A 70097-nucleotide genomic window follows, 5' to 3' on the forward strand; every position below is an offset into this window, starting at 1 on the left:
TTCTTCACCTTTAGACAATAATTGTGATGGCAAAAGAACCAAACGGGACAGGCAAAAAACCAAAACAAAACAAAAAACAAAAACAAAACAAATAATAATCTGATAAATTAGAATTTTAAACTGATATTGGCATTAAAAAGTCATATAAAATAAAAAGGAGTTCATTCTAACTTACTGTCTCATGAAATTTGTGCAAAAATATTTCAACCAAGAAAAACAAGCAAGGAAAGAAGAGCTATTGGCAGGACTTACCTATACACTGTGGCTGATGAGACCATTTTCCATTGTGACATGTGCTGGTTGCCCACCAACCCTTCATTGCTAGCGTACGTCCTTCGTTGCAGGTGTAGCTCAGCTTGGTGCCCTGAGAGTAAGTCTCTTGCTTTGGGGCAAAGAAGCCACCATCCAGTGTGGGAGCATCACAGGCCTGTGTGGTGCTCTGTGCTGAAACACAACAATGAAGTAAGAGCAAAACATTATCAACCAGCGTAAATGTTTGTCTGTGAAGTTACTTGTTGTTTTCACCGTGCAGCACTCCAGGAAACCAAAGAAGAGCAAATGCAAAATATTTGAAGCACATTTTTAAATCGTCCAACAACAAAGCAGCACCAGCAGTTAAAGGTAATCCACATGAGAACCAGGTACTTATCACAACTGTCACCCGAAAGTTGTGCAATCACCTTGGCCCTTCCAATTTTGTGGGATGGAAAAAAGTTTGTACACATTCAAAACAACTTTTGAGAAAGCACAGGGAAAAAACCTAACTGTTTTTCCATAAACTTTTATTCAAATATGTTTTTTATTGAGGTTCTTTTTAAACATGAAGAAAAGAAATAAGAAAAATCCTCAGCAACTCAGAAAATGAACCATTAAACACTAAATAAATAAACAAATAAATAACACGTTTTAAAATTCATAAGTAAATGTTAGAGCTCTGATCTAAAACTCATAAACTTCTTTCTTTTACAGATAATTTATTGAGACTGGGTTTTCCACAGCTTCTTTTCTCAGTGCTTTTGTTACATATCATTACATCTATTGATTTCATGCACACACCAACATCTTCCTGATGTCTACAAAACTTCTCATCACCCAGAAAATGAAGAGAAAATTGTTGGTTTTACTTCGCCGATCAGTTTGGTTTAAACATAGTGATTTCAAATGACATTATTCATGACATTTATTATTTCAGTGCGTATTGAATGAATAGAGCAACACATATTTTTGCATTGATTTTATTCATCACACAGTGGATGTTGTGTTTGAGACATTTTCTCTGAAGCGACTCGAAATATTTACTTTGAAACATCAAATCAATGAAACTATTTACAGTCCAAATTTCAAAGTCATTTTAGATGGCCTACCACTCTGTGGCCGAGTTGCTGTCGTTCCCAATCACTTCCACTTTGTTATAATACCAATAACAGCTGAGTGTAAAATATTTAGCAGCAAAGAAATTTCACAACTGGACGTGTTGGACGGGTGATGCATCCTATCCTATCACTGAGCTCCTGAGAGCGACTCATTCTTTCACAAATGTTTGTAGACGTCTGCATGCCTGAGTACTGGATTTTATACACCTGTGGCCGAGTTTATTTTAGAATAAGTTCAAGTAGGGACTCGGTCACTGTGATGCCTTTAACAGGCCACAGTTTAACAGCCATGACTTTAAAACTTTAATGTCACATCAAATTAGTGGCTGTACCACGCATTTAGTACATGCAAAAGTGAGCTGTGAAACATTTCTCCATTGTAGTCACTGTGAGCTTATTCATTAGGATCCAAATGCAGGACTCAGAGGCTGCCATGATATGATATGATAAAGAATGAAGATGCCATGTTATGAGTACATTAAGTGGAGAAAGGAGGTGCTGGACCCGATCCAAGGGTGAGAGAAGGATACACCCTGGACAGGTTGTCAGTCTGTCTGCAGTTGTGGCGTATTAATTCAGTTCAGTTTAATTCAGTATACTTACACTTGTATACATTTTTACACTTACACCTACGTTATCATGTGTAAGTTCAGTAAGGACGATCTGTAAGTGTTCATCTGTCTGCTTTCTTCGCTGTTTGGCTGTTAGTCTGTTCATCACTTCCACTTTTTCACGGTGTCCTAGTCAGTGCTGACATCATTGCTCCAGTCCAGTCATCTAATCTGATCTAATTGCTTTTACTTTTTCACACAAGGGCAGGTGGGTTTGAATAGCTTTTAGCATTTTTAAACTGGATTTTGTATTTACTCAGGATATCTTTGTTGAATATTACAATATGAAAATAATTTTTTTAAAGCACTGCATGTTTTAAGAATACTGTATTTCAGGGTTTACACATAAAAATTCAACCTTTATGCTGAGTCTAAGAAATCGTTGAAAGAAAAGCGTCTGGACTTCTTTAAGTTGCTTGAAGACGTTTCACCTCTTATCCGAGAAGCTTGTTCAGTTCTAGGGTCAAATGGTGGAGAGTCCCAGATTTAAGCCCTGTGGGACTGTCCCTCCAAAGATCCTCTACCTAATTGCATGAACCAAGGTGTGAAAACAGGTGTAGGTCACAATCAGCCAAGGTTTCGGGCGAGCTCATTGTGAAACCTAGCCCGACCCTATCATGTGATTTCCTGAGGTCAAAAGGCCGAGGATGTGAGTGGGCGTTAAGGTGTCTTGGGAAGCTCTAAGGAGCTTTCGAGATTCCTTAGACTACAATGACCTGGATGACTGATAACTTTCACAGACATCCCAGAGAAGAAATTTTCATACATGTTTGCTGCTAAAGGAATATAGAAATTGAGAGAGTTAAAATGTAAAGAGAAAAATACTTACATCTAGCGAAAACTAGTTTTCTGGTAGTACACTGAATATAAATATATAAGCCTCTTGCAACACAAGAAAACTGTTTTTCTTGTCCTTCTTGGACGTATTCAGTGTGCGTTACTGCAAGCCACCCACTATGTGTAACAGGATTTATTACACAGAACACTCCTGCAAAAACAACAACAAGTAAAAACAAACATAAGAAGAATTTTTAAGAACATTTTTAATAAACTTTTGGAGTAAAAATAAATTTTCATATACCTTCACAGGTGGGTAGTTCAGACCAGCTACCATCACTTTAACAATTCACAGTGTCTGGACCAGCTAGTTTGTAAAAGCCATTACACTGGTATTTCAAATACATTGGACCTTCTTCCACAACTGCAGCATTTTCAATGTTTGGGCGGGCTCCACACGACTGAACTAAAATAAAAGAAAGTGAGTGGAACAAAATGATCATTGTGTACTCAGCTGTTTAGTTTTCCAAATCTATGAATTCCTGTACAGCTTACCCAACCAATCCAAATTAATAAATTTTTGCAGTAATCAACAATTCATTCATTCATTCATTAACACTGGCTTCTAACTCCAATCCAGCTGCTTGTTGTCATTCATATAACTAAATTAAATATATAAACTGAATTTGATGTATATGCTGATTAAGTGGAAAAGGTTGTGAGCAACTTACTGTTTATTGGTATAAGACTGTTGTCTCTGTTATTTGAGTCAGAGGTGCTAGAAGATGCTGCAGGATACAGAGCAGATTACGCACATATACAGACAACACATCAGTCAGCTTCACTTTATAAACTTCTTTGACTTATAAATCAGTCCTGCTGCCAGCTGTACCTCCCTGATATGTGATCACAGTGAATCATCTTGTCCCCAGTATCCTCTTCTGTCACAACACCCCTCTACATCTCCTCTTGCACCACATCCGTGAGCTGAGGTCTTTCTCTTTTCTTCCTGCTTGGCAGCTCCATCTTCAACATCCTCTGTCCAATATCTTCACTATCCCTCCTCTGCACATGTCCAAACCATCTCAGCCTTGCATCTTTGACTTTATGTCCTAACTGAACAACCTGAGCTGATGGACTCATCTCTAATCTTGTTCCTGGTCACTCCTGATGAAAATCCACTCTGATGCCACTTTCACTTCCTGCCTTTTTATCAGTGCCACCATCTTTAAACCACACCTCAGAGCTGGTTTCACAGTTCACCTCTGAAAGTCATCTCCACCCACTCCACCCCGCATGCACTCTTCTTCTTATTTTGTGCACGGTCTGTTACTTTGGTTGACCCAAGGTATCTCTACTACTACTTCTGCTCCTTGCATCTTCACTTTTCCACCTGCATTATCAGTTCCTTTCTTGGCTCTGTATCGTCTGCTTTCTCTGGATCCACAAAGACACAGTGTAACTCCTTCTGACCTTTTCTATACTTCTCTATCAGCACTTTCAAGGTAAACAATCTTTCTTGGCATGAAGCCGTGTTGCTGTTCACTGATAGCCACCTCTCTTTTTAACCTAGCTTCACTCTTTCCCACAGCTTCATGGTTTGGCTTATCAGCTTTATACCTTTATAGTTTCTGCACCCTTGTCACCGAAAATTAACCAACGATTTGCAAATCTTGTTTGTCAGTCAAAATAAAGAAAGATGTGTGAATGAGTGTTTTCAAAATATTGCTATAAGGTATTGTGCAATTTATTCAGCTGCTTCTAAAAGTATATCTAACATTGCTAACATTTTTATGGTTTCCATCAAAGTTTACACCACACTACTTCAAATGACTGTAAGAAACATATATTTGTGTAGTAAGAAGCAATGATAATGTGGGTGATATATTCACTGTGTACATGACTCTAATGTGAGGATTAATGCAAGAAGTCAAAGTGATGCAGTTGAACCTTGGTGAGGTAAATAAAGTCACATTACTCCACCATTTTATTTTAAGCGAGCATCATTAAATTGCTAGGCTAGCATCGTGGTGAATGGAGGTGTAAGACTGGACTCATATTCTCTGCTCTAATACATCCCAAAGGTGTTCTGTCAGATTGAGATCATGACTGTGAAGGTCAAAGTTGCTCATCTATGTCTTTATGGACCTTGCTTTCTGCACTGGTGCGCAGTCCTGTTCGAATAAGAAGCCTGTTCCATGAAACCTCTACGTGCTGTTCTTGAGCTGATCTAAAGGTTGGAGGTCTGTAACGATAAACTCTACAGAAAGTTGGTGACCTCTGCTGACTGTGTGCCTCAGCATTTGCTGGCCCCTTCTGTGTTTTTACGTGGTCTACCACTTTGTGGTTGAGTTGCTGTTGTTCCCAGTTGTTCCTAATTGTTGAATCATGAATCTGAACTCAACTGAGAAGTGAGACCTGAAGTTCTTAAGATGTTGTTCTGGGTTCTCGTGTGACTTCCTGCAAGGAACAGAAAAACAGAGGGGAACGGGGACAGTGAGAAAGGACACTTAAAAAGAAAAAAAAATCTCCCGGATCACCTGTTGAGAGAAAAAGAAAGAAAAAAGAGAACAACATAATAAACACAGCACTATTAAATTAATCTAGCTAACAGTAAATAAGAGTAAATACTAAATGTTGAATGTTGTTGTGCAGCACACAGGACCGACAGCGCACAATGTGCTTTGAGGTAGCAGCCAAGAAAGGTGTAGTTTGTGTCTGTGAACACCTGTGTGGATCAGCACACTTGCATTCAAAAGGTTTCTCCATGTAATGATCTGCTAGAGGGTGTGGGGAGCCATAGACCCGTCCCCCAGGGCATGAAGCAGGTATGGAGGAGATCCAGGCCCCAGATATCCAGAGGTCCCAGAGTGCGAGAGCCCAAGGAGGACCACTGGAGGGGCATCTGTGCCACCCTCCTGCGAAGAGCTGAGGAGAGCCCCAGACGAGGGTTCACCCAGCAGCCACGGAGTAGAAGTCAGAGGGGGCTGCAGTGGTGTGCCCGCAGGCTCTGCCAGAGTGAACTGAGGCACAGGTCCAGAGGCCAGAGGCCTGAGGGCCCCCACAGCCCAGAAGAGGCCTGGCCAAGTTACGAGCGGCAGGCCGGTACATACCTGAGCGCCCAGCCCCAGACACCAATAACCACCAAATTGGAGTAAATCTTTCCTGTGAAGGTTCATCCGTTTCTCAAATTCTAGACAAACCTTTTCTAGAAGAAACAGCTGAGAAACAAACTCACTGACATCTGTTTCTCAGCTGTTTCATCAGATCAGGACATGACATGTTTCTTGTCAGCCAGGTTCTATTTCAGTGATTTCTCAACCTGGTAGTAATCAGGTAAGCAGGCTGTGGCTTCTTGAAACTGAACTCACCTTTTGTGGTTAAAATGTGGTTAATTACCGTTTCATGGTTTAACAAGAGGAGCAATTACTTTTTCACACAGGGGCAGATAGATTTGAATAGCTTTATATCCCTTAATAAATGAAATCATCATTTACAAGCTGGATTTTGTATTTATTCAGGTTTGTTTGTTGAATATTACAAAAAACCAAAAATACTTCGTCAAACCACTGTTCCTGCTTTTTTTTTAACAATACAGTAATCCAGGGTTTACTCTAATAAAATGTAACCTGAGTCTAAGAAATCATTGTCCTGTTAACATAAATCACAAATTGTAAATTCATGTCAAAAGTGTTGGGAAAAGTGGTTTTGTTATGACTTCTTCTCAAATGAGATACAGCAACTATTTCAGTCAGACTTCAGAGCTTTTCATAGTCCTGAAAAAGATTTGTTGAAGGTGATCGATTATTTGTGACATTAGATTCAGGAGATATCACAGCCCTCATTCTTTTGGACATTAGCTGCTTTCTGCTTTTGATATTGTGAAGCACAAGAATCTTTGGGCTTGGCTCAAATGCTGGGTTGTATGTTTCTTGGACCAGGACACCGAATGAGGGTTTTTGTGCCGTCACAGACTGTTTGAAAATGTCAACCTGTGAGAACTGTTAACTGTGTAACAGTGGATCAGTGTGTGTATGACACGTTTCTCTGTGATCCTGGAGTGCATCAACTCATCATCACCTCATCTGTAAAAATGAGTTCAGCCAACCTTCAGATGAAGCTGTTTTCTGCAGCTTGTATCCACAATCTCATTCTCTCAGTCACTAACCAAAGCCAACAACATCATGAAGTAAAACAAATCAATAAGCTTGAGCTTGTGTGCTTACTATAATGTTTCCGTTATTGTTATTTATTGAACAACATTTTGATGTGCATAATAAAAGAACAGTTCTACACAGTTAGTAGACAAAGCAATACAAAGACGTCTCTGATGATGAAACATTTTATTCAGACCTCAGCCAGCCATCGACACTTTATGGATTCAGTGTGCACATCATGTATTGAGTGCATGAAAAGTTCAAATCATTTATGGACAGTTTGGTGTTTAAAGAACAATCAGCCCCAAAACTGTACAAAGAAAAGAAACATGTTTTGTTGTTGCTCTGCAGGTTCTGGTTGAAGTGTTTCAGAGAGCTTCTCTGAGTTCATAGCAAGACTTCTGATTAAAACACAAACAAACAATCAACAGCTGAGTAAAAAACATCAAGCACATCAATTTCAAAGAAACTATATTTGTTTGAAAATAAATCAAAGAATAACACTTACATCATTTTGAAGTTCAAATGCATTACAACCTAAACAAGAAGCAGATAGTTTGTCAGTTAGCAGCTCAGATCCATAAACTTTATCAGTAAAGACTGATTCACTGCATTCAAAGATAAACCTACAGAGGAAAATCCTCTCTGTTCTTAAAGAGCCAGACTGCTTTTATTCCTCATGTTTTACTTTTATTCCATATTAACATTTGTTGAAGTTACTTCATTGTGTGTTTTGTAACCATAACAAACTGTTTTGTGTTGATTTGGGGGCAACTGGAACAAGTGTGGATGCTGCACACTAAATCACTTTGTTTCTGTGATAAAGAGTGAATCTCCTGCTTTGTGTGATGTGCTGGGACGAAGGCAGATAGATGAGTTTGGCTGTTGTAAGCTGGGGACAACTCTACATACTACAACTATTAAATCCAGTTCTTTGTATTCTTTAACGGCCAAAAAAGACACAGCTCAAAGTGGTCTAACTCAAAAAATTATCTTTAATTTTACATATTCCGGAAAAGGGAGACTTAGCACAGAAACGCCTGCTCAAATCTGAAAAAACAGCAGCCAGTCTTGCTATATATTTTTGCAGCACTTCACACAGTTTCGATACAAACAACTCCTTATATGGTACAAGTTCCTCTTTTCTTTGTGTCTTACTTCCTGTGCAGCTTGCAATAACTTCCCCTTTCTGAGGTCTGTTGCCAGGGCAACCTGTCACCCTTTGTCTGAACTTAGTTTCACTCTCTGTCTGCTCCTCATATACTGCAGAAACTTGCAGTTTCCTGTCAGCCTGTGACCTAGTCAAGTCTGGGCCTCTCATAAAACAATCTAATCAGAAAATAAACATTAAGAATATATATTTATTTCTTAACACAACATGAAGTGAATGTGTCATTCCTATAGACAAACATCAGCTGCAGCTTTTAACAAATCAGCAATGCTATTTCAGTATGTTCCTGTGTGGGGAATTTTTATTTATTTATTTTTCTTTCACTATTCCTCTTGTTTGTGTATCAGGTCCCAGAAAAGACATTTTCATACATGATTGCTGCTAAAGGAAAATAGAAACTGAAAGAGTTAAAATGTAAAGAGATAAATACTTACATCTGGCCAAATATATTCTTCTGTTAGCACACTGAAAATGAATATATCTGTCTCTGTCAGTACAAAAAAAATATTTTTTTTCCCCTTCCCGCATGTATTCAGGTTGAGCTGCTGCAAGACCATAACCAGCATATCTAGCAGGATCCACCACACAGAACGCTTCTGCAAAAACAACAACAAGTAAAAACAAACATAAGTAGAATTTTTAAGAACATTTTTAATAAACGTTTGGAGTGAAAAAATTTTTTTAATACCTTCACAGGTGGGCAGTTTGGACCAGCTACCATCACCGTAACAACTCACAGTGTCTGGACCAGCTAGTTTGTAAAAGCCATTACACTGGTATTTCAAATACATTGGACCTTCTTCCACAACTGCAGCATTTTCAATGTATGGGTGGGCTCCACATGACTGAACTAAAATAAAAGAAAGTGAGTGTAAATAAATGATCATTGTGTACTCAGCTGTTTAGTTTTCCAAATCTATGAATTCCTGTACAACTTAGCCAACCAATCAAAATTAGTCATTTTTGCAGTAATCAACAATTCATTTATTCATTAACACTGGCTTCTAACTCCAACCAGCTGCTTGTTGTCATTCAAAAAACTAAATTGAATATATAAACTGAATTTGATGTATATGCTGATTAAGTGGAAAAGGTTGTGAGCAACTTACTGTTTATTGGTATAAGACTGTTGTCTCTGTTATTTGAGTCAGAGATGGTAGAAGATCCTGCAGGATACAGAGCAGATAACGCACATATACACATCAGTCAGCTTCACTTTATAAACTTCTTTGACTTATAAATCAGTCCTGCTGCCAGCTGTACCTCCCTGATATGTGATCACAGTGAATCATCTTGTCCCCAGTATCCTCTTCTGTCACAACACCCCTCTACATCTCCTCTTGCACCACATCCATGAGCTGAGGTCTTTCTCTTTTCTTCCTGCTTGGCAGCTCCATCTTCAACATCCTCTGTCCAATATCTTCACTATCCCTCCTCTGCACATGTCCAAACCATCTCAGCCTTGCATCTTTGACTTTATGTCCTAACTGAACAACCTGAGCTGATGGACTCATCTCTAATCTTGTTCCTGGTCACTCCTGATGAAAATCCACTCTGATGCCACTTCCACTTCCTGCCTTTTTATCAGCGCCACCATCTTTAAACCACACCTCAGAGCTGGTTTCACAGTTCACCTCAGACAGTCATCTCCACCCACTCCACCCTGCATGCACTCTTCTTCTTATTTTGTGCACGGTCTGTTACTTTGGTTGACCCAAGGTATCTCTACTACTACTTCTGCTCCTTGCATCTTCACTTTTCCACCTGCATTATCAGTTCCTTTCTTGGCTCTGTATCGTCTGCTTTCTCTGGATCCACAAAGACACAGTGTAACTCCTTCTGACCTTTTCTATACTTCTCTATCAGCACTTTCAAAGTAAACAATCTTTCTTGGCATGAAGCCGTGTTGCTGTTCACTGATAGCCACCTCTCTTTTTAACCTAGCTTCACTCTTTCCCACAGCTTCATGGTTTGGCTCATCAGCTTTATACCTCTATAGTTTCTGCACCCTTGTCACCGAAAATTAACCAACGATTTGCAAGTCTTGTTTGTCAGTCAAAATAAAGAAAGATGTGTGAATGAGTATTTTCAAAATATTGTTATAAGTTATGTATATATATATATATATATACATATATATATATATATATATATATATATATATATATATATATATATATATATATATATATATATATTATAAAGAGAATAAATACATGTTTTAATGCTTCCTCTGCCTGCAGGTTGAGAGGAGTTATTGTTACAAACTTGTCAATAATGGTGCTTAAATGCTCTTCTGTGAAGATCAACTCACACCATTGATCTGTACTACATGGCTATTGTATTATTATAACATTATGTTATAGTGTGTCAAGAATTCTAATTCATGTCCACTTACTGCAGGTCGGGCCTTGTGTCCAGCTTCCTTGTGTACAAACAGATTTTTTGTTGTGTGCTCCCTCTGCAGTGTATCCATCCTCACACTCATACTGCACTTCTGAACCTGCAGCAAACACTTCCTGGTAGTCCTGATGAACGATGACTGCATGGGGGATTTTAGGAGGCACGCTGCACGCATTCATGCTTTCTGTAAAATTAGATTTAGACTTTATTAATCCCAGAGCAGGGCCGTTTGTTTGTAGCTTATTCACAGGATCAAACCCACAAAACCTACAGTCCTTAAACACTAATCATAAAAACTTTTGCGTGTTGAGTCATGGATCAAAGAACAGTGAGGACCTGAAAACAAAAACTACATAAAATGCCTTTATTAACAGCATTGGTCTCAAATTTGTTCTGTGTTGTTCAGTATTCATTTTGTTGACCAATAATTTTCATCATAGTGTGCAGACTGTGGTGTCTAACCGGATACTTACAGATACTTTACAGTTAATCCAAAATACTGCAGCAAGGGTACTATCAGGGACTAGAAAGAACCATCATACTTCTCCTGTATCATCTTCACTTTATTGGCTCCTTTAAAATGCAGAATTAAATTTGAAACTCCTCTCCTCACATACTAGATTTAGGCTGCTGGAGAATTTCATGTGATGTGAACTTTTATTCTTTTGTCACCACTTTCCGCTCCCTGTTCCTGCTGTAAGTACTAAATCTTTTGTTTTTTCTCTCATTGTCCTCGTCTCTTTATGTCGTCTTTTCTTCTCTCCCCCCACCATTCCAGTAAAATAATGAATTCTTCCTTCCCAAGTCTTGTGTTAGGTGATACTAACATGTCAATATGGCCACAATTTCTAAAGAATGTTTGCCGCACCTTATTATTTTTTAAACGAGGTGAATTATCTTTAATATTTCACATAGGTTTCAATCAGATTCTGAAAAATCAGCAATGTTGGAATTTTCTTTTGATTCTGGCATGTAATCAATATTATATTCTTTTAAAAGTTAACATAAAATGTAGTCTTTGTGACAGTCATAGAAACAGTCATAATTCTGACAGTTATATCTTTATCTTTATCTCCTGATCAGTGAGGACACTCTATCACACTGACAGTAAAAACAGTGTCACGGTCCTGGGTCAGTGACCCAGTGTTTTGAGTTTCTTGTGCCTCTGAGTTTTTTGTATTATGTTCTTAGTTCTCTTTGTTGTCCCAGCTTATTCTTTAGTGTAGTGTCTTAGTTCGGTTTTCTTGTATTCTGTTTAGTTCTCTGAGTATTTAGTAGCTGCCCTCTGTGTCTCTTTGTTGTTGGTGTTGTCTGTGTTTCTTAGTTGCTCTGTCTCCCCTAGTCTAGTTTGCGTCTGTGCTACTTCCTGTTTTACTTTGAAGGTCTGTGTCTCATGTGAGTGTATCCTACTTTGCTTCCTTGTCTCGTCAGTTCTGATTTCTCCCAGCTGTGCTCTCCTTCTGTGACTCATTCCCCTCGTTACTTCCCAGTGTATTTAAACCCTGTGTTTCTCTGAGTCAGTGTCGCGTCGTCACTGCTGTGTGGATCTCCCTGTAAGTTTTAGGTAGTTTAGTTTAGTTTGGTTTGGTTTGTATGTTTTTTCCTGCCAGCCAATAAAGCTGTGACTTTGAGATAACACCTTGAGTCTGAGCGCCTGCATTTTGGGTCCTACTCCTGCCTGCCACACAGCCTAAAACAGACAAAAAACAGGCTCATTGTGTCTGTGTAGGTTCTCAGTCATCCAGGTTATGGCAGTTTAAGGAGCTTGGAAAGAAGGCGACCAGATTTCTTTACGTTAGTGAAACACATAAAAAAAAATCTGACACATTAAAATTTTAAACTGATATTGGCATTAAATTAAAAGTCACATAAAGTAAAAAGGAGTTCATTCTAACTTACTGTCTAATGAAATCTGTGCAAAAGTATTTCAACCAAGACAAACAAGAAAAGAAAGAAGAGCTATTGGCAGGACTTACCTATACACTGTGGCTGATGAGACCATTTTCCATTGTGACATGTGCTGGTTGCCCACCAACCCTTCATTGCTAGCGTACGTCCTTCGTTGCAGGTGTAGCTCAGCTTGGTGCCCTGAGAGTAAGTCTCTTGCTTTGGGGCAAAGAAGCCACCGTCCAGTGTGGGAGCATCACAGGCCTGTGTGGTGCTCTGTGCTGAAACACAACAATGAAGTAAGAGCAAAACATTATCAACCAGTGTAAATGTTTTTCTGTGAAGTTACTTGTTGTTCTCACCATGCAGCACTCCAGGAAACCAAAGAAGAGCAAATGCAAAATATTTGATGCACATTTTTAAATCGTCCAACGACAAAGCAGCACCAGCAGTTAAAGGTAATCCACATGAGAACCAGCTACTTATCACAACTGTCACCCAAATGTTTGTGCAATCACCTTGGCCCTTCCAATTTTGTGGGATGGAAAAAAGTTCGTACACATTCAAAACAACTTTTGAGAAAGAACGTGGAAAAAAAATACTGTTTTCCCACAAACGTTTACTCAAATATGTGGTCACATTTTTTTTTTTTTTATTGAGGTTCTTTTTAAACATGAAGAAAAGAAATATGGGAAAAATCTCAGCAACATCTATTTTTCATTGATTTTATTCATTACACATTGGTTCGTATGTTTGGAGCAGTTCTGAGCATTTTCCCTGAAGCCAACAAGAATCATTTACTTTGAAACATCAAATCAATGAAACTATTTACAGTCCAAATTTCAAAGTCACTTCCCGGACTCGATGAATCAGAGGCTGTATGTTTGACCTGATTGTGCAGTTTATTCAGCTGCTTCTTAAAGTATATCTAACATTGCTAACATTTTTATGGTTTCCATCAAAGTTTACACACTACTTCAAATGACTGTAAGAAACATATATCTGTGTAGTAAGAAGCAATGATAATGTGGGTGATATATTCACTGTGTACATGACTCTAATGTGAGGATTAATGCAAGAAGTCAAAGTGATGTAGTTGAACCTTGGTGAGGTAAATAAAGTCACATTACTCCACCATTTTATTTTAAGCGAGCATCATTAAATTGCTAGGCTAGCATCGTGGTGAATGGAGATGTAAGACTGGACTCATATTCTCTGCTCTAATACATCCCAAAGGTGTTCTGTCAGATTGAGGTCATGACTGTGAAGGTCAAAGTTGCTCATCTATGTCTTTATGGACCTTGCTTTCTGCACTGGTGCGCAGTCCTGTTCGAATAAGAAGCCTGTTCCATGAAACCTCTACGTGCTGTTCTTGAGCTGATCTAAAGGTTGGAGGTCTGTAACGATAAACTCTACAGAAAGTTGGTGACCTCTGCTGACTGTGTGCCTCAGCATTTGCTGACCCCTTTTGTGTTTTTTACGTGGTCTACCACTTTGTGGTTGAGTTGCTGTTGTTCCCAGTTGTTCCTAATTGTTGAATCATGAATCTGAACTCAACTGAGAAGTGAGACCTGAAGTTCTTAAGATGTTGTTCTGGGTTCTCGTGTGACTTCCTGCAAGGAACAGAAAAACAGAGGGGAACGGGGACAGTGAGAAAGGACACTTAAAAAGAAAAAAAAATCTCCCGGATCACCTGTTGAGAGAAAAAGAAAGAAAAAAGAGAACAACATAATAAACACAGCACTATTAAATTAATCTAGCTAACAGTAAATAAGAGTAAATACTAAATGTTGAATGTTGTTGTGCAGCACACAGGACTGACAGTGCACAATGTGCTTTGAGGTAGCAGCCAAGAAAGGTGTAGTTTGTGTCTGTGAACACCTGTGTGGATCAGCACACTTGCATTCAAAAGGTTTCTCCATGTAATGATCTGCTAGAGGGTGTGGGAAGCCATAGACCCGTCCCCCAGGGCATGAAGCAGGTATGGAGTAGATCCAGGCCCCAGATATCCAGAGGTCCCAGAGTGCGAGAGCCCAAGGAGGACCACTGGAGCGGCATCCGTGCCACCCTCCTGCGAAAAGCTGAGGAGAGCCCCAGACGAGGGGTCACCCAGCAGCCACGGAGTGGAAGTCAGAGGGGGCTGCAGTGGTGTGCCCGCAGGCTCTGCCGGAGTGAACTGAGGCACAGGTCCAGAGGCCAGAGGCCTGAGGGCCCCCACAGCCCAGAAGAGGCCTGGCCAAGTTACGAGCGGCAGGCCGGTACATACCTGAGCGCCCAGCCCCAGACACCAATAACCACCAAATTGGATTAAATCTTTCCAGTGAAGGTTCATCCGTTTCTCAAATTCTAGACAAACCTTTTCTAGAAGAAACAGCTGAGAAACAAACTCACTGACATCTGTTTCTCAGCTGTTTCATCAGATCAGGACATGACATGTTTCTTGTCAGCCAGGTTCTATTTCAGTGATTTCTCGACCTGGTAGTAATCAGGTAAGCAGGCTGTGGCTTCTTGAAACTGAACTCACCTTTTGTGGTTAAAATGTGGTTAATTACTGTTGCATGGTTTAACAAGAGGAGCAATTACTTTTTCACACAGGGGCAGATAGATTTGAATAGCTTTATATCCCTTAATAAATGAAATCATCATTTACAAGCTGGATTTTGTATTTATTCAGGTTTGTTTGTTGAATATTACAAAAAAACCAAAAATACTTCGTCAAACCACTGTTCCTGCTTTTTTTTTAACAATACAGTAATCCAGGGTTTACTCTAATAAAATGTAACCTGAGTCTAAGAAATCATTGTCCTGTTAACATAAATTACAAATTGTAAATTCATGTCAAAAGTGTTGGGAAAGTGGTTTTGTTATGACTTCTTCTCAAATGAGATACAGCAACTATTTCAGTCAGACTTCAGAGCTTTTCATGTTACTGAAAAAGATTTGTTGAAGGTGATCGATTATTTGTCACATTAGATTCAGGAGATATCACAGCCCTCATTCTTTTGGACATTAGCTGCTTTCTGCTTTTGATATTGTGAATCACAAGAATCTTTGGGCTTGGCTCAAATGCTGGGTTGTACGTTTCTTGGACCAGGACACCGAATGAGGGTTTTTGTGCCGTCACAGACTGTTTGAAAATGTCAACCTGTGAGAACTGTTAACTGTGTAACAGTGGATCAGTGTGTGTATGACACGTTTCTCTGTGATCCTGGAGTGCATCAACTCATCATCACCTCATCTGTAAAAATGAGTTCAGCCAACCTTCAGATGAAGCTGTTTTCTGCAGCTTGTATCCACAATCTCATTCTCTTGGTCACTAACCAAAGCCAACACCATCATGAAGTAAAACAAATCAATAAACTTGAGCTTGCGTGCTTACTATAATGTTTCCGTTATTGTTATTTATTGAACAACATTTTGATGTGCATAATAAAAGAACTTTTCTACACAGTTAGTAGACAAAGCAAAACAAAGGCGTCTCTGATGATGAAACATTTTATTCAGACCTCAGCGAGCCATCGACACTTTATGGATTCAGTGTGCACATCATGTATTGAGTGCATGAAAAGGTCAAATCATTTATGGACAGTTTGGTGTTTAAAGAACAATCAGCCCCAAAACTGTACAAAGAAAAGAAACATGTTTTGTTGTTGCTCTGCAGGTTCTGGTTGAAGTGTTTCAGACAGCTTCCCTGAGTTCATAGCAAGACCTCTGATTAAAACACAAACAAACAAACAACAGCTGAGTGAAAAACATCAAGCACATTTATTTCAAAGACACTATATTTGTTTGAAAATAAATCAAAGAATAACACTTACATAATTTTGAAATTCATATCCATTACAACCTAAACAAGAAGCAGATAGTTTGTCAGTTAGAAGCTCAGATTCATAAACTTTATCAGTGAAGACTGATTCACTGCATTCAAAGATAAACCTACAGAGGAAAATCCTCTCTGTTCTTAAAGAGCCAGACTGCTTTTATTCCTCATGTTTTACTTTTATTCCATATTAACATTTGTTGAAGTTACTTCATTGTGTGTTTTGTAACCATAACAAACTGTTTTGTGGTGATTTGGGGACAACTGGAACAAGTGTGGATGCTGCACCCTAAATCACTTTGTTCCTGTGATAAAGAGTGAATCTCCGGCTTTGTGTGATGTGCTGGGACAAAGGCAGATAGATGAGTTTGGCTGTTGGAAGCTGGGGACAACTCTACATAATACAACATGAAGTGGATGTGTCATTCCTATAGACAAACATCAGCTGCAGCTTTTAACAAATCAGCAATGCTATTTCAGTATGTTCCTGTGTGGGAAATGTTTATTTTTTTATTTTTCTTTCACTATTCCTCTCGTTTGTGTATCAGGTCCCAGAGAAGAAATTTTCATACATGGTTGCTGCTAAAGGAAAATAGAAACTGAAAGAGTTAAAATGTAAAGAGATAAATACTTACATCTGCTCAAATATATTCTTCTGTTAGCACACCGAACATAAATATATCTGTCTCTTTGGGTACAAGAAAAATGTTTTTCTTCTCCTTCCCGCATGTATTCAGGTTGAGCTGCTGCAAGACCATAACCAGCATATCTAGCAGGATCCACCACACAGAACGCTTCTGCAAAAACAACAACAAGTAAAAACAAACATAAGAAGAGTCAAAGGAGCTTGCAAAGAAAAGCATCTGGAATTCTTTAAGTTGCTTGAAGACGTTTCACCTCTCATCCAAGAAGCTTCTTCAGTTCTAAGGTCAAATGACGGAGAGTCCCAGATTTAAACCCAGTGGGAGTATCCCCCCAAAGAGGGACAAAAGGACCCCCTTTGACTACGATGACCTGGATGACTGAGAACCTTCACAGACATATTGCCGTACATTTTGGGAGGAACACCCTTCAACTGGTGCAGGAGTATGAAAGGGAATCAAGGAAACTAGCGGATTATAGGAACCATCTCCATTTCAACCTAAGATGTAGACAAAGCAGAGTTGTTCCTAAGAGCCTGCGCCTTGGATCCACTGTCAGGGGATACAGAGCAGACTTGATTCTACAGAGAGCACAAAGTCAGCTTTTAAGTGAAAGGATAAGACAGGTCCATTTCACTATAGATGCCCTCCAGATCAAGATTAGCCAGACTCTGCAGGAACTGGAAACCCTTCCACCCTCTCCAATCTTAGAAGAGGTTTACAAGTTTGTGGACTTGTAGGCTCAGTGGGCCCAACACTCAAAAGGAAAAGAAAGACAACGCAGGAAATTTAACACCTTGCTTTGAAAAACACACACTCCTCATTCTGAACCTACACAACTCAGGGAAGAAAACACACCTGAAGACAGTCAGGAGAAATGGGTAAAGAACTTTTCAGACTGGAATCTCACTGAACCTGAAAAGAGAGTATTAGCCAAAGGACTAAATGTTGCCATTTCCCCGCAACAGTTGCCCATAGTGGACCTCATCACAGCCACAGAAACCGCCATACGGATTAATAAATTATCACAGACAGAAGCAGAGCAAATCAGGATGAAAGTCTCAGCCACCCTCTCCAGTGCCAAAGTCCCTCCGTCCAACCTCACAATACAAGAAAAGAAGGCCGTCGCTTCCCTGAGCAAAGACCACAACATCACTGTTTTAACAGCTGATAAGGGAAGATGCACCGTGGTCCTAAACACTACAGATTACCATACAAAGATCACTACTCTCCTCAGTGACAACAATACCTACGACGCCTTAAAGCGAGACCCCACAAGCAGCTACAAAAAGAAAGTTATAGCTTGCCTTCAAGAATCATTGACCGCCTTACATATCACCGCCTTTATCCAGGGGATGCCATACCCTGCATTTACCAACTTCCTAAAATCCACAAGGAAGCTGTCCCACTCAGACCCATAGTCAGTAGCATAAACTCAGCCACTTATAACATTGCAAAACACCTTGCTACCATCCTTGCTCCTCTCGTGGGGAACACCCCACACCACATCAAGAACTCCACCGACTTCACTGACAAGGTCCAGAAACTTACCCTGGATCCAGATGAAACCATGGTGTCCTTTGATGTAGTCTCTCTCTTCACTTGCATACCCACCACGGAGGCAGTGGAGACTGTCAGAAAATGACTACAAGAAGACAAGACCAACTTCCCACCCGACCAGATCTGCACACTGTTAGACCTCTGCCTCACCACTACATACTTCAAATACAACGAAGGCTTCTACAGACAAAAACATGGCTGTGCCATGGGCTCCCCCGTGTCACCTATTGTAGCCAACCTTTACATGGAGGAAGTGGAAAGGAAGGCTCTTGGCTCTTTCAAAGGAAGAGTACCCAGCCACTGGTACAGATATGTAGACGACACCTGGGTCAAAATCAAGACACAAGAAGTGGAATCCTTCACTGCGCACATCAACGCTGTGGATAAAAACATCAAGTTCACCAGGGAAGACACAAAGGACGACTGTTTGCCTTTCCTGGACTGCCCTGTGCACATTGAAGAGAATGGCAACCTCAACATTTAAGTTTACCAGAAGCCCACACACACGGACCAGTACCTCCTCTTTGACTCCCATCACCCTCTGGAACACAAACTTGGAGTGATTAGGACCCTACACCACCGGGCAGAACATGTTCCCTCTAAGCCTGAAGGGAAAAAGAAGGAACACACACATGTAAAGGAATCACTTAAAACATGCGGTCATCCTAATTGGGCGTTTATAAAGTCAGCAAAGATGCACAGAAAAGAAGACCAGACACCAGCGAGGGAGGATAAGAAAGACGCAACAACATTGTCATCCCCTATGTAGCCGGTGTATCAGAAAAACTCAGGAGAGTTTTCTCCAAGCATGACATCCCGGTGCATTTCAGACCCAGCAACACACTCAGACAAAAACTGGTTCACCCGAAAGACAAAACTCCAAAACACAGACTTAACAATGTGGTGTATGCCGTACAGTGCAGCGAGGAATGCCCAGACCTCTACATTGGAGAGACCAAACAGCCACTTCACAAGCGCATGGCACAACACAGAAGAGCCACCTCCACAGGACAAGACTCAGCTGTCCATCTGCATCTAAAGGACAAAGGACACTCTTTCGAGGATGCCAATGTTCACATTTTGGACAGAGAGGACAGATGGTTTGAAAGAGGAGTGAAAGAAGCCATCTATGTCCACTGTGAGCGACCATCTTTGAACAGAGGCGGTGGTTTACGACACCAACTGTCTGCCATCTATAATCCAGTTTGAGTTCCCTCCCCAGACGCCTTAACGCCCACTCACATCCTGGGCCATCTGACCTCAGGAATTCGCATGATAGGGTGGGGCCAGGTTTCACAAAGAGCTCACCCGAAACCCTGGCTGATTGGGACCCACACCCAGTTTCACACCTTGGCTCATGTGATTAGAGGATCATCAGGGGGTCCTTTTGTCCCTCTGTGGGGGGAAACTACAACTGGGTTTAAATCTGGGACTCTCCACCATTTGACCTTAGAACTGAAGAAGCTTCTTGGATGAGAGGTGAAACGTCTTCAAGCAACTTAAAGAATTCCAGACGCTTTTCTTTGCAAGCTCCTTAGACTACGATGACCTGGATGACTGAGAACATTCACAGACAAACATAAGAAGATTTTTAATAAACTTTTGGAGTAAAAATTAATTTTCATATACCTTCACAGGTGGGTAGTTTGGACCAGCTACCATCACCGTAACAACTCACAGTGTCTGAACCAGCTAGTTTGTAAAAGCCATTACACTGGTATTTCAAATACATTGGACCTTCTGCCACAACTGCAGCATTTTCGATGTATGGGCGGGCTCCACATGACTGAACTAAAATAAAAGAAAGTGAGTGTAAATAAATGATCATTGTGTACTCAGCTGTTTAGTTTTCGTAATCTTTGAATTCCTGTACAACTTACCCACATGAATCATTATTGCAGTGATCAACAAGTTTTATTCATTCATTCATTAACGCTGGCTTCTTATTCCAATCCAGCTGCTTGTTGTCATTCAAAAAACTAAATTAAATATATAAACTGAATTTGATGTATATGCTGATTAAGTGGAAAAGCAACTTACTATTCACCAGCATGGGTCTACTGTCTCTGTTATTTGAGTCAGAGGTGCTAGAAGATCCTGCAGGATTCAGAGCAGATAACGCACATATACAGACAACAGATCAGTTAGCTTCACTTTATAAACTTCTTTGACTTATAAATGAGTCTTGCTGCCAGCTGTACCTCCCTGATGTCCAGTAGTTCCTCTGCCTGATGAGAACAGATAACTCATTAGTTATATGGTACATGCTGCATAGATTTCATAGAAACATTGGACTGCAAGGCAAATACACACTCATTCATATCTGATTCATGTCTAAAACCTACCTCCACCTGAAGGTTGTCCCCCACTGACAGCAGGGTCATGCTGTCCTCTGCCCGTTCCTCCCCCTGGTTGGTGACAAGAAAACATGTTAGGTATTAATCACATACAGATTACATCATGTTAATCTGGTCATTTAAAAATCTGTTTTGTTTAGATTGTTTCCTTCACTGTAAAACAAAATAAAAAATCAGTCAAATCTATTGTTTGGCATGATTTATTCAGGTATCCACATTTGTGTAAAACAGTGTTACTTTATATAAAGTATCACTTTATAATCTTGTTTGATTTTCACTTCTTTCTGATACAGAGTCATAATTTTCCCATCATGTTTTTGAAAAGGTAAAAAGTTTAAATTGTAAATCAGACTGCATCCCGCTGCCAGCCGTACCTCCCTGATGTCCAGTAGTTCCTCTGCCTGATGAGAACAGATAACTCATTAGTTATGTGGTACATGCTGCATAGATTTCATAGAAACATTGGACTGCAAGGCAAATACACACTCATTCATATCTGATTCATGTCTAAAACCTACCTCCACCCGAAGGTTGTCCCCCACTGACAGCAGGGTCGTGCTGTCCTCTGCCCATTCCCCCCACTGGTTGGTGACAAGAAGAGGTCACAGCACAAACAGCAAAAGTTCATATTTTTAACCTACTCATTTAAGGTGTGAGTTTTATTCAGGTTTTCCTTCAGGTATCTATGTAAAAATGTAATGGGCTGGAAGCACGAAGGGCTGCTTTATTAAGATGGAGAGTAATGACATGATAATTTAGAGCTTCCTCAGATCTGTGATAAGGGTTGGGGTGAAAATTGAAGCCAAATAATCTGCAAAGTGTTTGAAATTTACTAGTTTCCGTTTTCTTTTTTTAATGCTTGCTTTGCAAGTCTTGTTTCTAAATCAAAAATGAGAGTCAAAAATAAACATCTGTGTCCAAAAATGCTGCAATGATCTGAGAGATGAGATGACTGAATTAATATGTTTCACTTACCCTCCGGTTGTTTACCACTGCCAGCTCCACTTTCTCTTCTGTCTAAAAGAAAAACATGCTTTAGATTTAAAGTCAACACAAACACAGAGATGAGGTGCACGAACAAAATGATTAAAAAAGTACCTCCCTCCTCAGGCTGGACGTTTGCGTCTGATGCAGGGGGTCCCTGATCTGCTGATGATTCGCCTGCAGAACCGAAGAAATTATTGAGACTATTCAGCTTAAAAGCAGCTTTAATGCTAACGTGCTCTGTCACATAAACTGTTGTTTACCTGCTGACTTGCAAATGAATTCAGAGCACAATTCAGGTAACAGTGGCAATCTTATCAGATTTATTCTCAAATTTTATACAAATTGTCAAACAAGACAAAAGTCCTACATCATTTCAGTTACTGCTGATAAAAAGGTGTGGTTGTCATCCTATATAAACTAAGCAGCCCATGTATTAAAAAAAAGAAGAAAAAAGTAAATCTGCCCTGTTACGATGCTAGCAGACTGTTGCCAAAGTAAAGTTTAATGTCTCTGAGACCTGGACTGCATTTATATAATTATATGGATTTTTATTTTTTCCACTTTCAATTTAGTGAGACCTTGTTGTATTTATTGGGAAGTTTTTGTTTTGTTTTTTTGGATTGCAGGGTTCATTTTTATTGTCATAAGCAGAAATAAATATTCTTGCAGGTCATTTGTCATTTTGCAACATTTGATCAACCTGCACCAGGAAAAGTAAACAAAAAGCTGTCCCAAAGTGCAACGGCAATTTCAAAAGCCAATAATTCAGTTTCTACACATGCTGTGCATGAATCTCTTCTGATTAATGTACATATAGAAACTGGTTCCTTATAAACTTTTGTAACATTGTTTTAGGTTTTAGAAAGGTGAGTAAAATTAAAGGGTATTTTTTACACACTTACTGCATGTTGGCCCTGCAGTCCATTGTCCACGTTCACAAACGATGATATCGTTGCCCTTTCGAGTATAACCTTCTTCACATTCATACTCCACTTTTGAACGTGCAGAAAACACCTCCTGGTATTGTTGAATTATGACTGCATGAGAGATTTGTGGAGGCTCACTGCATGAATCTCTCCTTCCTGTGAGGAACAAAAAAACCTGTCATTACAAGCCGACTGATGAAGGTGGTGAGAAAGTGATTTGTTTGTGTGGGATCTGGCAGACTTACTCTCACAGACAGGCAAAGGGCTCCAGGTTCCATTTCTACACGTGGGGCTACGGTTGCCTTTGAGTACATATGCATCGTCACATTGTACCAAAATAATTTCCTGTTCTTTGTACCAACCCTCTTCTGCTTTATCATATTTTCTATGAGGTATTGTTGGGGGGAGGCAGGCATTTTCATCTGAAGAAGATAAAAAACAACAAACTCGTTTGATGACTTTCTTTAAACTGTATTTTACTTGTTTTCATATTATTCTTGTCCTCTAATTGATTCAAGATTCTTTATTTGTCACATGCATAGTTATACGACTACAACACACAGTGAAATGTATCCTGACACGCTCCTCGACTGTTCTGATTTAGGACCCTGTTCTGTAAACAGAAGAAAGTAATATCACCCGTCAGACTCACACTAAGCTATCAAGCAAACATTGCTGGGTTTGGTATGCATTACATTACTGTGTAGTTTTAAATATTATACTACATATTAGAGTACAATTTAATAAAACAAATAACAAATAAGGATAATTTTTTATGGCTTCAAACTGAATGCATTACTTCTTTCATACAACAGCATCACTCCACATTGTTCTTTTAATGAACAGCTAACCGATGGTATTGAATAAAGTTCGCACTCCTGCAGATTTGTAGCGTCTAACCGAAACTAATTTGTTGAGATATTACTGAACACTTACCTATACACTGTGGTTTATGAACCCAATTCCCATTTTCACATCTGCTTGTCGCCCACCAACCCTCCACCACTGGTTTCCGTCCAGAATCACAAGCGTAAGTGAGCTCTGCTTTATTAAAGTAAGTCTCTTCATCAGGGACATAATAACCCCCATTCAGCACAGGAGCCCTGCAGACATTTTCATTTTGTGCTGAAAAAGTGATAAACAAGTAAGCAACTAGAGGAAAATGTACTTTTTTTAAAAATGTGTTTTTAAGTATGAAAATAGCAGGAAGTGAATTTAATATTCTTACCATGCGTCACTCCTGCAAACCAAATCAGAAGCACAAATCCAAGATAGCGCGCACACATCCTGTCAGGCGCTCAAATACTGCAGAGTAATGCAACAAACATGAGAGCGCAGAGACGAGATAAAATCAGAGGTGGTTAATAATTATTTAAGGAAATTCCCCCAAAATGTAACCATGCCTCTGGCATCATGCCGTACCTCTGCCCACATGCCCAAATGGAGCAAGCATCTAAAATCCAGTAAACTGGAGGGAAAAGTCAAACCTGTAGAGTTACATTTTTTCTTCCTTCAAATTGATTTCAGACGCACAGGAAAAGTGTACGAGGAGGAATGTACTGACCAGCATTGCAAAAATACTTGCTTCTGTACAATTATAGTTGCAGACTCTCTGTGCACCTTTAGTTTGAGCTTCTAATTTCTAATTTAATGCTGACTTTTGGTTTTATAACTGTAACGGCAGCGTGTCTGTGTGTGTTTGTATGTGTGTGTGTGTGTGTGTGTGTGTGTGGTGGGCTGGGTTACTCTATATATCGTCCAGGATTCAGCCTTGTTTGGAACAGCTCTCACAACAGTTTGTTTAGAGTGCGCATTTCAAAATGATTTCCCGGACTGCCGTGTTCAGAGGTCACTGTTTTGTTGTTTTGAAATACCAAACACAGCCAAGCCAAAGGTCAGGCTGGAGTAACACAGGTGAAAGGCAAAAAAAGTGAAAACATGTTATAAAATAAGGAGGAATAATGATTTAGGGTTAGATTATTACTGATGACTGTAATGCGATCCTTTAGTTTGTGTGTGATCACCATCTCCTGGATCTTCATGGGCTCTGCATTAAAGTGCTGGTGGGAAAATTGGATTTCTGGCTATAATTTCAAATGGCAAAGAAAACATAAAACATCCCATAAAAGAGCAAGAATTTTTAACAGTGAATATGTTGACATCATTTTGTGTCACGTGACATATGTAACGGTTGTCCTGCTTTGACCTTAGCCCTGCTCATTGGCTGCTTCTGCTCCAACAAATTCAACTGATGTCATCAAATTAATCAGTTAAATATTATATATGTGCAATGGTGTAATACTCAGCTCAGGACAAGCATAGCGATGCTAGAGCTTGACCTGTAACTGTACACATTAGTACAAAAACTGAGGCTCAGCATCAGCCACTTGATGTTAGCTGACCCTGCAGATGCAATGATAGGATTTGTATAGAAAACAATGGCTGAATAAAAGCACTTTACCACCTTTACATTTTAATGAGGAGATTTTAGGATGGTACATTCTCAAAGAAAGCCAGGAAAATAAATGTATCATGATGTCATGCTCTTGGTTGATTTGAGTGTTTTTAAATGCAACTGTATTCTCGCATCGCCCTTTTTCTCCCTGTTGACGATCCAGGGAACATCTTCAGGCAACATTTCTGTTACTACTTTTGATTCTAATGAATCTGTAACTTTCTAATTTCAGGGCTGGAAAATGCCATACATGGTGTTTCAAAACGAGAAGAAATGAAAGAGCACAACTTCACTCTCTGAGCTGCTTTTTTGGGATACTCCTTTATTTATTTATTTCATGGAAAAAGCTCTGCTCTGATTTGAACATTACTTTTAAGTTCCTGAAACCTTTCGGGTTCAAAGCTGCCGACAGACGCTGAGAACAAAACAACAACAGTTGCACAGAAGCATCGACAATATGTGAAAAAATATATTTGTATCCAGCGGAAACGGCTGACACTCAAAAACAACATTTTGCATACATCCATCCATTTTCTTCTGCGCATCCGATTCAGGGTCGCTGACAGGCTGGAGCCTATCGCAACTGTGGCAGGGCGAGAGGCAGGGTACACCCCGCACAGGTCACCAGCCAGTCACAAGGCTATACAGAGAGGCCAACATGCTCAGATGTTCACATCTTGCCAATTTAGAATCACCAGTTAATATTTAATTGTCACTTTTGCAAAATAAATAAATAAAAATCATTCACTGTGGAAAAAAAGAAAATAAATTGCGAGTAGAGTTTGATGGAAAGAATAGTCCAGACACTTCAATTTGATCCAAGGATCTGCTGGAAAATCTGCATCTCAGTGCCAAATTGCATGCATTTCCAGTCACAAAGAGACAAATTTAACTGGGATGGGAAGTGTTCCAAGTGTTCCAGCCTTTGCTGTCCAAAACGAACACTAGGGTGGAATAAACGGACTCAATGATCCTTTTCCTTCTAGTTGCATCCACTCCTTCAGCCAGGACTCTATTCTCTGCCGTGTAGGCGCTTACTAACAATCACACACGTTCAAAGTCGAATGGCAGGAAAATAAGATGTTCAGTGTCTTGCCCAAGAACACTTCAGACTGAAGAATCAAATCACCAACCCGCCAAAAAGGTGGAGGAGCCACTCTACCCCTGTGCACAGCAAAACAATTGTTTGCCAATGAACATATAAGAAAACATTGGATTTTCCCTCTGGATAGTTATGTGAGAGAATCAAAAATCAGACTTTCAGTAGGATAACAATACTAATCTTAAATCCATGGCTCAAAAAGAAGAAAGGGAAGTTTACTGAATGGCAAAGGTCAAAGTTAAATATTCTAACTTGTGTTCATGTAAGACGGCCTTGAAGGAAGTTTAACAAAGTGGTCAATGCAGATTGACTCCAGATGCCTCATATTTGATGTTGTGTTACCACATTCAGACAGAAACCTTTGGAACAGCTCTTCAATTGCTCACAGTGTGGGCACTGGGTACTCTGACCGCTGCTGATAAAGTCCTCGTTGGTTCTCATTCACCTAGGAAGCATCCTCTATGTAGGTTTCATCCACCAATACAGCTGGAGGAGAAATACTGGGGTAGACAGGCCCACACTTAGTGGGATTTGCTGTAAATGAATTGCAGCCAGCCAGACGTTGAAAAAGTACAGAGATTCTGTATTTGAGTAGAAGTACAGATACTAGTGTTTGAAAATACTCCAGTAAAAGTTGAAGTACGGATTCCACTTCTTTACTCAAGTGAAAATGGAAAAAGTACTGAAATGTACTCAGAGTAAAAGTAGCTCTTTGAAACACATTTCTACCAGCTGCTTCTATGCAAAGCTAACTGAACCTTGTTTTCTATTAATGTAATAATAAAATAATATTAGGAAATGGAAATACAAACTTTATTTTAGTCTAAATTTTAATACTAGTAAATATTCTGTTTGAATCAGTGAAGCAGAACATGAGCAGAGAAAAGAAATCTCTGTTTTCTGTTGGCTACGTTGTAGAGGGTGACTCTGCATCTAAGCAGAAAATGAGCACAGTCAGGGGCTGAAGTGGGATTGAGCACGTGGGGGAACGCTAAAATCGTTCTTAATGGCTCAGTGTGGGCAAAAGAATCACAGCACACAATAATTCTATTGAGAGCTCCAGTAGATTTTCTTAGTGTACAGGCTGTGATCAGCTGACTTGCTGCTGCTCTGACAAGGTGTCAGCAGATGTCTCGTGAGTTGTTCTGGCTAATTTCCATTCTCTATACAATACACAGTTTATGCTGTCTTTATATTAGACACTATAAAGTTGGTATGAAGGTGGAATTCAGTGAATGCATCTCAGCATCATCAGTTTAACTTCATGAAACCACAGCCACTGTGCACCGGTCAGACTGTTCTTTACTTTAAACCCATCACTGTGCAGGAAACCACAGCGAGTCTACTTCAGTTTGTTTTGCAGCAGGCAAAACAAACTGCATACAAAAGCATATTGCCACATGCACAAACCCGATATCTAATTTAAAAAAACGAGGACTTGCATGTAAGCTTTAAATTTCCAACACCACTGATCAGTCCTTATCTTTAAATATAAACATTTCTTCCTTCTTTCCTGTCTTTGTCATCTTTCTCCATCTCTGAGTGAAGTTCGCTCCCTTTCTTTTCTCTCCCCGTGAAAACAGCAGCTGGACCTTTAGCTAGCAACACTGTGCTACAAACTGCACACAAACTGTTTGTGTGTTTGCTGATGTTTATTGATCTGATAGAAACATTGCATTTGAAATTACCTGCCACAGCATGTTGCATATTCCCCTATGTGAAGTCTGAAAGGCCGAGGGCCGTGGGAACGAAAGTGCTTTACTGTCAGGGGACCACGATTAACAGGCAGAGCCCAAAGAGGCGACACAACTCAGGTCACAAAAAAAAAATCAGTGAACCTGTGTTTGTCCCACCTGAGATGGGATTTTGAGTTCATTTATGGAGGCGTTTGAGTGGGTTTAACAGGATTTTTGTTAATTACATATGTTTATTTTTATGTTAAAATGTTAATGTAAAATAAAATGAAACCAGCACTTATGTCACTGTGTTTTCTCATGTGCTGCTATGTTTCCACCCACCTGGTGGAGTCCAATACAGACTCTTCCTTTGAGCTCTTTGTTTAAGCCGGGTCAGAAATGTCGGGCTCTTCACATGTTAATAAAGCTCCTCTGTCGGCTGCTTGGTCCTGGAAGGCGTGTAGGAGAATGTGGATGAATGTGGAAATCACATCATGAATGTGCATCTGATAAATCTGCAGCAACTGTGCGACGCTGTCGTGTCAACATGGTTTCCGGCACCTCGCTGAATCTATACCATGAAGAATTAAGGCAGATCTGCAGGCAAAAGGGGGTCAAACCTTGAAGTACGAAGGTGTTCCTAATAAAGCGTCTGGAGATTATATACGATGGAAAATAAGCAAGCATGCACTCTATCCAGTTTAAACATCCTCCAGTCCCAATGAGATTATTCCTAATGCTTAGGAAGCCAATCACGGCCGTCACAGATCACTTGTTCTGATACTCGTGGATTTGTTTTAGTTCGTATTTTGATTATGAAGTCATCAAACCACGAGCAGATTATTAACTGCAACAGTAAAATGTGTTAGAATTGTTTATAGTAGCTACATTTCACAAGACATTATGTAACAGTGCTGGAGCCACACAGTAAAACTGGAGCTTTATTTTAGGGCTCAGCTGCATCTGTGTTCAGCCTCATTAACCACACAATGTATTTCAGGTGACATGATGAAATGAAACCAGCATTAAACTACTGAGATAGAAGAATAATGAAATAAGCACTACCCATGTTCAGCAGACTGCACACAAGCACTTGTTTCTCAGAGGCTTTATTATCTATTTTCATGTGATGTTTTAGAGCAATACTCTCCATAATTTCTCTCATCTAGTACAACACCAACAAAAAAGGAGTTTAACAAGGTCATTGCATGACCAAGACGTGTGCAGAGCTGTCAAAAACTGAACTAGGCATTGACTGCTTGACTGAGATCGTTTTAACTGAGTGAGAGCAGAGGAGCAATCTAACATATGAACACATTTACCTGCACTCCCCTTTCTGCTCAAGGAGTTTTGGCTCTCACAGATTTGATCACATATGTACATTCAGACCACAAACACCCAAAATAAAAATAAAAAAAAGTGTAAAGAAAGTCTCTTCCTCAAACTCAGCACTTGCCTCAGTTGTACCCAGAGATTCTCACGTTTTCATCAGACTAAAACGCTCACATTTCCTGTTTACCGCTGACAAAAGGCAAGCATCTCCCTCTGAGCTCATGTTGCTTAGTACTGTGTTTTAATCATCTCCGCAGCATGTTACCTTTTATATAAAACTTATTTTGGTATTTGTCTTTAACTACCTGAAAACATTAGAAAACAATTACAACAAAAACACAAAAATCTCCTTTCTGATGTCCAAAGTAACAATTCCAGCACACTGCATTAGGAGTCCTGGAGGAAGCCCTGGAATGATCGCTCCTCTTCCTCTTAAAATGGGGATCATGTTGGAAGATGGATTGGCAGCTTGGATGAGGGAGTTGGACCAATTAGAAGGGAAAGGCTGAAGAATTGATTTGTGGGATTTTCGGTGTCTGTGGCTGTGATCCTGGCTCAGAACCTGAGGTGAGATTTGTGTTTCACCATGTATCTGTTCAAGAAAGAAAAGGGAGCGAGGAAAAGAGTTTATTACAGAAAGTTTCGTTAACTACATATTAAAAACAAAAAAAAGGTGCATCGAGGTGAAATTAAATTAAATTAACAAATTTAATTAAGTGCATAAAAATTAAGTACCTGTCAAGGGTCTCCCAAAAGCGCAGGAAGACGGGCCGGTCCAGATGGCGTCTGTGGCGGCTCAGCTCCAGGACGGTCACATCCCACTTTTGCACATTGGGATCAGTCGTTGCCTCATCGTATTTTAAATGAAAAGCTCGAACTGGAGGGGAAAATGCATTCATGCAACCATAAGGATGTTTTTCAGTAATCTCTCCTCAACCTCTTAGTTTATTCTACACATTCAACCCTCTGAATCCTTTTCCAACCTCATCTCTAAAATCCTGGAAGACACGGTGGCACCACAGCTCTAGTTAACAATAATTTCTACGAGCCATTTCAACGCGATTTCCGTTCTAGACAGACCACTGACATCACATGGCACTGTTCTCACCATCCTCATCCTCGTTGACCTCAGTGCTGCTTTGATACCACTTCCCACCCTCTTCTGTTAGAATGACGAGCCAGTGCTGGACTCAAGGACACAGCACGAGAATGGTTTACATCCTTCCTTTCTGACAGGATATAGTTCAAGGCAAGACTGTATGCTCTCTATTAGCCTCGGTCACACATGGGGTCCCTAAAGGATCAGTACTGGACCCCCTGCTATTTATAAATTATCTCTTTCTTCTCAGAAATATAGTTTCATTTTTACGTTGACAACTCCTTTGCCCGTCCTTTCCTCATTACCTGCTCGCAAGCCGTCATGAAGTTATTTTATTGAATGAAAGGACACCCTATTTGATGTCTCTATAGATGGACAATACTCTCTTTGTCACCCACATCAATAACATCCAAGTCCACCTAACATCTTCAGGCTACACACAAGTTCTAGTTCATGCCCTTGAACAGCATTCCAATAATCCATGCCTTTGGATTATTGGAATGCTATTCTCTCTGATTTCCCCCCAAAACTTCTTAACTGGCTCCAAATTGTACAGAACTCTGCAGAGAGAATAATCACCCACACTTATCATATTACACCTACTCTCATCCAGCTTCACCGTCTCCCCATTTCCCAGAACATCCCATACAAGATTCTGCTCCTCACTTTCAAAGCTCTCCATGACCTGGCACTCTCATCTCCTCACACCTCTGCCCGTGCTCCATGCTCTCCTCACTGCTCCTCGCACAGACTTTAACACTAGAGGCTTCAGCTGCGACTCATCTTTGGAACTCACTACCTCTAACTCCGTCAACCAAACTATGACACAGCTTAAAAGCACAGCTTAAAACCTACCTGCTCATATCAGCATATCACCCATAACCATCAACATTTCTGAATCTCAAACTTAAATCTCTCTTTAATAATGATCTACTTGTTAATTTTATTGTTGTAAGTTAACACTGAGTGCTTTGAAAGGTGTCCACAGATAAATATGTCTATAACAGGCACAGAGTTCACAATTTGCTGATTCTTTGAATGAGTGGAAAACCAAACATCACGACTCCAACCATTTTTTACTGCTATCGTTTCAACACAGTGATGAAGACAGTTTCTTAATAGACTTCACAATATTACTTACTTTTGGCAAAAATGTCGACAGGAGAGCCGTCGGGCAGCAGCCACGGCCAGCCTTTGAACTGCCAGGCAGGACCCTGCACGAACACAGCCACCACTCGATCCCTGAAGGAAGAAACAGGCTTGTCAAAAAAACCCCCACAGGATTAAACCTTTAAAGAAGGTGCAATAAGCTGTAATCACAGTCACTGAACACTGCAGCAGAGGGCAAGGATCTCAGGTATCATTAATATGACAATATGTGTTTTTCTGATGTTGGATTTACAACCAAGGATGCCCGATGCTGAAATTCTTGATCGGCTGTAGGTCAAGTGGAGTGGTTCGGAAAACTGGTGGACTGATCCTCGGCTCCTGGCTCCACATGTCCTTGGGCAGGTTACTGAAAAGTTGCATCCAATGCAGCAACTAGAGTATGATTGTGTGCAGCTTGCAGTAGGAAGCACTGAGTACTCAACTGAAGTACCAGTAATGTGCCATATATGCCAATACCAGTGGGTGTTATACATGGGCTTAAGACTTGCTCCAGCAGAAGTTAGGAAGAGGAAACACACACCTCTGCCCCCATTTCCCTCTGAAATTATTCAACAAAAATACAACAATCGGCCAGTACTGTGTACCCATTATATCATAACTCAGACTCAGAAACATAATCATCTTGTGGTTTCAACACAGGCTGCATGCATAATAATGAGTCATATTTGCTAAACACTCAAATATTCCCGTTAACAGCTGAGTCATCTGATTTCATGATAAAGGTACAGAGGGGAGTACAGGCTTGTTGTTTCCATAGTGTTCCTGTATGGTGAAAAATGCTAATATAACTGAGAAAATACATATACTGACCAATCCTGGGGAGCCAGTTTGAGCGGCTGATCGATGACGCGGTACGGCACGGTGACACTCAGTGTTGTGCCACCAGGCTGGATCTGGTCTTTGCGCCTCTGTAGCAGAACCTCATTGTCCCGCGGGATGCCCTGCTTCTTCTTCTCTTCTGATGTGATAAACCTGGTACAGGCCAGAGTCTGGAAGTCATTTCACTGCTGCTCCTTAGGGTACAATTTTTACCTTTCTTGCCAGCACTGCCCATTTTGCAGAGGTGCCAACATTAAATCCAGTCATTAAACCTCCAAACACTTGTTGCTCTATGGCAACGACCACAGACAGTCACCGCTGGCATGCCAAGCTCTTTTTCAATCTCTGCCCTAAACTTAGTGTTGAGCAACTTGGAAAAAAAAAATCCACTACTGCGTGTCTGAAGAACATCAACCACCAAATAACATCAATGCATGGAAGACAGTGCAATTGACTCATTATGCGAACACTTTAGAGAAAGAAGAAGGGCACTAATGATTCGTACTTACTTCAGATCCTGCAGGAGATCCTTAGCATTGAGCATTGTGATGAGGGAGGTGGTGGCAGCAGGGATGATGATGATTGGTGTTCGGGATCCTGCAGAGAAAGCCACATTAAAAATGGTTTAAAACTAGAGCTCAGTTGGTCAGTACTACTAAAAAACAGGAATTAACTCTGATCAAATGTGATGTACCTTTCTTCTGGTTTGGTGGAGGTCTGGCTTGTGAAACTAGAGAGAAAACAGTTAAAAGAATCTATTTTTAAATAAATACAAACAGGAATGTGGATATTGAGTCCAAAGACAAGAACAACAATCCTCAGTAAAACTTCTTCCTATGCTTCAAGTATTTGTTAAGTCACTTCTTTGACAAGAAATTTTCTTCATAAGCTCCAACAATAGTAAGACTTACAATATCCAACGACTGAACGAACATCACTAATCCTGAACACAGAAAGTTTTTTTTTTTTTGGAATTTATCCTTAAAAACTGTTTGGAAAAGGGGAGGTACTTCCAAATGATAGTTGGAAGGATCCGGTGTCTATCAGTATACCTAATGCTAACTTCAACCAATGAAATAAATGAACCCTTTAGGTCCAAAAGGGGTTTGCGACTTTGCCTGTTAAAGCTTGCATACACGGAGTGTGTCAAATGATAAAAAAAAGAAAAAGGATCTTATGTTAGACTAAAAATACATGTAGCCGATTCTCCAAGTTCCCCATTTCATCAAACTGTGGTTCAGTTACATGATGGTTTAAGTTGGGACCTTGTTTAAAATCCAAGTAAAAACAGAATTTGCCATCAACCCATATTTCAATTACATCAAGTATTGAATCCTACATCAGACAGCACATGATCTGCTCTGCACTGGTGTTGAAAGAGGAGAGGATGCATTCTGTTTTTAATTTACATTTTATTGTGTCCCAACATTTTTGGAATTGGGGTTGTGGATTTGCAAGAACTCTGCAATGTGTTAAAGTAATAAATATCTACCAACCGGCTGACGCAGCTGGAGATAAAACTGAAAGCAACACAAATGCATAAATGTGAAATACCACCATGGAGTGAGCAACTGGAGAACCGTTAGATAGTTTATAAAAGTAATGGCAAAAATTAAAGAAAGACCACTAAATATATTTAAACGTCTAGTCTTTTGCTAATTGGAGTATAATTAAATAAAGCAGAAAAGACAATTTTTGTCAGACTTGCAGTCACACTCAAAGACAAAGTTTTAGCTTAAAACCTCTGCTGCAGGTCAAATGGGTCAAACTGGTTCTACTTTTTATTTTTTCCACACATACAATGGGAAGTTGCTAAGAGAGCATCTTAGGTCAGTGTTTGTAGAAGAGTCAAACAAACATGTGATTCTTCTCTACAGACAAAAGGTTATTTTAGCGATGCGGCTTCATTCAGAAATCATGTGAATATTCTTCTCTTTTTTTATTAGTACAGTCATGTGTCTAAATGCCACGCCTGGAAACAGTCGACGTTGTGAATAAAAGAAATACCGTTATTATTACACGACGCTCTGATACATCCCTTTAGAAACTGCTGGTAAGAGATCTGAGTGACTGATATATGTAAAGAGCTGATCAACACATACTAACAGGCAGTGTTGGGAGCACTGAAAACTGAAAACAGTCATGATGTGACTACGTCAGGATTTGGGAGGAGGACAAAAAAATGACAGAATCAATTTAACCCTTGAGAAATTAATGAAAAAGGAACTAGCCCAGGCTCAGCTGGAGCCTGTACAGACTATAGGGTGTTTTTAGCCGTTTCCCCTTGCTATATGAAAAATAAGGCACAGAAAAGAATATTGTAGTAGTACAGAGTGCAAGTCTGTCTTTGTTAAAAACATCACTCCAGTACAAACTCTCAAACAGAAACAGCCCTTACACTCTATGGCACGATGGGCAAAAACTAAAAAACGTTTTTACTCTGTATTTATTCTTTATGCATGATTAAACACGAACATTTAGAATTCAACACTAACCTGGACGAGGTACAGGCTGCAGTGCAGGGGTCTGGGCCTTTCGAGCAGATGCTCCTTCCTAGAAAACAAGCAACACCTCAGGTTATATACAGTCACATCATACAGTGTCTTCAGAAACTTCTGATGTTAACAAGAAATATAAAAATTGTGCAGCTTCTATTGTTGTGCCCAACAGGCCACTTGAAAATAAATTGTTCAAGGTGTTTCATCAGTGAACTAACTGAACAGCGTTGAATATTTAGGCTTAGATAGCCACCTAGCAGGAGCAGCTGCTCTTGAAGCAGCTGGTAGTCATCCTTATCGTGATCTGTTATTTGTTTTCTAAAGTTTTCAGCATTTTAACACAACTACAATCAACCAACAGTTAAATATTAGTGGGCATCAAGTATCAAATATACTCCAACTCCTCTGATCTGCAAGGTAACGTCTAACTGAAGCTCCACAACAAAATGTGTCATTTACAGATAAATTGCATGTCTGGAGCTCATCTGCTTGAACTGAATGTGGGTTAATGTTAACTAGAAGGCCCCATCTGAGTGTGAGTGCAAGTTTCTTAAACCTCTCAAATGCTAATTACACTGCTGTAGTTTTTCTTAGCACTAGTATTTGTTTGTTCACAAGTTACCCTTGTGAAAGAGAGCTAAACTTGTCAGGGCTAACCTACAAAACAAGACAGATAGCTGCGTTACTGATCTCACAAGGGAAATGTGGGTGTTAGAACAGAAACATAAAAAGTAAAAATTGTAGAGACCGTAATAAACCAAGAAATGCAGTCAAAATAAAAGTGCCAGAAGCACATGATAAAAGCCTTATGCAGGAATTTATAGCTATAGCAGTGATTAAAAACAAAAAAGTTAAAATGTAGTTAAAAACAGTAATAGTAAGAATGACATTGCCTGAGAGAAAAGTGAAAATTGCATTTAATAAATAATATAAATAATATGTACATTACATAAAAAAGCAAATAAAAAAAAAACAGCTGAATGAAGGTTTAATACAAACTGCATTTGGGATTTTATGCCTGACAGGTGAATTCACCTGTCACAGCATGAGGAGTTTTAAACACAGCTTTAGCAGTAGGAATGATTTCCTCAAGGGTTCTTTGTGGCAGTGAGGTTGAATCAGTCTGAGGGAGAAGGAGCTCTGCTGCTTCAGAAATGTGGAGCGGAGCAGGTGTGATGGGTGATAACTGTACATTAAAGAATAGCTTAAAATAAATCGATCTATTCTGTAATTCAATCTGCCCCACCACTGTACTAAGCTATGGCAAAGGCCTAGATGTTTAGATGAAACCAGAAAAAAGAAACATAAAAGTCCAACATTCAAAAGTTAGTGGAGTCAAACTTTCTCACAGGATGAGAAAACTGTGATTATGTTGTAAAATTCAGAAATGGGATTTCTACAGCTGGAACAGTCATAAAAACATAATGGTCTCTTACAATTTTAGTTCACGCTTCAGCAACAGTACTTATGCCGGCATTTTCAGTCATCTCTGTGCCTTTGTGCTGCTAAGATTCAAAGTTGTGGTTTGTCACCTGAAAAGTCACCGTTTTTTAATTTTTCTGTCATTATCAGACACAAATAAAATATATGTATTGTAACATGGGCAAAGATGCTAAATATTAGATTTAGTGAGCTTAGTGTAAAGATAATTTTAATTAACTATATGCAAGAAGTTTGTGCGAGATGACTGCTGGGGGTTTGGGTGGTAATGTCCACTGTTTTTCAGTCAACAACATGTAAGCTGATGTTTGCCGCTTTTAAATCAGCGATAAAAAAGCAATCAGCGATTGTGCACACACTTTCAATTTGTGGAAGTGTGTGCACAATGGCCTCTCTTCCCTTTTCTCACAGCATGCCAACTTGAGATAATGGTTTATTCCTCATTCTGCAGAGTGGGTGTGAATACAAATAGGTCAGTAGCCCAACCCCCTCCCCTTTAACAGAGCAGGCAGCAACAGCAGCAAAGACGGCGTGACGTGGTGAGAGAGCGTAATGCCACCGAGCCTAGAGCTGCCTTTCAGAGCGAGCTCACAACTCACAGCTCTTCCTTCCGTTCATCTTCCTCCTCCCCCGTTGCTTTCATCCCTCTAGCTAGAAGGAGCAGTGCGTGAGAGGCAGCTGAATGGGGAAGGGGGATAAGCATAAAAACCGAAATCTGAACGATCTGAGAAGCACAGTGGACAGCGGGCATGTGAATCAAAGAGGAAGAACAAGAGGAAACGAGGATAAGCACAGAAAGGGGGAGCAAAGCTGAACGGAGACATGTAGGCTTATTTATCATTCCGATGTGAATCCCGTCTCTGTGTGCCTGCTTTGATATACACAATATGACAGCGGGGACAGTAAAAGGACCCAGGGCTGCAGCTTACTGCCAACTACCGTCTCTCCTCTCTCTTCGGCCATGAGCAAAAGAAGCAGCACACCACGGCTAAAATCAAGCCTCTAGGGACAATGCGCCAAGGCAGATTGAGAGACTGCAACACCGGAGCGCTCAAACATGCTTTGGCCAGGCATGCACGCATGAACTAGCAGCACATTTGTGCACGCATGAGGCAAAAAGCTAGGATTACCTGAAAAAATTAATTTCCCTGGACTGACTACAGAAACCTTTATCAATACCAGCCAAAGAAGAGGACAATTTGACATATGCTGCAGGAAAAAAAAAAAAAAGTGAGGACAGGGGGCTGTGTGCATTTATGATCTGGCCAAAAGCACCGCAGGAACAGAGACCGAGCGGCCAGTCGGAATGTGTGAAGACTGTAATTTATCCAGCAGTGATGAATACCACAGAGACAAGTTTTTAGACTAAAAAAGGTGAGTTTATGTTGTGAAGAATTGAAAATACAGACAAACATCGACATAAAAACAGTCATAACAGATGACTGATATTATACAAATGATGTGAAAAATCACTCATCTGGTTGTGGTTTAACTTGCAGGATGTAAAGGGCGTGTCTTTCTAAAGGGAGAAAAACTTATTTCTAGTGAAGCATGCAACAGTGGAGAGAATTTACACTCTCTCAAAGTCCTCTCTGTTATGTTAGGCTCCTTTGTTTTGTAATTTTCTTAAAAAAAAAAAAAAAAAAGAAAGAAAGAAAAGAAAACTCATCTGGATTCTGTATAACAGGCAAAAACTACACACCGTCTGTTGACATTCTACAATTAGCCATGTGATAGGACTCGACTTATGCAGTCAAAGAAGTGCAGGAGACTGATGTTGTCCAGTGTAGCAAGTGATTTATTCGCCATTTTGTGACCCAAACAATATTTACAAAGAAACAAATAAGAAACTCAACTCTATAATTAACTCAGTTCAAATAAACATAACTGAACTTAAATCAACGGAAATTAAGGTCAAACTGCACACAGCTACACTGACCCGAAACCTTTCCTGAAACACCTGAGTTCTTCTGCTTAAATAGTCCCCTTAATCAAACAATTTCTCCTCTGGACTATTCCATTCAGTAGGTAGATACGATGAACATGATTATATTCAAGTCTCTACTACTCCTCTTTACTGGCAACATGAACTCTGGTGTAATCAATACATATTATAACAATAAATCTACTTCTTCATAAACCCTCTAAAATCAACTTTATTAAATTATAAGAGTTCTTCCCCTTCTGCACTTGGTCTCTTCCTGTGACCTCAGATGAACCCAGAAGCTATAAAGCAGGAAGTAAAACTACATTTCCTCCTTTTGTTTCTGGAAGACAGGTAGGTAAGGTAAGTTCTAAACAATACAAATTAACAGTTGAAATAAATAACATGTTAACTTAACAAACTTGTAGGAATTGATTTAAACCAAGATGTTATATTATATTATATAATCTGTAAAAGTGCAAAACATAAACAAACCCGGGATAGTAGATGTTTGCCTATTGCAGATTACATGTGAAATATGGTTAACTCAAAACAAGAATGTTAACTAAGAATATGGACAAATGGTCTTCTCACCCACTTTGTCACAAGCCACAACTAGCATTATTACATGAAAACTAAAACAAAACGAGAGTGTGGTAGAGGAAGACGTCAAAGCAGGTAATTTGTAGATTTTAATGTTGATATAAAAGCCTACAAACTATATTTAGACTATAGAAATGTACCCTCATTACATTAATATGATATCAAATACGTTTAAAAACAACAGGAAGGGCCAATCAAGTTGTGTATTTCTCCAAATCAAGAAATGAAAACATGCTCACCAGATAGCTGCAAAGTTTTCTTAACTTGGCTGGTATTTACAAGCTTATTTACTCTAAACTGCAGCCTTATCAGAATGAAACTACATGGTTAAACTGTGAGTATAATTTCGTTTTTCACAATGAAAATGTATACTCTTCTTTCCACTGTCTCCTAGGCCATCAACAAAGTGATTTATCTTAGTCATCAACACGAGCTGAAACCCTGCTGACAACTGGATTGAAGCGTAACAACTGTCAAGACTAGAAGTGTCGAAGCCATGCAGTGGAAACGACGCCACTGCTGTACACACACAGCTAAACTTCTGTATCTGCTCTCTCTGCTGGGTGTGCTGTTCTTTCTAGTCCACCAGGTGTGGCTGCCGAGGCTCACTGGTATGCCATGGTGGAGAGGGCATCCTCTGGTGTATGGAGGTGGAGCAGCTCAAACCACCAAAGCCAAATGGAACACAAGCACCCGCCATTCACAGTGGAGGTTCGTCATCGTTCCTCAACAGACTTTCAAGCCTGACGCCAACATCAGCTCCCGTGAAAATCAGGGAGTTTACCCAACTCAACCAGACCCAAATTTTGAGGACGTTCTGGCAGCAAACACAAGCCAAAGAGACGACGCAGACCTCAGCGCCGTGATAACCCACGGACCGTACCCTTACATCATTAACGAGCCTGATAAATGTGCAGACAACACAGCTGCGCCATTTCTGGTGTTGCTGATTGCCACTGAAGCTCGGCAGGTGGAGGCGAGGAATGCTATACGGCAGACGTGGGGGAACGAGAGTGTTGCTCCAGCTCTGGGATTTATCCGGCTCTTTCTGCTGGGGAAAAAAGATGGAGAACTGGGACTTCTACAACAAAGGATGCTAGAAGCAGAGAGCCGGAGGCATCATGATATCATTCAGCAGGACTTCCTGGATTCTTACAAAAACCTCACCATAAAGACACTGATGGGACTAAACTGGGTTGCAATGCACTGTCCGCACACCAGCTACGTCATGAAGACAGACAGCGACATGTTCGTCAACACAGAGTACCTCATTTTTAAGCTGCTCAGGCCTGAACTGGAGCCCAGGAGGAACTACTTCACAGGAAACAACATGAGAGGCTACGCACCCAACCGAAATAAAAACAGCAAGTGGTACATGCCCCCGGAGCTGTACCCAGGTGACAAGTATCCCACCTTTTGCTCTGGGACTGGTTACGTCTTTTCTGGGGATCTCGCAAGGAAAATCTATCAAGTGTCTTTACGTATCCGCCATCTGCATCTGGAGGACGTGTTTGTGGGAATATGTCTGGCCAGCCTCGGAATCGAACCCACGCCACCACCAAATGAGTTCTTATTCAACCACTGGCGAGTATCTTACTCCAGCTGCAAGTACAGCCATCTGATAACATCACATGGGTTTCATCCCAATGAGCTCCTGAAATACTGGCATCACCTTCAGAGCAACAAGCGAAACGCCTGCATCAACGCATTTAAAGAGAGAGCAGGCAGGACACACTTACACAGAGTGACTGGAGAGAAATCAGCTGAGTGAAAGGACACTGTTACACTCACTGTTAAAAATGAAATAAATAAAAACAAAGTAAAAAGAGATTTATATCTCGGCACATTCTCTTTTTTTGAACTTCATATTAAGGGACTTTACTTATAATCCAAACCCACTTTATCCACAACACAAAATGTGCATAAATGTTGGAAATGTAAAAATCAAAGTGCTCTAGCCAACTTTGTACAACAGAGATAAAAACTGTTTCTACATCTGAGTCAAACTACTGGAGTTTTATTTTATGAAAGAACACGCTGTGCTTCACTGTACAGAAATAAAGTACTTTTTTGTAATAATCAGAGCTACTGTATGACTTTTAGATTTCTGAAGCAGACAGTGCAAGTAAACATCTCCACATATCAAACTGTCCAAGAAGTTATTTTGAAAAATGGCTGTGATAGGTGACGTGTAAGGATGCGACATCATTACCTACACAGAGGACATGTATCCAGTTATCTGTACTTAGTGCTGACTTTCTTTGAAACAGTAAAATCTATTTAGAAAGAACAGCAGGCATCTGTTTTTCAAATGCTGTTACATACATATGCACATTTAAAATGTGTTATTTAACTACTTGACAGACTTTATGTCTCAACTTTCTGTGGAAAACAGTGCTTGTATACATGTGTTACAGGTTGAGGTTTTGGTTAGTAGTTATTGTGCAAAAAGTTCTTTCTTACCGTCACTGACTTCAGGGTCATGCCGTGATACGTGCCCATAGTATCGATCTTGAAGCCCTCCGTTTCTAGGACAACAACATGCTATGAGTTTGAGCTCACTGGCTGAACAAAGAGGGTTTTTTTTCTTTATAAGTATAATGAAATCTAATACCTGCATATTATGCAACATGTTCGCCCCTTCTAAGTCCAGATGTCCCAGTTTTACACTGGGACTTGAAAGCAGCTTACATTTGTGAATCTGTGTGAGGCTAGCAGCGTTAAATTTGCCTTAAAATCTCAAGTGGGCATGTGACGTGGTCTGTGGGTATCAGGTGACTGGTGCTTATGCATTTATGGTTTTGTGAAGGACATGATGATTATTTTTAGATGTGTGCGCGCACAGAAATGTTTTTGAAAGAGAACATTATCTGATTCGTGAAGCTAAACTTAATAAAGTGTGCATAAATGATCATAAATGATCAGTATTTATTCAAGTTTGGATGAACGCATTTGTAAAATTGTTTCACGTGTGGTCAGATTGCTTGATATTTGTGTGTGTGGATTAAAGCACGTGCGTCTGAGTTCTCAAAAGTTACACACATATCATTGTACGCGTTTGTGAATCTTTAGTTTACGCTTGTGAATCATATCGCATGCATTTTCGGCAAATTTCTCTCCATACTCTCCACATTTGTTTACTGATGCTGGGTTTAAATGTGGAAACTGTGGATCAGTGAACTTATATTAACTCAAACAAACAAGCAGTCTTTTGCAAAAGGATCGATACTAAAATGATCAGTAAAGCATTTCTAAAACGCACCTTCTTTTCCCTTGAATCGCTCCTGATCGTATCTGTTATAGGCAGCTGGGACAGGTTGCTTGTTCCTTAGGGACGGGTCCTGGAAAAGATATGAAACAATCAATACCTGCATATACAAACACACCGCTCTTCAGTTTAAACTATAGTGGATTTGCAACTAACTCAAACACCTACAGACTATTTTTCCACACATAACTTTGGACAAATTCATTATAAGATGAATATATGTCAGTTTTAACTTTGATTTATTTATGAGATGCAAACGTAACAGGACTAACAGCTAATCAAATTAAAGGTGTGTGCTTATTCAACCAGCAAATCATCAACTGGTTCTTAATCGCCCTTATTACTCCTGTATTTTCGAATTGTAAAGAAATTAATTTACAAAAAAAGTGTGATTAAGATCTAAACCATAGGTGTCAAACTCTGGCCCGCGGGCCAAATTTGGCCCGCAGCCTAATTACATTTGGCCCGCGAAGCCATACCAAATTATTATTAGAGCTGGCCTACTGATATTATACAGCTAATATATATTGTTTAGTATTAAGCTTTGCTTGTTCCATATTCAGTTTTTCAGCAAAACTTGTTTGAGTCCATAAGTAAAGATTCATTCTTAAATCTGGAGGAAGATTTATTTTTCAATAAATATTAATGTTAGCCCGCGACCTTGTTCCAGTTTTGAATTTTGGCTCACTGTGTATTTGAATTTGACACCCCTGCTCTAAACCATGTGCAAATAAACACTTAATAAAAAAGATTAAGGTCCAATAAAAAATAAATAATACAAATAACGTAACGTAATTTGTAGGAAGTGGATATTTGTCAGTTTACCGCTTGAGTCGTGTTCTGTGCTGGTCTCTGCTCCGGAGCTCGCCCTTCTTCTCGAGCTTTCACGGACTGAAGGATGGCAAAAATGTTTTTGGAAAAGTTCTGAAAAAGGAACAAAAGTAGCTTGAGCAGGAGTCGTTTCCTTTTAAAAACAAAAACAAGACTATCCGCACAGAAGAGATTAAATTAAAACACATTTAAAATGTACAAGTTATTAATTACTGTGTGCTGTTAAGTTAACAGTCTGTCTACATCTTTAGTTTGGTTTAGAAACGATGAGCGTCATGTGTGCGTATAATGCCCAACTCAGTACGGAATTTCCCAGGTTAAGTTTGAACTGTGAGCCAAGAAAATTGAAGTCTTTGCATGTAAACACAACAAAAAGAACATTCAAATAGGAGCTCAAATTTCACTAGTTATGGTCCATTCGCTGTTGCATATAAACAACGCAGCAGGTTCATTAAATATGTACAATAATTAAAATCAATATTTTGCATGATTTTGCAATTTCTCTCCTAACAAGCGATCCATCCACAGAACAGATGTTCAGGTAGAATTCCAAGTTTTCCAAACAAGATGGCTTTTGCCCTCAGTGTCTACAAAGTGAGACAGCTGCCTTACTTTGAACATTTTATTAAAGAAAAAAAAAATTCAACTGCACAACTGGTGTGAAGGATTAGTTTAATTTAACTGTGAACTCTAAATTCTTGTTCATGAATATTTGGTTTTTGTTTAGATTTTTATCATTTAATACTCTGGATATCATAAGAAAAATATTAAACATGTGGAATCTGAACAGGCATTCATACTTAACTGAATACTGTGCACTGTTACCTCCCTATCAGTCTCTCTCCAGTTAGACATAATGAGACACATTAAATAAATTAGTTTATCGAGGGACTGACAAAACCAAGATCTAAAATCTATTTAGCTTTAAAAAGGTTAAACTAAGATAAGAGCAGATATCTGACAACCTCGAGGAGCATGTCAGGTTACATTTCACTGTGTGTTATACTTGTATAACTATGCATGTGACAAATAAAGAACCTTGAACCTTAAAACAAACAAAACAAAGATGGCTGGACTTTAAATAAGATGGTTTCATTTTTGATAAGCCAAATTTAAACTGATAGGTGAGCACATCTTTTCAACAATCTGTAGATCAGTTAATTCCTAACATTTAAATTCAGCTTCTGCTGCCATCTAGTGGTTCACACTGGTCCATGTACTGGTACACATTTATGGTGCTTTCATGGCTGGGCCATTTGAATGTTTTCTCAACCCAACGCACTGTCTCTTTGGGTTCAGGAGGCTAACGAATGATTTAAACTTCTGTGGGAAATCTATGTCATAACTCACAAGGTAACTAGAAACCCCTTTTTATCTTCCAGGTCATTCAGCTGTTTCTGCGTCGACCCAAGTTTTAGACAGATTTCTAGGGAGGTGCACGTCAGGTGATGGCGTAGGGTTAAAAGGGGTTTCTGGTTACATGATATGATACATCTGGCATTATAGTGTCAAGTCAATTACAATTCATTTATACAGCGCTAGTTGACAACACACTTGTCTTAAGGCTCTTGCTTCTGAAGGAAAGTTTCATTATTCCAGAAAACAGTCTGGCATAAAGTGTACACTAACCTTTCCAGTGCTCTGGAGAATGGTTGTCCTAGTCCTCCAGACCCGCTCTCTGCTAACAATATCCCTGGTGACATCCACTTCTGCATCCACAAAGCTTCTCTGCTTCAGTGTTATGTCATCATCGAGATCTGTTTTGATAGTTGAACGCTTCTTGGCCATAATCTTTGCTTTAATGGCTGCAATTTTTTCCACAGACATGGCCTCAGACAGTGATCTGGAAGACATGAACAAACGTTTTGATAAGCTGAACTATCTGTTAGGAGGAACTGGTCATCAGAATAAGGAAAAGCTCATAACCAGATCATACCTGATCTGTTCGATCTGCACGATGCCTTCTTTATGGCCCTCCAGACGGGCAGCCAGACGCTCCTTGTCCAGACGCACACGTTCCTCATCCTTGAGATTGAAAGCAGTTTTCACATTATTAGCAAATTGCAGGATAAAAAATGATATCATATCAAAAACCTTTAACTGCCCACACTGCTGAAATTTGTAAAAGTTAAAATACTCAGACTCTGTCACCTGCATGCATGACACACAGTTACCCATTTTATATTCAGTTACACTAAACACTGAAGAATATTTAATGAGCTGCGTTTCCCACTATTTAGAATCTCAAAGTTAATTCTTTTAAATATTTTCCTTATGGAATTATTTTTAAAAAATACATTATTATTATTATCATCATCATCATGATTAGTAGTGGTAGTATTTTCAGGTGTTGGGAGTGGTCCACATTTATCACAGTAAGAATATGTAAACAAATTCAATGTTAAGTATGTCAGAACAGGAAAACTGAATTTCTGTGTCCTGTGTGATACCACACAGAAAACAACATGAGCCACATGTGGCAGCTGAAGTAGCATTATTTACCTCAACTCTTGGTTTTTTGGCTTCAGAGGATGCCTCATCAGCTGCTCTTTTAACTAAAACAAACAAACAAACAACAATAACAAAGAAAGAAAAACAAACAAAAAAACGTTGTATCACTATGCAAAACAAATTCCTTCATCCCACTTATGCAAAACTGTTTTTGTAAAAATAGGACAGTGTATGTTGCATCACTGATATCAGCACTAGCAGTTATAAGTAGTAATTATTCCTGAAATTTACATTTCAGGATTAAGTTATGAAACTAAACTCCACATCATGTTGTAAAAATGCTGCTACTTTACCTTGTGTTGGCCTTTGCAGACCTATTTCTATGGGCGCACTTCTGTCGATGCTTGTTGACGTGGCTGCAAGTGGATAAAAAGGACATTTTAAGCAAATTTTCAGTGAACCAAAACCTGGAAGAAATCATTACAATTTTGGAAAATGCCAAAGGCTGTACTAGATGCCACAGAAAGCCCCATCCTCAGCGTCCAAGTGCTACTTACAGCTCTCGCCGTTAAGATATGACAGCAAGCCCTTTCGATCAGGTCGTCTGACAACAGGGATGTTCTCTGTCTATAAACAACACACAATCATAAAAGTCAAAACTCTTTAAAGTTTACAAGATGCTGCATGTATGACAAATTGTGGGGCTGGAATCAGGGGTGTCTCAAATAACACGTTGGTAAGCAATGAAGGATTTATACTGACAGATTCTGGGCTGTTTCATATGAACTCCAGAGCACTTACTGCAGCTCTTCGCACATAGGATGGATGCGGCAGGTGCACATTGTTGAGCAAGAACAAGATAGAGTCCAAGGTATAGTACTCTTTGGGCTGCCCCTCTTTACCAGTACTAAAGATCGAAACAAGCACAAAACATTTTTAAAAAAGCATGCAAGTGTCCAGTTTTACAACTAACAAACTTTAAGTGAATTACTGCGTGATGCACACTTAAACTGGTTTGATGTGAACCGCATTAAAGCTTGAATATAAAGCCAAAGTTACTTTATCAACCACTGTCAACAATTCTCCTGCTAGCTAAAGCACTGCTAGCTGCAACCTTAATTTCTGCGTCACATGCACAAAGTTTGGTTTTTGCACGGTGAAGAAAGACGTTTATAGTCATGACTGTAGGGACTAAAAGAGAAAACAAACAAACACAGGTGTTTCAACTCGACTCTCTGAATCTCTGTCTCCGTGAAACAACTCGCTCGCTAGCTAGCGTCCATGATTAATTAGCATTACACAATACTACAAGTTTGGCTGAACCCCTCGCGACGTAAGTTTAAAAGACATACATTGGCTTTCATGGACGCTAGTAAAATTGGCTCTATAGTCTATGGAAGAGACCTCCCTGATGCACTAACAACAATTAAAAGGGTGCTTTAACTTTTGAGGAAAGTAGCTGGGTTAGCATTTCGTAGCTAGCGAGCCTTCCGTCGTTACTAGCAGCACAAGGCACAGATGAGCATCAGCTGCAGGCCTACTGAAGCACTTTGTAGATGTTATTAGCACTGACATACCCCCAGATTATGTAGTTGGTCTTGACATTCTTCGGCCAGGAGAACTCCCCAAATATAACTTCATCTCCTTTAGCAACAATCTCCTTTTTCTGGATGTTATACTGACGAAGAACACTCAACACATCCGCCATCTTCACTTGTATGTATGTAGTGTGTTTGCAAGGCCCCCAGTTATCAACATCGTGCGGCCTCTCTAGATGCCTGATCTGAATGACGCTTTAAACTGCAAACTTTACTTTTATCACAGTGATGTATCAGTTCAACAACTCAGGCAATTATTGGTAAAATGAAAGCGCATTTCCAGAGCAGCAAGTTGTTTATTAGGAAGGGCTTCACATCGCCGCTACAGTGAATAGGTACATGTTAAGCAGGACAGATACAACAGAATGGTTGTGAAACACTTGAGAACTACCAAATCTCATGTCCATCTCCTAAAACGCTGTGTCAACAGTCATGTTATAAATATTTTATATGTTGACCAAAAAGATGTTGGATGTTGCTTTAAAATTAAAAATGAAAACATCAGCATGTTGGGACAAACATCCTTCACAGTTACATGGTCAGTTTATTGTTCTTTTGTTTATGAAGACTAAATGACACCGTGATAAGTAAAGCTTATTACAGTACTTTCTTACAGTAAAATGTAAATTCTGATGCATAGAATTCAGACTGAAACACAAACTTTTCACACAAAAAAATCCCAAACATTGGCATTAGCGTGTTGTTAAAACTCAATCCAAATTTACTTTATAAAAAGTGTCACCACATTTGTTTTAAAGTATAATCTCACAAGAAGAAAACAGAAAACTAAAATTTGTGGCTAAGCTAAAGCAAAGACTGTGTAAAAGGAATCCAAGATGTTAATACTTGAAAAAACTTTTCTGATCTAAGAAATCTGTGAAATTAACATAACAAAAAGCAACTCCAAGTTTTACCATTGACTTTGTGTTCTTTGTTTCAGGTTTCTCTTTCATTGATGTTAAGTATCTCTACATCAAACTTGCTAACTCATACCGTAGATGCATGTTGAAAACTACAGGTAATCACCCCGAAGTAAACCTACAGTTGCAAACACCCTATAACTGTGACTCATGCATTGTTCCCCTTAACCTGCCAACCTCTTGCTACAAATGTTGTATTGGTCTTCATATTCTACACTCATTACATTACTCAGGAAAAGTCCCCGAAATCTTATCAGATCAGATCTTGGGCCAAATTACGAATGACACTAAAACTCCAAGGTTGAAGCCAGAGATGGTCAGCAAACTCCGGTCTTCTGTGTCTGAGATGGCAATTCCAATGTAAGTCAGGCCACACATCACCAGCTTTGCACATTGCCTTCTTTATGGTCCTCCAGACGGGCAGCCAGACGCACACGTTCCTCATTCTTGAGGTGAAAGCAGTTTTCACATTATTAGCAAATTACAGGATAAAATGTGATATAATATCAAACATCTTTAACAGTCCAAACTGCAGAAAATTCTATACGTTAAGATATTCAGACTTTGTCAATTTCAGTGTCCTGACTGGGGGGTGGGGGATGTTTGAAGCATTGCATTTCTAATGATACCACACAGAGAACAATATCAGCCACATGTGACATCTGAAGTAACATAATTTACCTCAACTCTTGGTTTTTTGGCTTCAGAAGATGCCTCATCAGCTTCTTTTTTGACTAAAAAAACAATAACAAACAAAAAAGAAACAAAAACAAATTATTTCACAGCACAAAACAAATGCCTTCATACAACCTTCCTTTACTTCACTTCACTTATTCAATAAAAATTATTTGGAAGAAATATGACTCCTAGAGACAGGACAGTGTATGTGTTATTATTAATATCAGCACTAGCATTTATAAGTAGTAATTCCACATCATGTTGTAAAAATGCTGCTACTTTACCTTGTGTCAGCCTTTGCAGACCTATTTCGATGGGCGCACTTCTGTCGATGCTCGTTGACGTGGCTGCAAATGGACAAAAACAACATTTGAAGCAAATTTTCAGCGAACCAAAACCTGGAATGACAACAGCTGTACTAGATGCCACAGAAAGCCCCATCCTCAGCGCCCAAGTGCTACTTACAGCTCTCGCCATTAAGATATGTACGCAAGCCCTTTCGATCAGGTCGTCTGACAGCACGGATGTTCTCTGTCTATAAACAACACACAATCATAAAAGTCAAAACGCTTTGAAGTTAACAAGATGCTGCATGTATGACAAATTGTGGGCTGGAATCAGGATTGTCCTCAAACAACACGTTGGTAAGCAATGAAGGATTGATACTGACAGATTCTGGGCTGTTTCATATGAACTCCAGAGCACTTACTGCAGCTCTTTGCACATAGGATGGATGCGGCAGGTGCACATTGTTGAGAAAGAACAAGATAGAGTCCAAGGTATAGTACTCTTTGGGCTGCCCCCCTTTACCAGAACTAAAGATCAAAAGAAGCACAAAACTTTTTTTTTTTTAAAAAAAAGCATGCAGGCATCCAGTTTTACAACTAACAAACTTTAAGTGAATTACTGCGTGATGCACACTTAAGGTGGTTTGATGTGAACCCATTGACTGTAGAAAACAGTCAATGTGTGAACCGCATTAAGGCTTCAATATAGAGCCAAAGTCACTTTATCAACCACTGTCAACAGTTCTCCTGCTAGCTAAAGCACTGCTCCTTGCAACTTCAATTTCTGCGTCACATTCACAAAGTTTGGTTTTTGCACGGTGAAGAAAGACGTTTATAGTCATGACTAAAAGAAAAAACAAACAAACACACAGGTGTTTCAACTCGACTTTTTGGATTTCTGACTCCGTGAAACAACTCTGAACTATGTCCATGATTAATTAGCATTACACAATACTACAAGTTTGGCTTTACCTCTCTCGAGCTAAGTTTAAAGGACATACATTAGCTTTCATGAAAGCTAGTAAAATTGGCTCTATAGTCTATGGAAAAGACCTCCCTGTTGCACTAATAATAATTAATAAGGTGTTTTATGACATACCCCGAGATTATGTAGTTGGTCTTGACATTCTTCGGCCAGGAGAACTCCCCAAATATAACTTCATCTCCTTTAGCAACAATCTCCTTTTTCTGGATGTTATACTGACGAAGAACACTCAACACAGCCGCCATCTTCAGTTGTATGTATGCAAGGTTTACAAGGTAAACACAGCCATCAAAGGGGGGTTGAAGCATCACATTTCTAATGATACCACACAGAAAAACCACATAAGCCATCTGAAGTAACATAATTTACCTCAACCCTTGGTGTTTTGGCTTCAGAAAATGCCTCATCAGCTTCTCTTTTGACTAAAAAAAAAAAACCCCCAACAATAACAAAGAGAAAGGAAACAAAAAAAAAACATTATTTCACTGTGTGAAACATCAATTCCTTCACTTATTCAATAGAAAATATTTGCAAAAATATGACTATTAGCAACAGGACAGTGTATGTGTTATTATTAATATCAGCACTAGCATTTATAAGTAGTAATTCCACATCATGTTGTAAAAATGCTGCTACTTTACCTTGTGTCAGCCTTTGCAGACCTATTTCCGTGGGCGCACTTCTGTCGATGCTCGTTGACGTGGCTGCAAATGGACAAAAACAACATTTGAAGCAAATTTTCAGCGAACCAAAACCTGGAATGACAACAGCTGTACTAGATGCCACAGAAAGCCCCATCCTCAGCGCCCAAGTGCTACTTACAGCTCTCGCCATTAAGATATGTACGCAAGCCCTTTCGATCAGGTCGTCTGACAGCACGGATGTTCTCTGTCTATAAACAACACACAATCATAAAAGTCAAAACGCTTTGAAGTTTACAAGATGCTGCATGTATGACAAATTGTGGGCTGGAATCAGGATTGTCCTCAAACAACACGTTGGTAAGCAATGAAGGATTGATACTGACAGATTCTGGACTGTTTCATATGAACTCCAGAGCACTTACTGCAGCTCTTTGCACATAGGATGGATGCGGCAGGTGCACATTGTTGAGAAAGAACAAGATAGAGTCCAAGGTATAGTACTCTTTGGGCTTCCCCCCTTTACCAGAACCAAAGATCAAAAGAAGCACAAAACATTAAAAAAAAAAAAAAAAAGCAAAAAAAAAAAAGCATGCAGGCATCCAGTTTTACAACTAACAAACTTTAAGTGAATTTAATGCGTGATGCACACTTAAGGTGGTTTGATGTGAACCGCATTAAGGCTTCAAGCCAAAGTCACTTTATCAACCACTGTCAACAGTTCTCCTGCTAGCTAAAGCACTGCTCCTTGCAACTTCAATTTTTGCGTCACATGCACAAAGTTTGGTTTTTGCACGGTGAAGAAAGATGTTTATAGTCATGACTGTAGGGACTAAAAGAAAAAACAAACAAACACAGGTCTTTCAACTCGACTCTTTGGATTTCTGACTCCGTGAAACAACTCTGAGCTACGTCCATGATTAATTAGCATTACACAATACTACAAGTTTGGCTTTACCTCTCTCGAGCTAAGTTTAAAGGACATACATTAGCTTTCATGAAAACTAGTAAAATTGGCTCTATAGTTTATGGAATAGACCTCCCTGTTGCACTAATAATTAAAAATTTTGTGTTTTATGACATACCCCGAGATTATGTAGTTGGTCTTGACATTCTTCGGCCAGGAGAACTCCCCAAATATAACTTCATCTCCTTTAGCAAATATCTCCTTTTTCTGGATGTTATACTGACGAAGAACACTCAACACATCCGCCATCTTCACTTGTATGTGTGTAGTGTGTTTGCGAGGCCCCGAGTTATCAACATCGTGCGGCGTCTCTAGATGCCTGATCTTGACCCGCTTTAACCTCCTAGGACCTGGCGTCCACATACGTGGACATCACATTTTGGGGTATTTAGACCAAAATATTCAATTTTGCTCTACAAGGGCCTTATATCCACTTACGAGGACATAATACTGCTACTGTTCTATCAAAATTTTAAATGAATATCCTCATATGTGGCTCTTATTTTTCTTAAAAACAAAAATAAGGTAAAATAAAATCTGGTAATTCTTTGTTTTTACATTCATTGGGCCCCAATATGCCCAAATATCAAAGATGCATGCCGTGGAAGAGTTCGGGTCTTAGGAGGTTAAACTGTAAACTTTACTTTTATCACAGTGATGTATCAGTTCAACAACTCAGGCAGTTACTGGTAAAATGAAAGCGCATTTCCAGAGCAGCAAGTTGTTTATTAGGAAGGGCTTTACATCGCCGCTACAGTAGGTACATGTTAAGCAGGACAGATACAACAGAATGGTTGTGAAACACTTGAGAACTACCAAATCTCATGTCCATCTCCTAAAACGCTGTGTCAACAGTCATGTTATAAATATTTTATATGTTGACCAAAAAGATGTTGGATGTTGCTTTAAAATTAAAAATGAAAACATCAGCATGTTGGGACAAACATCCTTCACAGTTACATGGTCAGTGTGTGTTTTTCTTTTAATTTTATGAAGACTAAATTACACCGTGATAAGTAAAGTTTACTGAATATTCTCAGTAATTATTACTGTTGACTAAAACGAAAAGCACCACTGTAATCATTTGTTTACATTTCCTCAAAAATTAACAGACCCTGTCTCTAAAACTGTAAGCTGTGCACGTTTATTCTGTGTCTGGAGAAATATAAAACATATTTTAAATTGACCATTACAGGTTTTATAAAAGTACATTCAAATAATTTTCACAATAATTCATTCATATCAAGTTTTCTGGAAAGGTAGCAGTTTTCTGTTCTTGCAGAACGAACAATGTCACATTAAAGATAAGGTAACGGGTATCAGAGAGCTATGATTGGTCCTTTCCAGATACTTTATTACAGTAAAATGTAAATTCTGATGCATAGAATTTAGACTGAAACACAAATTTTTCAAAAAACAAAAACAACCCCCCCCCCCCCCCCCCCAAACATTTGCATTAGTGTGTTGTTAAAACTGAATCCAAATTTACTTTATAAAAAGTGTCACCACATTTGTTTTAAAGTATAATCTCACGAGAAGGAAACGGAAAACTCAGCTTTAAAACAATAAACTGGGCTTAGGGTCAAACAAATGTTAGAACAACTAAAACTTGTGGCTAAGCTAAAGCAAAGACTGTGTAAAAGGAATCCAAGATGTTAATACTTGAAAAAAAACTTCTGATCTAAGAAATCTGTGAAATTAACACAATAAAAAGCAACTCCAAGTTTTACCATTGACTTTGTGTGCTTTGTTTCAGGTTTCTCTTTCATTGATGTTAAGTATCTCTACATCAAACTTGCTAACTCATACCATAGATGCATATTGAAAACTGCAGGTAATCCCCCCGAAGTAAACCTACAGTTGCAAACACCTTATAACTGTGACTCATGCATTGTTCCCCTTAACCTGCCAACCTCTTGCTACAAATGTTGAATTGGTTCATTTTCTCCACACTTAAATCACGATCCATCAAAATCCACCAAAGTACTGAACAGTTGATCATATAGAGACTCTTAAAAACATAATATGCAAACACATACCATGTCTTAATCACTTCCTTTTCAATTTTCACAAAATATAGATGCATTTTACATTTCCAAAGTGTTGTCCAGCCCGCTGGACACTTTGACGACTGAATGGTGAGCAAGAGAAAACAAAGAAAAACTGGAATTGAAATTGTCAGCATCTTTTGGATTAGTGCTGTTTTGGGACACTCTACATGCTAAATGAGCCTCATTGGTCCACTCTTTGCCTTCATATTCTACACTCATTACATTACTCAAGAAAAGTTCCCGAAATCTTATCAGATCAGATCTTGGGCCAAATTACGAATGACACTAAAAGCTCCAAGGTCGAAGCCAGAGATGGTCAGCAAACCCCGGTCTTCTGTGTCTCCGATGGAAATTCCAATGTTAGTCAGGTCACACATCACCAGCTTCGAATTAGCTCCTGATGTCTGTTGAGAATATACACAAACCATGTTTATTGTAAAAATGTTACGTTTGTCATCGTTTCTTAGTACATATTTTAAGTAACCTTTTAGATAAAGGAGTTTAAAGGAGAACTTATAATGCTGTAAAATTAACTGTGCCCTGTCAGCCATCTATGGAACATCCCGTTAATCTTAGCTTGGTATTGTATATGTTCAAAAACAACCTCTACCACACAAGGCCATTATTTAATTCAACTCCAGATGTGAAAAAACAAACATACTTCTCTGTGCTTCTTCAGAGACTCCACCGGGCTGGCAGTAAGCATCCACAGTGGGTTGTTGCTCAAAGTGACGAACACATCTACAGCTTTCCTGTTCTCTGTGGCCCATTGAATGGGAACGCTGCAGTCTCTGCTCTCACTCTGAAACTGCAACATAAAGGCACTACCTGATGGCTGTGCACCCCTTTCTCTCGTGCTCTATGTGAGAGGACAATAAACAGGTGGTAGATGAACTAACCAGCACTGCTTTGCAGTACTTTGATGTGAATGTGGAAGAAGAAGAAAAAACTGCCTCTAGTTGCTCGTCTGCAACAAATATTGTATTGTATATTCCTGAAAGGAACTGGTCAGTCACTCGTATTATCTCTTCACCTTTAATGTTCTGTAAAGCCTTACCTTAGCCAGTTCATCGGTTGCTTCTTTGAGAGTCATATCAGCAGAAATAGAGAATGGTACCATAGCCTCTTCAGAATAGACAAGCACATGTGTGTCAGCCTCCGTCCTTGCAAAAATCTGTGTCAAAGCCAAGGTCAAAAGAAAGCCATTTAGTTACCCTGACTAAAATGCCTTTATCCTGCATGCACATTCACACACAGTACACCACTGTTAGGGCCTATGCGTTAACATACTGAGAAAGGCATTTTCAGGGAATTCACAGTATGCGTCAACAGTCCCACGCCATCACCTGGGATCTTTCTAAAGATGGGGCAGCCTGAGCCCTGTTTGAAGATGCAGCTGTTCCAACTAACCAGATAGCATCATCTGGCTGTAGTACAGTCTTACCATGGCAATAGCAGCTGCAGCAGCAGCAGTGCTGATCGACGTTCCTGGGACGATGCTGTTCGGTGACCCGCTCATATCTACTGCCACAACAAAGCATTTACCCACAGGCTCCACATTCTGAGGACAGAGTCACAGCAGAACAGGACATTCATGTTAAACAACTGCTGCTGACATCTTCTGCAATGACTGGAGAAAGTTTTGAAAATTACAACAACATACCATAAAGCTCTTGTAAAAGGCAGAGTCCATAGCTTTAAGGATGTTGCGGTCTGCTTCCCATTTCGGTTTACCCTGATAGCCCTGGCCTTTTTTGTAGTTTTCTGTAGCCAAAAGTATACTGAAAGGGTGGATCTTTGCCTGGTGATTTTAGGAGACATTTAATTCCTAAATATTGACCTCTGCATAATTAAAAACAAAATAACATTTCTGGTAGAAGTTGTGAGCCTTACCTGTTTTAGTGCCGTCTCACTTTGAATTCTGTCACATAAAAACTGTGTTTCTGAGCTTCCCAGTTCAAGAACTGTCAGCCTACCTAACATCTTTACCACCGAATGGAGAGGCATTTCCTTCAACAAAGCGCTCCATACCTGCAGAAAACAACCACCACACATCCTGTTAGATGTAGAAAAATACATTTTCACATTCTTTACATTAGGCTTCAGGCTACCTGAACATTGCAGTTTTACAGATAAGAAATGTTTTGATTTTTTCCCCCTCCAGGGAACACTTTTACGCAGTGAGCAGGAACTTACAAGGGGCTCACCCCAACCCCCAAAAACGGGAAAAAAGTCCTAGCAGTTCAGGAAGTGAGATAGTAAAGATCATTTATGGTATTTAATGTTTAGGTAGTAAACAAGAAAGCAGTTACTTTTTAAACCAGGGATGTTTAACTTATTTTATATCAGGGGCCAGATAAACAGAACTTTAATCTTAAGTGGGCCAGACCTAGGAAAGTCCCCTTTCTTTCTGTCAGTGTAACTCCGTGTAGCTGCACATTTAAATGTGCAGCTACACGGAGTTACACTGACATTGAAATATTGAAATATTGGAGGGATTAATTCCTCCAATATTTCAATATAAATAAAGAGGTGCAATTTCAACAGGGCGTCTCAGTTTTACTACATGATAAAGACATTCTGGTAGCTCATTTACCAGACTGTCCTGTAATTATAAAGCAGAAAGTTTTTGTTGTTTTATTTATTTTACTGTGGACACACTGTAAAAAAACAGGAATTCCTTTTATCAGCACTGAAAACCCAAAAAGAAAAAAGAAAAAAGAGAAAAAAATTAATAATCTGATGTAGTATGTAAGACTTTTAGTAGGAGGGCTTCATCAGCAGGACAAGCTGTAAAATTTATGAAAATACAGGTGTAAGTCCAGTGGGTCAAAGACATCCAGTGGGCCGGATTGGACTTTTTGCCAGGCTCTTCCAGGGCCTCGAGCCTTATGTTTGACACCCCTGTTCTAAATGCTCTGTTTGAATTAAAGATGCAATTTTCTTTTCTTTTTTTTTTTAGTGTGAACTGCCGAGGAAGATTTTTGCTGATTACAAGCTTCTGAGAACTGAAAAAATAAACTTTTCCATCATTTGTGCTGCTACTGGACTGGTTCTTTTATAGCGCTTTTCTACTCATCTGAGCACTCAAAGCACTTTACACAACTTGTGCATTCACCCATTCACACCCAATGCACAAGCACATCATTCTAAGTGCTTTATAGCTAACATTCACACACATTCATACTCCAATGGATGCATCAGAGAGCAATTTTGGGTTAGTATCTTGCCCAAGGATATTTGGCATATAGACTAGGGGAAGCCAGGAATCGAACCACCAACCAGTGGATGACCTGCTCTACCACCTGAGCTACAACTGGAAGGAGGTACAGATTAAAATCTAAACTGAAAATAAATTGCTGTACACCCCCCTTTACGTGGCATATTTTACTTTACCAAACAACAGCAGGTACAATATATTTATTTAACAAAACTATATGAGTTGCTTTCATTACTACCCAGTTTGTTTTGAACTTCACAAGCCCTATCTGTTTTTCACTTGCCTTCATAATTTTCCTCATAATCGTTTTTAAGCTTTGACTGCTCATACAGACGCTGCTAGCTTGTACCTTCTCTGAGTTCTGTATTCCTTTAGCCACTTTGCCTTTTCTAGCTTCGTATGTTCAGCTGGGTGAAAGTGATTTAAGTGATTAGATTTGTTGTTAAACAAATCTAATGAGTTTCTAATCTAACTCAGTGATTAGATTTGTTGTTAAACAAATCTAATCAAACTGTGGTTATGAGTGTGCACTGCTTTACGTGTTCTCAGCCCAGTCAGTCACCAGTTTGGGCTGAGAACACTGAAAATCTTCCCATTTCTTGTGCATTTCTAATTTTAATAAGATCCCAAGTGTAAAAACTGAATTCATCTCATCAATTATCACTACGGTCTATGTTATAAACAACAACCAGGCCTGTCTACGTGTCATCCTGTGTACGTGTCCCACCAGCTTTAATAACCCTAATTCCAGAAAAAATAATTGATCTATCGGAAACTGCTAATTACTACTTACTACAGTATCATGGTGCATAAAAACGACGGAAGTGCTTAATAATAAAACAAGCGAGCACAAAAAACAAAAAGCATCTTGAAAAAAAAAAATGATTTAACAGACTCGCCTGTTTACACTTCAGATGCTCGGTCAGCAGCTGTTCCCTCTCAAGCTTGTGTTCCTCTATTAAAGTGACGACCTCAGTTTCATCCCGACTGTGCTTTACCTTTTCCACCACTTCAAGATATGAAAGCACCCTGATAACCTCTTCGGCGTTCTCTTTGTTTTCATGAGCAACCTGGACCTCTTTCCACCCTTTTGTTACATATTTGCTGATCAAGGCAATAGCTGAAAACACAAAGAGATAGGCGTTGCATGTTAGCACTGACTAAAGTGAAACAAAATAGAAACTTACACTGTACTGATTAAAATTCAGCATGGGGAGTTTATAAATATGCACATATATGCTCAGAACAGAGAACATCCAATAAACCCCCAAAGAAGAAAGTTGGATAACTGCAGACATTTATTCAACTGATTACTAATAACATTTTGCAGGCTAAATGACGTTTGTCTCTATACTTACCATCTCTAGCTGGTTTAGTGTGGGAGAGTCTGAGCAGATCCTGGTGTGACCAGCCCTCTCTCTGCTTACATTTGGTCACTGCAGCAGCTAGACTCATGGCATCTTGCTCATTGTACCAGTCAGACAGTGCTCTCCTCAGGGCACGCCCCCATATCCCACATTTCATGTGCTCTTTTAATTCCTTCTTGTACTTGATGAAAGAAAACAGATGGGCAGGCTCACGACAAACATCCTTCAGGGCTTTGAACGCTGCCTGTTTGGTGTTCACATCTGGGTTTTGGGAGCACAAAGCCAAGGCAAAAATGGAGGGCTCTAGTCTGACAGCTCGCCCATCCTGAGCGAACCTTTTTATTTCCTCCAACACCTCAGCGCCTCGTTTCTCCTCCAGCATGGACTGCAGGGCTCCAGTGTTCTCCACTCTGATGCGACCATTCTCTCTGGTACTGTACAAGTCTCCCTCTGAGCCATAGCAGAGGAAGCGACAAAGCTTGGCCTTGTCACTGATCTCCCATGAACCACCACCTGTTGAGTTCAGGGTATGGTTGCTAGTGGTACTTCCTGATAGCTCCATTGAAACACTTGAGGCGTCCTGAAAAAGATTGCAGTAAAACGAAGCAATTCTAAACTTTATAATGAAATGGCACTGTAATTTGATTGTGGTATTTTATCTTATAGTATAGTGGAAATGAAATAAAAGCTAACTACTAACACTAATGGGACGTAAAGCGTCCCCAGTGTTAATCAAACCATGGTTCGGATTTGACAGGATTGCGCAAGCGTTAATAAACCACCCAGCGTTTGCTAAGGTGGCGCTTAGCACACCTTACTTTGAACATAAATTATCCAGCTACGTTGTTAAAATGCACATTAAAATGTTTGAGTCCCTGCAACAACCTCTCCAGTTCAAGGCCAGCCAGCAAGCATGAAAATGTTAACTTCGCAAGCAAACATGACTTACTCATTGCCTCAGAGCGCTGTCAGAAATAGCTTAAAGCCGATTACAGAAGACGCATAAGACGGAGAAGACACGCTGGTCTGTTAACAGGAGATGGTACGAGAAGTTAACTGCACGTCATTTTAAGTTAGCTGCGGAATGAGCTAGTCAGCCTTAGCTAACACTCCCGGTAGAGATTCGTTTGCAAAGTTAACTAGTTAAGCTAGCAAAGGAGGGCGGTCTGGGCAAGGTGAATTAAGTTATGCGGTTTTAATCATTTAACAATAAAGTTAGGAATATGACAAGTCATGTAGCAACTCATAGCCAGACCAAGTCTCCTCAGTTTCCCCAGCCGTGACTTGGCTGCATAGTAATGATATTAATGTTAGCCGTCAGCACAAAACTATCAACTCCCCAATCTGAGCTCCTCTTGGGCTGGGACACCGGAAAGCACTTTGATACAGCTAGTCCAGGATGAGCAGCTGGCTACTAACATACGCTAACCCTAACAAAACTGTGTTGGTTTTACTCAACACATATACTGTTTGCGAGTTGAAATAACATGACATAGATATCCACTTACCATCAGGTATGTACACAGTGCTCAGGTTTTTTGGGTTGTTTTTTTTTTTAATGTAGCTAGATGTGGAAAGGCCTCCCCGCTGACCGTCAGTGAGATAACAGGGCGGTGCCGCGGTGGATGCCGGGATATGGAGTAAAATCACACAGGCACGTTCCCCCAGGGTTCTCTCGCTTTCTCTCCGTACGTTCACATTCACTTTTTTTAGTGATTCACAATCCACTGAAAAAGACTTGAGCCACCTTTCATTTTTCTATATTTTTGCCAGTAAATGGGGAAATAAGTGCAGTGATTTATTGAAACATGCGCAAACATAGGTGGGAATGCACATGTACATATGTACAGTAAAAGGCAAAAACTATTCTATTGAGCTTCAAAGTCAATATTTGGTATGACCATCTTTATTTTTCAGCACGGCCTGAACTCTCTTTTACAAGTTTGTAATTTTTTCTTTAATGTCTTTAGGAGTAGTTCTCCAGGCTCCAGGTTCCAGGTTCCAGCCCCAAACTGTGACAGACACCATGGTTATTGGATGGGTATAAAAACTGTTGTACCTTTCTTCTAACCTCCTCTGTACATACTTACATTGATTTAAATCAAAAACTTTTGAATCATCAATCCATAAGACCTGTTTCAACAGGCTTTAAGCCCAGCGTTCTGATGAAATTTGACATAGCTCAGCTTTTTCTCCTTGTTTCAAATCTTCTTTCAGGCTGTTAGGAAATGTACTTGTTTTTCACTTTTATATTTAGTTTGTACAAAGCAAGAAATTCTAATGAAAATGTAGCATTTTCCTAACAGCCCAGTGTCAAGAAGTACCTTTGCCGGGATTCAGTGTATTTTGTATGGTGGAGTACATTGTGCAAACCCCGTCAGTGTTCATCACGGCCATTTCCATCTTTTTCACAAGATCCACTACCTTCTGTTCTTCTGCATTGTTCTCCTTAACATCATACCTACCAACACCTCCTCTTCACCTCCAAAACACAAGTTTTTCCTTCAAGATGACCCCTGCTCCCAGCGGACTAGAGTATTAGTAGCTCCTGGCCTTGCTCCCCTTTCACCTGGTCTCTACCTGTCCTTACATCCTTGCCTTTCCGTCTTTCTTGATGCCTCTGAACATGCCTTTCAACAGCATCAGAGGTTGTTGGTGTTGTCCACAGATCTGACTAATCTGGTATCGAAGTGTTCTTCTCGATGATCTACATGTTTGACTTACTTAAGATATCACACAGGATGCGCTGTGTGATATCCATTGCCTTCCTATCATCATGAAGCAGTTTGGCAATTCTTCTCTGACCTCTAGCTCAAGCTGTTTTTACCCAGTGAACTCCTGCTTACTGGATATTTATATGGATATTGTGACAAAAAAGAGCTCAGTAACTTCCCACTTACAAATTAGACTGATTAGAGATGTTGAGACATTTAAAGGAACTCAATATACATAGTTAAAAGCATATTTAATAGTGACAAACATCTAAAATCTTCAAAATCTGAGAAGTAAAATTGCACGAATATTAAACCTTTTACAATTTTCTGCTCTAAGCTTGCATTTCATTTAAACTTACATAATTTCATCTTAAACAATTTTTACACTTTAGATTTTCTCTCCCCTCATGCAAGAACAAAAAGCATCAAAGAAACACTTTTGCAGCAAAAAGTTAAGTAAAAACAATAATTTCTGGAGATGCTTTTTCCCCCCCACACTTCAAAAAGAGAAAAGCAAAGGAACACATTATTTATAAAATTATCATGAAGCAAAGTGCAATATTATAAATGATGTGGAGTTTTTTTTTTTTTTCATTTTTAATGCATTTAAATTGTGAATCTTTGCAAAAAAAAAAGAAAAAAGGAGCAGGTCAACTAGATATATACATATTTTGGTAAAAATGTGTGATCGTGTGCAATTAAGAGCTATTATAGACAGAAATGGGCAGTGTTGGAATTTAAAAATATAATCTGAAACCTTATCTGCTATTATATTGTTTTCTGGATAAGAGAGGCCCAACTCTTAGTACAGTTTGTGCTGACAGGACTGACAGGAAATTACATGCTTTTGCAGAAAAAATGAAGTGAAAGTGAAACCAAACTGTTTGATCGAAACTTAAAGTGTGGTATGACGCAGAGAGCAAGTATATAAATGACTAGGCTTCCTGTTGTGTGCTTCAGACCTGAGCTTGTGTGTTCGAGTGTTCAGGTCTCCATATCCAGGATATGTTAATTAAAGATCATTTTTAAAGTAAAAGGACCACTTTTGAGCCGTGTCTTTCTTGGCCCTAAGAATCCAAAGAACCAGAATTAACAGCAGTAATGCGTTACTGTAATCCGATTAAAATATTCTACTTATTGTTCAATATTGTTTCTTTATTAAATGTATTTATTTTTCCATCACACCTTCCAATGTTTATATGGCGTGCACACATATTAACCTTGCAAGGTCAAAGTTCTGTTTTATGTTATATTAATACATCTTTCTTTGTTTGAGTTACCTGGGGTTTGGCTTCTCCTCCTGTCTGGCAAAGGGCTGGTAGACCTGAAGTACCACTGACAGCCTAATTGGATAGCACCACATGCTTCATTGCCTGGGGGGTGTTTTATGTTTGTTTAATTGTTTTGTATTAGTTAGTTATATGGCAGCCATCTTGTTTTCCCCCGTGTGTGTCATTTGGTTTAGCTAAACCATTTCAGCAGGTCTGTTTATCTTATGTTTGTTTGAGGTTTTGTTAATTATTATCTTGAGTTTAGTCTATTGAGTTGACCTCTGTTATTGGTCTGCCTGTTTAAGTTTTGGCTTTGTTAAATATATTTTCATATTTTTGGGTCAATAAAACCCCCTTTTTGAATTAAAAGACCTGTGTCCTTTATGCTTTACTGCTTGGTCCCTGACACTTATGCTTTTTTACAGATTAAGGATGAATAGTCACAACACAATTATGCATTAAGCAATAGAGATGCTATCCGGCCATTAAGTCTGATGTCATTAGCCATTTCCAGGTCCAAACTCTGCAGATCCCAAAGTCAAAGGAACTCTGCGGCATCACTGAGAGTTACAAACTGTCTAAATTCTTTCATCTTTAATAAAATGATCAGTGTGGCTGCTCTACCAGGTGTAACATCCAGGCATCCATGAAAACAGAATATATGAAATTTAACAGAGTTAGAAGTTAGATTGCTTGTTTCCACCTGAACATGATACACCAGCTCTGCCATCACTTCCAACATAAATGAAGACAGAAAACTAAACAGCAGTGACTTCTGTAGAGTTACTGAAGTTGGGCTAGCTGGTATATAGTGATGTGCTACGTGATCGCTAGCGACACAGCTATGTTAGCATAATTTAAACACAGTGAAGCTGGAGGATGAATGCTAACTTTTTTCCACTTGATAAAAGTTAACGTGAGGGTTCCCGATGGTTAGGCTGACAGTGATCACTGACTGTTTTTAGGGGCTTGTTCAGATGTAATAGAACAAGATAAAAAGCATTAAAACATTTTAACAGCACAATAGGCTTAATAAACACAGAGTAGTTTAGGCCCAGAAGCAGGATTCATACATCATCACTTAAAGAACAGCTCTCGGGGCACAGCTAGCTCAGTAGATGCCACATGATCGAAAGGTTGGGCGTTCAAATCCAACGAACAGCGGCTATCCTGGATTGGTAGCTGCCCACTGCATCACTGAGTGAATGCGTTAAATGCAGAGGACTAAGCATTTTCCTACAGGATTAATAATGTGTACATAAACAATGAGATTCAAGATAAGGCAAATTTGATAATATTTGTGTCATGGTCCGGAGTGTGTGACTCCGTGTTTATGTTTTAGTTTATTATTATTCTGTGGTTTTGTTTATTCTGGGTTTCTTGTACGCTCCTTTTTCATGTTTCATGTTCCTATGTTCTGTGTCCCCCAGTCTGTGTTAAGTTTGTGTGTTGTGTCTTTACGTGTATGTGTTTCCTGTTTTATTGTGAAGGTCTGTGTCTTATGTGAGTGTTTTCAGTTTGCCTCCCTGGTCTCGTCACGTTAATCACTCCCAGCTGTGTCCCCCACCTGTGTGTAATCTCCCTGTGTTTCTCTGAGTGTATTTTAGTCGTGTCTTCTGTCGTAGTAGCTGCTGGTTCGTCTGTGTTGTTCCCCTCCATTTTCCTGTGTATTCGCCCCGCGTTGTTCTCCCTGCATCTCTGTTTCACGTCTCAAGGTTTCAGGGTTTTTTTGCTTAGTTTTTGCCAGTTTAGGTTAATCTTAGGTTTTGGTTTTCGTCCACTTCGCTCCTGTTTGTTTCACCTTTTGTTAATAAAGCTCGCTCACAACTACACAGTCTGCATCTTGGGTCCATTAATAATTCACACACGGCTTGCCCCAGCAACCCGTGACAATTTGACACATCTGTAAAGCAGAAATATCAGTAAAATACAACTAATATGACTAATATGAACTAATATGACTGAAATATTAATAAAAATAACTTAATATAATTGATTAATAGGACACGTTTGTGACATTTGTCAACACCATTAGAAAAAGGGTCAACACCGTCAGACAAAAATCCTGATGGTGTTGTCATCTGATGGTGTTGACAAAATACCCTACTTTTTCTCATAATACATGTTTTTCTAACAGAAGCCATCTTGTTTTTCATCAGTTGCTTATGGCCAGGGCTGGACTGGGACAAAAAATCAGCCCGGGCATTTTGACTAGAGACCGGCCCACCAGGTATTATAGGAAAAACCATAAAGCCTTTGAATGAAAACAAACGTTGTTGTGACACTGATGTACACTGTCTTGTTGGTATATATGTATCAATCTAATAAACTTAAACCTACACCATCCTCCCTATTCTGGTATTCTAAACAGTACTTAGCCGAAACCCAAAGACTGCTTGGTTGAGTTAACTTCCTGAACTATCTACAACATATGGTGGAAACCTGAAATTAAGACAGAGAAGACTAGAGGTGAGACATGACCATTACTGAATATTAAAAATAATAAACGTCAGATTTAGTGATATTTTCATAAACTATTTATTTACCACATCAATAAACAGCATGGCAGGGCAAAATATGTTTTCTAACATGGCAACCTTTTAAAAGTGAAAGGAGACAGAAAGACAGGTGAGAAAGAATAAAACTTAACTGACTTTTTGATGGCATTTTACACAAAGTACTACTACAGTATCTAGAAAATGTGGGAAAATACTGGCATCGTGTACAGTACTTTCTTCTGAAGAAATTATGTTGGGACCCTGAAAAAAACTTACTATGTACAATAATGGATTTCTATACATTTGACATCAGATGAAAACTTTGGTTGTAAGATTCGGATAATTATTTGTTAAAAGCTAGAAATTTTAAATGAGAATAAGAAAGAAAAGTATTTCTTTGTGCCCTCCTTTCCCTGTTAATGCTCTACCTGGCCCCATGGCAAAACTTTGCTAGACCCGCCCCTGCACAGTTACCAGCTGTCAGCTACATAGAAAAGGATCCTGGTGTAAGTTGTCTCTCAGAAACAGTTCATAGCTTTCCTTCAACCCATTCATGTCACCTAAAAGGTAAACCTGTTTCTCCATCACCTGTTCAGCTCTGATGATTCAGTAAGGACATCTCCTGGTTTCTTCTTCATGTTTCCCTCTCACCAGATAACCAAACCGATATCATGACCAGCAGCTTTTACGGCTCCAACAAACATCAGCTGATACTAGAAAGTAATATTAAATAAATTCTAACAACAGCTGATCAAGTTTAATAAAGGCGTTGCTGCTGTTTAACCCGACCTCCGCTAGTTTCCTCTTTCTGGCGCAAAGCGGGAGATAAACAAGCAAGAGAGACAGGAGAGAGGCGGCAGAAACGCCGATCAGCTGATCATTGATCAGTTTCACGATTGAAGTAGCAGCAGGAGAGGGAGGGGGGAGAATGAGAGAAGAAGAGGCAGCTGACAGCGTAAAGACACAGAATAACTCCAGCTTTTTGTCTTTTTTTTATTGTAGCTGAAGTACGGGAAAAATCGCATTTATTTTCATCTCAATACAAAACGCATAATATTAACTCTGAATACCAGAGGATTCCGTTTTTTACAGGATGGTAGGCAACTCTACTAACTAACCATATGAATAAAATAAAGTTCACCAGTAACATCATAGCACCCACCTATGGGGCGCCGTTTGTAAAGTGAAACATGCTGAAATTAACGGCAACATTTTTCCACATTTAGCTCAAAACCTTACCTAAAACATGTTTTTTCGAGTAATTTTTTACAACATTTAGTAAAATATTTGTAACTTTTCATCAAATGTTAAATATTAAATCTAAATGCTAAATCTTAAATCTAAATGTTAAATGTTAAATCTAAATATTATATCTAAATCTAAATGTTAAATGTTAAATCTAAATGTTAAATGTTAAATCTAAATGTTACAGAAAACTAAATATTTAGGCTAACATGCAAATTTATTGTACGCATCAACGGAAATACCAAAATAAATTTGAACACACACTTGAATTAAGATTGTGTGTGTGCTCAGTTTTCCAGCAGTATGTCCAATTCTTCTAAAGGCAGTCGCACTCGCAGTTCTTTCTCTGTCAACAGGTCTACAAACTCCTGCAGGTGATCAGGGAACAGCTGCACTGCGTCCATATACAAACCCTGATCTCTCTCTCTCTCTCTCACACACACACACACACACACACACATATACACATCCACATTCCAATGTAAGGAACAAACACCCACTGATGTATAAAATAAAGACCAGGGCAGTCTCAGAGCTGCGAGTCCCTGAGCCCTCACTCTTGTGCGAGAGCTCAGAGCTGCCCTTGCTAAGCAACAAGTAAAACTGTGTGTTTCTCCTCTCTGATTCTCAGCTGAAGAAGTGTTTTAGAATATATCTCTTAACATTAAACCAATATTTGAAAACAGGAAAGTATCTGATATATGAAGCTAAAATTTACAGCAATCATTATAAACGTTAAACTTTTCTATTGTGAACAGTTGAGCAGAAGGTTTGGTTTTGTCACAGAATGATCACTATATCAAATTATACTGTAATACATTAAAATACAAGTACTGATGACCAGAGTACACATATGCTACACTTTTTAAATTTGTGGTTGACATCAAGAAAAGACAACAAAAGTCAACTTGTTTTTAATTTGTTTTGTTATTTTTTATTTAATTTTAGTGCCAATTAACTAAGAAGTCTCCCGAAGGTGTTTTGAACTGTAGATGGTGTTTTGAACTGTAAGGTGGAGGTCCTACAGGCCCTCCACCTTACAGTTCAAAACACCATCTTTAGAAAATTCCAGCAATCAAATGATCCCCTATGAGCAAGCACTTGGCGACAGTGGGGAGGAAAAACTGCTCTAAAAAGCAGAAACCTCCAGCAGAACCAGACTCATGTAGGGGCAGCCATCTGCTGCGGCTGGCTGGGTACGATGGAAAACACAAAGGAGACACAGTGAAGATATAATAGTTTTTTAGGAAAACTGTAAAGACTTTTAGGAATTTTGATTTGAAGCAAGGCAGTGGAAAAGTCAAGGTCTTTAGTCATCGCTGCCCTTAAAACAGCATCTGAAGGGATACATAATAGCTCTTCCCACTGCTGCAAAGAACCTGGCAATTCTGGACTTTTTTGGAGGACTTGTGAGGACACCCAAATTGATTTTCAAATGCTTCAAAATAGCCTCATCAAATGAACTATCACTTGCAAAAGCAGCATTCATGACCTGTTCTGTGGAGCCAAACTCCTTGACGAGTCCTTTAAACATTTTTTTGGTCAATTGACTCACATTCTTGTCCAGATTTGTTATAGACTCCTCAATGCTGATTTCAGGTTGCACCAAGTTGTTGAGATGTTCAATGATGTCTCCTAAAGTTTTGTTAGGTAATGAAAGCGGCTTTTTTAGGCTCTTTTTGTACTGAGCCACGAGTCTAGCTATAAGACACATGGCAAGGTTCTCAGATGCTGCCTGAGATGACACTGACACTTCTGAGAGCTTTTTCTCCAACTTTTCTGAGGGTTTCTCTTTAGACATTTCAGACAGTTTTTCCTCTAACTTTTCTGAGGTTTGCTCCTCAGACTTTTCCAAGAATTTCTCCTCAGACTTTTCCGAGGGTATGTCCTCTGAGAATCTGTCCTCTGACTTTCCAGACATTTCCTCCTCCATCCTCTCGAGAACTGGTGTTGAACTTGAACAAGAGGATGTTGAGCGTTTCTCTGGTGACTTGACCTGCTTTTCCAGAGACGCTGGTCTAGAAGGACAGGGTTTTTTAGATTCTCTGACACTTTTCTGAGAATAGTCTGATTCTGTGTCTCTTGCCCGTTTCTGTCCCTTTGCAATGACCTTTTGGATCTCTTCAACAGCATCAGACACTTTTTCGCTCTGAACAATTTCATCTATTGTTTCACCATCAACCAAAAGCAGAATCTTTTGCAAAAACTTTCCAACTGCGTCTTCTATGATTACATAGAGGACTTCAGGAGAAAAGAAAACTCTCGATTCAGCTACTTGCTGTGGTGTCTTGGAGATGACGGAGTCTGATAGACTTCTACCCATAACAGTTGTGGGAATTTGGTATATACGACTTATCATTAAATGGTCGTACAATTTCTCTGTCAATTCTCTCGAGAAATTCTTCACTTTCTCGCTTATTTTAATGTTTTTGAGCCTTTCTTGGATAATGTCATGTTCCTTCTCTTTTGTGAACTCGCTGTATATGTCACTAATTTCAGATTTGATGACATTAAAACTAGTTGGAGTAGCAGATTTTATCATGTTTCCCAGAGTAGATGAGCTTCTAGAAGGGGCACGGACAGACATGCTAGAATTTGAACGAGGAGTTTCGCATGCTGAACCTGGGAGGCTGACACTCATACTGTCGTGGGAACCCATTCTCTCAGTTTCAGGGGAGTGGGTTACCTTTGACAGACTAATAAAATAGTCTTTGCTCTTCTTCACTGTTGTTTTCAGCTCCCCTTTCATCTTTTCAAAATGTTTTCCTGCAATCTTGGAAAAATGCAGTTTGCGTGATTTTTGCGGTGCGGAACGAGCACGTGAGGTAAAAAAGTCTCTCACTTTATCAAAGATGATTCCCCCGTTGAATCCAGATTTGGGTGAGGTACATTTCTCACTGTGACACGAATAATCAGTGTCAGTGCACTGGAGATTGTCAAGTATAATATTGACAATGTCAGCTGCAATTTTTTCTACTGGGGTCTCAGGTGGAATACTTTCTGCCTGCCTTTCAGCTTCTGCACATTCCCCACTTTCTGAACTTTCTTTCTTTTCTGAAAGTTGCTCTATTTTAGCGGGTGGCTCAATTTCCATATCGCTGTCATCATCCGATAATTCATCATCTGTAAAATCTGAATCTTGACACCGTTTGGTCAGAATCTCACTAACCTCCTGGGTGGCTGATTTGACTGAGATGCTGGACTCAATGCTATCTTTGCTGGACTCAGACTTACTTGAATCGCTTTCCTTTCCCATGCACGGGCATTTCAGTTTACTTGCATATCTTTTCAAGCATGAGAGAGCATGAGAAACCATGACACGCAGTTTTCTAATATTACGAATTGCCCCACTGATGTAAACAGCGGGGTCTGGTGGTAAATTGACGTGCTCTCTGACCAGGGCGACTATATATTTGACCTTATTTGAAATCTCCTCCTCAACCATCTTTGTCAGCTTTTTAGCACTGCCACATATCTGCTTTGGGATATTGAGCAGGTTTGCAATAGTGGTTGAGATGGAGTCACCAAATGATGGATTTGTTTCTATTTCTGCAGATGCATCGCTCTGAATGACGGGAAGAGCACGTCTCAAAATGTTGGCTGAGGTGATCTGTATGATTTCAGAAATCATATCAGCCAAAACTGCTTGAATATCAGAATCCCAAGCTCCATTTTCTATTAAAGTCCACTGTACATCATCGAGCTTGTTGAAGGCGTTATCGATAATCGGTGACAGCTCATCTGGTGATACGACCAGTGGGGTTTGAGTATTATAATCCTGTGTTGCAGACATTGTTATTTCACACGGATTCTCTCTGTTAAAATCTTCCTGAAATGCTAAACTTTCTGAATTGAAAGAGCGTGGTAAGTTTGACATGTAACTACTGTCGAGGGGGTCTCTGGTAGTGATAACTTTTTGACTTCGCTTGGCTCCTATTTAAGGACTTTCCCGGATCAAAGGAAAACCACATTAAAGGACTTCTTTGACGTAACACATCAAAACCTTCTATGAGGTAAGTCGTTCGAATGCACGAGAATTCGCGCATGCGCAAACGCCCGCGTTAAGCTCGTAACTCGGGTGCGCATGGCAGAAGAAAACTGTTTTTTTCTCAAACCTTTATTTAAACATCAGTACAATACAAAATTGAATTAAACAGTACCACAATAATGGTGTTGTACTTACAAAAGAATTGTATGCATAGATAAACAAATACAAGAACAGTATTCAGAAACAACAATATAAATATGCTAGGGGGAAAGTAACTGATCAAGCCAAAGAATAAAGTGATTGAAAGATCTTAATTTTTTCCACAAACA

General features: G+C 39.5%; 7 protein-coding genes across 12 annotated transcripts in view; 1 reads left to right on the forward strand and 6 right to left on the reverse strand.

Moving 5' to 3' along the window:
- The window catches only part of LOC148097765 (complement factor H-related protein 1-like), a 5371-nt gene extending 4726 nt beyond the window's left edge, over positions 1-645 (reverse strand). Inside the window, exons 1-2 of the mRNA XM_087831797.1 lie at positions 526-645; positions 253-444 (exon numbers count right to left, since the gene is read on the reverse strand). Of these exons, the coding sequence (XP_087687923.1) occupies positions 253-444; positions 526-580 (247 nt within the window). The 5' untranslated portion in view covers positions 581-645. The remainder of the gene's footprint in view (positions 1-252; positions 445-525) is intronic.
- A 6386-nt stretch (positions 646-7031) lies between these two features.
- LOC118453933 (complement factor H-related protein 1-like) lies at positions 7032-12867 on the reverse strand. Of its 3 annotated transcripts, none has more exons than XM_087832371.1 (8): positions 12742-12867; positions 12469-12660; positions 10488-10676; positions 9199-9255; positions 8778-8939; positions 8524-8685; positions 7427-7455; positions 7032-7316 (listed from the first exon to the last, which is right to left on the reverse strand). In XM_087832371.1, exons 1-8 carry the CDS (start codon positions 12794-12796, stop codon positions 7287-7289), a joined length of 876 nt encoding a protein of 291 aa, XP_087688497.1. In that variant the 5' UTR covers positions 12797-12867; the 3' UTR covers positions 7032-7286. The 3 variants fall into 3 exon arrangements, with proteins under 3 accessions (XP_087688497.1, XP_087688498.1, XP_087688496.1); XM_087832372.1 differs by having other exon boundaries at positions 7033-7319; positions 12469-12655; positions 12742-12806; XM_087832370.1 differs by having other exon boundaries at positions 7035-7319.
- Positions 12868-15863: 2996 nt separating this feature from the next.
- On the reverse strand, positions 15864-24007 carry LOC102796335 (complement receptor type 2-like). Of its 2 annotated transcripts, XM_087832029.1 has the most exons (15): positions 23899-24007; positions 23607-23795; positions 22916-23092; positions 22647-22826; positions 21856-21918; positions 21733-21774; positions 21276-21338; positions 21132-21158; positions 20746-20808; positions 20602-20628; positions 20441-20497; positions 20030-20191; positions 16835-16996; positions 16198-16226; positions 15864-16090 (listed from the first exon to the last, which is right to left on the reverse strand). In XM_087832029.1, exons 1-15 carry the CDS (start codon positions 23954-23956, stop codon positions 16058-16060), a joined length of 1332 nt encoding a protein of 443 aa, XP_087688155.1. In that variant the 5' UTR covers positions 23957-24007; the 3' UTR covers positions 15864-16057. The 2 variants fall into 2 exon arrangements, with proteins under 2 accessions (XP_087688155.1, XP_087688156.1); XM_087832030.1 differs by lacking the exons at positions 15864-16090; positions 16198-16226; positions 16835-16996 and adding an exon at positions 19906-19957 and having other exon boundaries at positions 23899-24006.
- Positions 24008-28975: 4968 nt separating this feature from the next.
- cdc73 (cell division cycle 73, Paf1/RNA polymerase II complex component, homolog (S. cerevisiae)) lies at positions 28976-51678 on the reverse strand. The gene is made up of 22 exons (XM_087831283.1): positions 51533-51678; positions 49244-49349; positions 49000-49069; positions 48819-48881; positions 48538-48590; positions 46916-47046; positions 46140-46245; positions 45896-45965; positions 45692-45754; positions 45390-45442; positions 44824-44912; positions 44517-44730; positions 42882-42980; positions 42051-42129; positions 41252-41316; positions 34819-34876; positions 33018-33053; positions 32833-32920; positions 32315-32476; positions 31476-31576; positions 29971-30112; positions 28976-29827 (listed from the first exon to the last, which is right to left on the reverse strand). The coding sequence occupies exons 1-22, from the start codon at positions 51661-51663 to the stop codon at positions 29791-29793; spliced, it is 2016 nt and encodes a 671-aa protein (XP_087687409.1). The 5' UTR covers positions 51664-51678; the 3' UTR covers positions 28976-29790.
- LOC102778292 (beta-1,3-galactosyltransferase 2-like) lies at positions 36831-41727 on the forward strand. The gene is made up of 2 exons (XM_006786864.3): positions 36831-37635; positions 39183-41727. The coding sequence occupies exon 2, from the start codon at positions 39285-39287 to the stop codon at positions 40557-40559; it is 1275 nt and encodes a 424-aa protein (XP_006786927.2). The 5' UTR covers positions 36831-37635; positions 39183-39284; the 3' UTR covers positions 40560-41727.
- A 447-nt stretch (positions 51679-52125) lies between the features above and the next one.
- On the reverse strand, positions 52126-59679 carry ro60 (Ro60, Y RNA binding protein). 3 transcript variants are annotated; one of them, XM_006786867.3, is made up of 9 exons: positions 59561-59679; positions 58044-58632; positions 57585-57805; positions 55359-55496; positions 55129-55266; positions 54910-55026; positions 54523-54639; positions 54127-54273; positions 52126-53869 (listed from the first exon to the last, which is right to left on the reverse strand). In XM_006786867.3, exons 1-9 carry the CDS (start codon positions 59561-59563, stop codon positions 53717-53719), a joined length of 1623 nt encoding a protein of 540 aa, XP_006786930.2. In that variant the 5' UTR covers positions 59564-59679; the 3' UTR covers positions 52126-53716. The 3 variants fall into 3 exon arrangements, with proteins under 3 accessions (XP_006786930.2, XP_006786928.2, XP_006786929.2); XM_006786865.3 differs by having other exon boundaries at positions 54127-54324; XM_006786866.3 differs by lacking the exon at positions 59561-59679 and adding an exon at positions 59002-59410 and having other exon boundaries at positions 54127-54324.
- Positions 59680-66818: 7139 nt separating this feature from the next.
- On the reverse strand, positions 66819-69770 carry LOC148097766 (uncharacterized). The gene has a single exon (XM_087831714.1). It carries the CDS (start codon positions 69655-69657, stop codon positions 67090-67092), a length of 2568 nt encoding a protein of 855 aa, XP_087687840.1. The 5' UTR covers positions 69658-69770; the 3' UTR covers positions 66819-67089.
- Positions 69771-70097: the final 327 nt, after the last annotated feature.

The sequence above is a fragment of the Neolamprologus brichardi genome, chromosome 18 (assembly GCF_056152115.1).
Source record: "Neolamprologus brichardi isolate AB-2024 chromosome 18, ASM5615211v1, whole genome shotgun sequence".
In the NCBI taxonomy this organism is placed as follows: Eukaryota; Metazoa; Chordata; class Actinopteri; order Cichliformes; family Cichlidae; genus Neolamprologus; species Neolamprologus brichardi.

What these genes read in the sequence shown, in the direction of transcription:
- LOC118453933 (XM_087832370.1), bottom strand. Translation starts at nt 12,796, where the DNA reads ATGTGCATCAAATATTTTGCATTTGCTCTTCTTTGGTTTCCTGGAGTG. An exon ending in CAGTCTTATACCAATAAACA is followed by an intron (nt 8,940 to 9,198) that starts GTAAGTTGCTCA and finishes CTTTTATTTTAG; the next exon opens with TTCAGTCATGTGGAGCCCAC. An exon ending in CAAACTGCCCACCTGTGAAG is followed by an intron (nt 8,686 to 8,777) that starts GTATTAAAAAAA and finishes TTGTTTTTGCAG; the next exon opens with AAGCGTTCTGTGTGGTGGAT.
- LOC102796335 (XM_087832029.1), bottom strand. Translation starts at nt 23,956, where the DNA reads ATGTGTGCGCGCTATCTTGGATTTGTGCTTCTGATTTGGTTTGCAGGA. An exon ending in TCATAAACCACAGTGTATAG is followed by an intron (nt 23,093 to 23,606) that starts GTAAGTGTTCAG and finishes TATCTTCTTCAG; the next exon opens with ATGAAAATGCCTGCCTCCCC. An exon ending in CGTCCAGCCTGAGGAGGGAG is followed by an intron (nt 21,775 to 21,855) that starts GTACTTTTTTAA and finishes TTTTTCTTTTAG; the next exon opens with ACAGAAGAGAAAGTGGAGCT.
- LOC102778292 (XM_006786864.3), top strand. Translation starts at nt 39,285, where the DNA reads ATGCAGTGGAAACGACGCCACTGCTGTACACACACAGCTAAACTTCTG.
- cdc73 (XM_087831283.1), bottom strand. Translation starts at nt 51,663, where the DNA reads ATGGCGGATGTGTTGAGTGTTCTTCGTCAGTATAACATCCAGAAAAAG. An exon ending in GATCTCCTGCAGGATCTGAA is followed by an intron (nt 32,477 to 32,832) that starts GTAAGTACGAAT and finishes GGCCTGTACCAG; the next exon opens with GTTTATCACATCAGAAGAGA. An exon ending in AAACTGGCTCCCCAGGATTG is followed by an intron (nt 31,577 to 32,314) that starts GTCAGTATATGT and finishes TTCTTCCTTCAG; the next exon opens with GGATCGAGTGGTGGCTGTGT.
- ro60 (XM_006786865.3), bottom strand. An exon ending in CTGCAGCTGCTATTGCCATG is followed by an intron (nt 54,640 to 54,909) that starts GTAAGACTGTAC and finishes GCTTTGACACAG; the next exon opens with ATTTTTGCAAGGACGGAGGC. An exon ending in CTCTGAAGAAGCACAGAGAA is followed by an intron (nt 53,870 to 54,126) that starts GTATGTTTGTTT and finishes TATTCTCAACAG; the next exon opens with ACATCAGGAGCTAATTCGAA.
- LOC148097766 (XM_087831714.1), bottom strand. Translation starts at nt 69,657, where the DNA reads ATGTCAAACTTACCACGCTCTTTCAATTCAGAAAGTTTAGCATTTCAG.